General features: G+C 43.2%; 1 pseudogene; it reads left to right on the forward strand.

The window, feature by feature from the left end:
- The first annotated feature begins 30,725 nt into the window (after positions 1-30,725).
- Positions 30,726-32,904, forward strand: LOC115462077 (annotated as a pseudogene).
- The last annotated feature ends 39,185 nt before the right edge of the window (positions 32,905-72,089 follow it).

The raw sequence follows: 72,089 nt of genomic DNA on the forward strand, positions 1-72,089 counted from the left end.
TATAGATTATCTTGAGAATAAAGATTTTGAAATCCACAAGTGCTTACCATTTCTTGGCAATAATTGCATTAGAATATATCGAGCGGGTTTTTTTTCTCAGCACACTTTTCATTCATTCTATTTCTGAGTCATGCATGTAATCACTACTGGATTGTAATCAGCTTCCTTCCTTCCCACCTTCCTGTTAACAAAAATATAAACCAAGATATACGGTTTCCTCTTCCTTTCACTCCTCATGTCTCAAGCTGATTTATTTGTGGAGTATTTATAAACCAGCTGCCTGCCTGTCAGCTTTTCCTGTGGATATGCCAAATGACAGCTTCAGAAACAAACGTGGTTATATTATGCTTCACTGATAAAAGAACATGACAAGTCATCCAATTTAATAAAGGAAATAGGAAGGACTATATTCAAAATTATTTCAACAGGCAAATAGCAATTTAGAGGGTAAATTAGCCTGTCTGAAAATAGTCTTCCTCTACCTGACTAAAAATATATGCAAGCTTCCAAAGCACATGTAGATTTAACCCGGGAGGGCAACACAGCACAGTGAGCCGGCAGGACCCAGCTTCAGTAGGGCAGCAAACAGGATGAAAATGGCAATGAAAAAGGAATAAATAAGCGATGGAGTGCTTTGGAGCCTCCATGCACACTGCATCTCTGCCCTCTCCAAAGCAACTCCCTGTTACTGCCTATACTGCTTTTTTCAAGTTGATGATGGTGGCAAAGAAGTAGAAAGAAAGTAGAAGGGGAGATGTTGGACCATGCAAAGGGTGAACAGGAAGTTGCTAGACTATGAGGGAAAGAGAGGGGGAGAAGATGCTAGACTGCAGGGGTGGAAAAAACAGAGAGGGGGACATACTGGACATCCAGAGGGAGTACAGGAAGGAATGGAGCAGGACGTTGCTGTCTATAGAGTAGCTTCTGCCAAAGGCAATGTTATTTCCTGTCTAAACTATGTATACGTTTCCTGCAATTAATAAATTCTAAAATATATACATATATATTAACCGCTGCCACAGGTACTCTTTCATATGCAAGCTACCTCTCCTACCTAATCACTTCTAATATATTGTAAATCTTCTTAAATGCTGGAAATATCATTCTTTTGTACTAGCGAATAATATATATTGTATATCAGCCGCTCCTACAGTCAATCAAATGCTGTAAATGTCACTTTCTTGTGCTAGCAAATAACATAAAGTATATCAGTCACTGCTGCAGGTATCTCTCAAGTGTAAGCTAGATCTCATCTAATGCAGATATTTCCCTCATGTGTATCAGCCACCATATAGTAACATAGTAGATGGCGGCAGAAAAAGACCTGTACGGTCCATCCAGTCTGCCCAACAAGATAAACTCATATGTGCTACTCTTTGCGTATACCCTACTTTGATTTGTACCTGTCCTCTTCAGAACACAATGGCGAAACATGATCCAAAAATACAAATCTGAAATTTAAAAAAAAACAACAAAATTAAATACTATGAAGACAAAATAGGGGGTAACCAACTAAATTTCAAAAACCTCTTTGGACTAGTAAGCGGTCTGCTAAATGCACAAGATTTGACAGCGGACAACAGACAACATCCCTCGGCCCAAGAACTGGCCAACTACTTCGAACAGAAAATCTCCAACATAAAAAAACAAATCTCCCCTCTCCCATGAACAACATAGAAGAATACCTGGACACCACATGCAAAACAGATGAACCCACACCAGCAGACAGAATATGGACAACCTTCACACCTCCCTTCACTGCCTTGGTCAAAAATCTTGTAAATAAATATGCCAAATCACAATGCCACTTGACACCTGTCCAAATTTCCTGCTAAGGGACGCTCCCGATTCATTCATTCACAGCCTAACAAAACACATCACCTTTATGTTCAAAAAGGGCCAGTTCCCAAAGAAATAGTGCTTATGGCACTCACATGCATAAGTTGCTTTTTTTCCTGCAGTTATGCATGCATGGGGTACATAACTGCAGACGTACAGTTATAGAATTGTCCTTTTAGCCAGTTCAAGGATCCCATAGTACAAGTATGCAACCACATATACATACTTCAGCTGCTAGGTATCTGGCTGGGTTTCCTGCCTGCAGATGGAGAGAGGACAAGGCAGATGCAGTGAGACAGGCAAAGAGAGAATGGGCAGGTAGATGAAGAGACAGAAAAAACATATGGCCACAGAAACAAAAAGAAGAAAAAGGGAGGGGAGAGGAGGCAAGTTCTACATTAGGAATCACCGCCCAGGAAAGGGATCTAGGTGTTATTGTTGATGATACATTGAAACCCTCTGCTCAATATGCAGCGGCAGCTAATAAAGCAAATTGAATGTTAGAATTATTAGGAAAGGAATGGAAAACAAAACTGAGAATGATATAATGACTTTGTATTGCTCCATGGTGTAAACACACCTCGAATACTGTGTGCAATTCTGGTCACCGTATCTCAAAAAAAGATATAGTGGAATTAGAAGAGGTACAAAGAAGGACGACGGAAATGATAAAGGGGATGGGACAACTTTACTATGAGGAAAGGCTGAAATGGCTTGGGCTCTTCAGCTTGGAGAAAAGACGGCTGAGGGGAGATATGATATAGGTATATAAAATACTGAGTGGAGTGGAACAGGTAGATGTGAATCGCTTGTTTATTCGTTCCAAAAATACTAGGACTAGGGGAAATACAAAGAAGCTACAAAGTAGTAAATTTAAAATGAATCAGAGAAAATATTTCTTCACTCAACGAGTAAACTCTGGAATTCATTGCCAGAGAATGTGGTAAGAGTAGTTCGTTTAGCATGGTTTAAAAAAGGTTTGGATAATTTCCTAAAAGAAATGTCCATAAGCCATTATTAAGATGGACTTGGGAAAATACACTCCATATTCTAGGATAAGCAGCATAAAATGTGTTTTACTGTTCTGGGATCTTGCCAGGTACTTGTGACCTGGATTGGTCATTGTTGGAAACACAATACTGGGCTTGATGGACCTTTGGTCTGTACCAGTATGGCAATGCTTATGTTCTTAAGGAACAGACAAATGGATAAGAAAGATTAGTAGAGAGAAAAGGAGAGTGGCAGGTGTCAGAAGACAAAGAAATAAAGAGGAATATTGATTGGCCACTATCTCGAAGGCTAATGTTCAGCACCAACTAGTAATCCATGTTCCAAGTTCCAAAGACATGTTTGCCTGGCTGTCATTAATAGCAGGTACAAATATATGTGCTCAATTTCTATGTCACTGACATGTACCTACATTATAAAATGTATAGTGTGCATCTACTTACGCGTGACAACCAGCACACACTCATTCTCCACCCAGAACATCCATTTTATACAGACTTACTTGTCCATGTGCTGGCTTATATACACATATATTACTCCCTTTTACATAATAGCACTGAAGGCATTAACCTCAATATATGTGTGTATATGCCGTTCCTAAATTCATAAATGATATAATAGACTTTATAAAATTACCCCCATGTAGGCAGTGGCGTAGCTAGGGTAGTTGACACCCGGGGTCGGTCATTTTTTAATACCCCCCCCCAAATCCAGTACTAGGCATACTGAGAATACAAAACACTCAGGACCTATAGTGTAATTCTACCATACCATAAGCAGTCATTTCTACAAGTCACACAAGCATCTTAAACGCTACAGTGAGCACTAGAACATCAATTCACCTATTGTAAAATGAAAACAGACAGATTAGTACAGATCGTAGATCCTGCACAGTCAATGCCAACCGAAAGCCATGTCTTTTTCACAAACACAGATACACCCTAATCCACTATAGAATAAGTAATCATAAACTTTCTATTTAGACAAAAATTAAACTGAACCCCCGATGCCAGACTCTGCATACAATGCAACACCACAGAAACAGAAATGTCCCCTAGTACTGTGCAAAATATAAAGACAGCGGATGTAAATTTGAAAAAACTAACAAATCCAATCACCACTTTACAAATTAACAAATAGAAATAAAACAAATATAGAAAGTAAAATAATACCATTTTATTGGACTAATACATTTAGCTTTCAGAGGCCAAAACCTCCTTCCTCAGGTCAATACAGTATAGTGCTGTTATAGTATCCTATCCTGACCTGAGGAAGGGGGTTTTGTTCTCTGAAAGTTAAGTCAAAATGTATTAAAAATTAGTCCAATAAAATGATTACCTTATTTATATGTTCTATTTATAAACATTTATTAACACATAAACACAGATACAATAAACCCTAAAGCAAAAAAATAAAAAATATATATTTTATTTACAGTTTGTTGTCTCTGGTTTCTGCTTTACTCATCTTCTTTTCACTGTCTTCCTTCCATCCAGCATCTGTCTTCGCTCTTTCTCTGATATCCAGTGTCTGCCCTCTCTAATGTCCCTTCCATCCAGTGTCTGCCCTAGAGAGTTGCACGGGGACAGAAATCTTACCCATCCCCGCCCGTCCCTACTGGAATCTTACCCGTCCCCACCCATCCCCACTGGAATCTTACCCATCCCCACCCATCCCCGCTAAAATTTAAACCATCCCAACCCGTCCCCACCCATCCCCGTAAGAATTTAACCCATCCCCACCCATCCCCGTAAGAATTTAATAGTACATAAAAGAAAGTTCCAGTCAGCTCCCTCAGTCTCTTTCTGGATTTGAGCCACAGCACTGTAGGCAAGGAAGGAACGGAACTTGGAACTCTGGTGCGCACATGTAAGATTTGTCTCTGATTCACTGGCAGTGTGTGCTGAGAGGCCGTCACATGCACGCGCCAGTAGGTCAGTTGACATCTGATTCTCGTGCCTGTGTCAGAGCTGAGGTCTGTGCACCAGCCTGGGAGCAAAGAGGATTAATAGTAACATAGTAAGTGACAGCAAATAGACCTGAACGGTCCATCCATTCTGACCAATAGTCACACTCATGATCAATTCATCATTAAATCAACGAGTGTGATATTATATACTTGATTATGGTTTTTCTTTCGTGTTTCTGGAACAAAGACCACAGAAGTCTATCTGGCCCCATCCTTATGTTCCAACTGCTGGAGTTGCCATCGAAGCCCACTCCAGCCTATTCATGTTCTCATTTATGGGACACAGACCATAAAAGTCTGTCCAGCACTGTCCTCATGTTCCAGCCACTGAAGTTTCTGTCTAAGCCCTTTCCAGCCCATCCTACACCAGATTGCCATGTATGAGCCACAGACCATACAAGTCTGCCAGGTATCAGCTCTAGTCCATCACAGCCAGAGTCACCATCTAAGTGTCACTTGACATATCCACACACATGCAGCCATTTAAGGTTAGCTTTTATATAACTTCCATTTTCTAATTAGAGATCCTCTGTGTTCATCCCAAGCCTTTTTGAATTCCATCATCATTTGTGACTCTACCACCTCCTTAATGGAAGACTTTCCACATTTATGCTGTTAAAGCAAGGAAGAGGAGGAGGAGGAGGAGGAGACAGCACTCAAATAAATTGGTATTTGGTAGATGAGAGGTTGGTGCAGGTGCAGCTTACACTTGCACGGGAAGCCCACAGAACTGGTTCCATCCCCGCGGGAACCCCGCAGGAACTGCCTCCATCCCCGCGGGAACCCCGCAGAACTGGTTCCATCCCCGCGGGAACCCCGCAGGAACTGCCTCCGTCCCCGCGGGAATCCCACGGGTTCCGCGGGATTCCCGCGGGGACGGAAACCGTGCAGCTCTCTAGTCTGCCCTCTCTCTCTGCCCCTTCCATCCACCATCTGCCCTCTTTCTCTCTCCCCCTTCCACCCACCATCTGCCCTTTCTCTCTGCCCCTTCGATCCGTCTGCCCTCCCTCTCCCATCCATCCAGGGTCTGCCCTCCCTCACGCTCCCCTCTTCCATCCAAGGTCTGTCCCCTCTCTCTGCCCCCTCTTTTCAGCCCCCAGTTCCAGCCCCCTTATTCCACCTGAACCTAGTTCCAGTCCCAGCCCACATCTCCCACCTGCCACCCTTTTCAGCCCCACTATCCCACCAGTCCCCAGCCCTTTTCTCCCATCAGTCCTGGGCTTCAGCCCCCAGCCACTTTTCCCTGTCCCCTTTTCAGCCCCTAGTTTCAACCCCAGCCCTTTTCTCTCACCAGTCCCGAGCTTCAGCCCCAGCCAGTTCTCCCTGTCCCCTTTAAAGCCCCCAGTCCCAACAGTTTCAGCCCCTGCCCCTTTTCAGCCTCCAGTTCCAGTTTCAGACCCCTTCTCCCATGAGCACTTCCCTTCCCAGTCCCCTTATTCCCTCTGAGCACCCCCACCCCTCCCCAATCCCCTTCTCACCTCTGAGCACCCCTCCTCTGAACTCCCCCACCCCTCCCCAATCCCCTTCTCCCCTCTGAGCACCCCGCCTCTGAGCTCCCCACCCCTCCCCAATTCCCTCCTCCCCTCTGAGTACCCTTCTGAGCTCCCCCACCCTCCCCAATCCCCTCTGAGCACCCCCACCCCTCCCCAATCTCCCCTCTGAGCACCCCTCCTCTGAACTCCCCCACCCCTCTCCAATCCCCTTCTCCCCTCTGAGCACCCCCACCCTCTCCAATCCCCTTCTCCCCTCTGAGCACCCCTCCTCTGAACTCCCCCATCCCTCCCCAATCCCCATTCTCCCCTCTGAGCACCCCCACCCTCTCCAATCCCCTTCTCCCCTCTGAGCACCCCCCCGACCCAGTCCCGTCCCCCTCCATTGAGAGCCACAGAGCCCTCTTCTCCTGCCACCGCCTGCCTTTTTCTTTTTTTTAAATCCGTGCAGCCACGCAGGCAGCGCTTCGCGTCTGCCCTGCGTGTGCTGTGAAAGAAGTAAATCGCCAGCGCTGGCCTTCCCTCATGTCCCACCCTCGAGGAAATAGGAAGTTACCTCACAAGAGGGCGGGACATCGAGGGAAGGCCCGACACCAGCGCTGGCGATTTACTTCTTTCACAGCACACGCAGGGCAGATGCGAAGCGCTGCCTGCGTGGCTGCACGGATTAAAAAAAAAAAGAAAAAGGCAGGCGGTGGCAGGAGAAGAGATGCGACGGAGCACCCCCCACCCGCGGACACCCGGGGCGGACCGCCCCCACCGCCCCGCCCTTGCTACGCCACTGCATGTAGGACATCCACATATTTATGGGGGGAAGTTGTAAATTTGTGCAACAGCATTTCTGCACTACTGTAGTTACTTGTGGGAGCCTATTTTATATAAATACATAGGTACGCATGTCATCATTATAAAAGAGTCATATTTTTGTACATTTTTACAGGCGCCCTGTCACTGAATCACCACAAGTAGACCAGACCCTATGTGAAGTCAACAACAAGGTCAAACAGAGTAGGGATCAACCACAATTTTCCAACAAAGGAAGGAAGAGGCACTTTAAGATACGGGCTGTAGGGGACCACTCATTTTTTGCATGTTTACTATCTCCATATGTCCTAGCTCAATCTCTCCTCTCCTCCACCCAGCATCGCCTGCTTGTTCCTACTTTTCGTGATATTGCACACGCTAGAATCAGGAATGCCGTTTTCTCCGTACAAGGCCCAGAGATCTGGAACCAGCTTCCATAACATCTTAGGTCTCAATCCTCCCTACAGCGGTTTAAGACTGATCTGAAGACTCACTTCTTCTTAGAGGCCTTCTACTGTCCATTATTATCCCAGGCCTAAGTCTCTGCACCACTGATCTCTGAGAGTACTCCCTTTCCATGGTTGTGATTTCCTTCCCCCACTTTTCTATCATGGTTATTGAAGTTCTCTCCCCTTTCCCTCTATTTGCTATGTTGTCTTTCCTCTTTTATTTCTCTTTTCTCTTTTTTAGTCTGTAAGCTTCTTAGTTGGTATTGCTGATAGGCGGGATAACAATGACCTAATAATCTTGAAACTTGAGGTAAAATGTCAAAAAAATATTTTAATCAAAGCCAGTATATAGCAAAGTCTGTTAATAAACATGCAGCAAGTCAAACCCGTGTTTTTTCAACTGCTGTGGAAAGTCAGTCAGAATATAGTGCAATCAAGCAGGAAGACCCGACATGGATCTTTGCATGTTTACTGGTGGACTTTGCTATACATATTGTTTTTGATTAAAATATGTTTTATTTGACATTTTACCTTTAATGCCTCGTTTCTCCTTTGTATGAAAATTACAATAGCCTTTGCCTAAATTCCTATCAGGCAAAAGTTCAGAGTTGCTTCAATCATAATCTTATTAGAATGTTTGCTGATGTCATGTTTTTGAGCCATGCTACATGAATGTGGGTGTTGAGAGTTGGTGCCTTCAAACTAAATTACATTAAATATGGGCTGTTATGCCACATGCTCTGCTTCCACAGAACCATATTTTGAAAATACATAATGGCCTGCTTTACCCCTCGATTGCAATGGACTTACAGCAAGGAGGGCACAAAGCTCTAGCAGAGATATAAGTCTGAGAATGGTCAACCGTGGAAGGCAAGGCATAAAGCAGAAGGAAAAGTTAAATATCTGTCTCGGGACTGATGTGGCGCACACACCCAGTCATCAAACTAAGAGATCAATATACTAAAGTGCATTAATATCAGCCATTAACACTCATTAATTAATTTATGTTAATGATGCATGTTAATGACTTCTAAATGAGTTCTGTGTTAATTTACAGGTGTTACATTTAGCACCTTAATGCAGACATTATTGCAAGAACCTTTGAGGTGTAATTTTTTTTCCTTACATTAATGGGTCTGATTGAGTGGAGTTTGAAGGCATGAGGCAACCCCTCCCCCCCCCCCAATAGGAGGAAGCATTACTTAGGCCCCGATGCTCAGAAGCAAATGTGGGTGCTGGAGGCCATTAGTGCTGGACTAGCACCCGCACCTGCTAACACAGCAAGCGTGCCAAAGGATAGCACCCACAGATTAAAATTAGGTCATTTTCTATTCACTGCGATGCTCAAAGAACAGTGCCCTTACCGCAGAAAACCTAATGCCAGCTTGGAGCTGGTTGTTAGGTTTTTCGAAGAGAGGATTTGTGCTTGCAGGGGAAAAGAGAGCAGGTAGGGGTGGGGATTGTCCCGTACGGTTCTTGGTCATGTTCAAAAGCAAAACAAATATATTTTTAAATTCAATATCAAGGAGCCCCTGGTCTCCTGCAGCTGTTAGCCTGAACTGATCTGGTTCCAACTGCAATCTACTGGGATGTATCCTAGGGGAAGGGGGATACGGGGTGCAGAGGGGGCTCTGCCCTTGCAGACACAGCTCTCCTCCCTTCCCTGCCCTACAAACTTCTCCCTCATATCCAATCGGAGCCAGAACCTCCAGTCCTTGACCAGATCCCTGCCTGCCCCCACTGCGTCTCCTTTTATGTCCCAGTTGCATCTCTTCAATGAATGGCTTTTGGCAAAAAGATACCTTGTCAGTGGTTAAGAGATTAAAATAAGATCTGCCTGAATGTGACTGCTCTCTAAAGTGCAACTCTTTTCCTGAGAATCTGCGGGCTGATGTTACTGTTATAAATTCAGTGGACTATTAAAATCGAGCCTGTTGTAGTAACATAGTAACGTGGAGGGGCATAATCGAATGTCGCCGGTCAAATAGATCGCCGGCAATCTATGTTGGCAGCGGCGCTACAACTGGCCAGAACCGTATTATCGGAAAAAATGGCCGGCCATCTTTTTGTTCGATAATACGGTTTAGCCCGGCTAAATGCCTTGGATGTCGCCGGGTTGGAGATGGCCGGTTTTGTTTTTCAGCGATAATGGAAAAAAATGCTGGCCATCTCCAGCCCGGCGACATCCAAGGCATTTGGTCGTGGGAGGAGCCAGCATTTGTTGTGCACTGGTCTCCCTCACATGCCAGGACACCAACTGGGCACCCTAGGGGTCAGTGTTGTGGACTTCAGAAACAGCTCCCACATGCATAGCTCCCTTACTTTGGGTGCTGAGCCCCCCAGCCCCCCCAAAACCCACTACCCACAAATGTACAACACTACCGTAGCTCTTAGGGGTGAAGAGGGCAACTACATGTGGGTACAGTGGGTTTTGGAGGGCTCCCATTACCAGCACAAGTGTTACAGGTAGGGGGGGATGGGCTTGGGTCCGCCTGCCTTAAGTGCACTGCGGTACCCACTAAAAGTGCTCCAGGGACCTGCATACACGCAGGCCTCTAGAACCTGTTGCTGCTGTATAACCTTGGCACACCAGTTGACACCTGTAGACTAATCTCTTTGAAAAAGTCCTTTATTTGAATAAGCACGTTTACTCACAGTTAACTGCAGATCAGAGGTTGTGCCCCACTGGCAAAGAGTCTCCCTGGTACTGAGGTTAGCAGTAGGTCAGAGCTGGTAGAATGCTGTACAATGCCCTCTTTCAGCCACATTCAAGGTAAGAACTAAGTTCTCTAACGTGGGTAACACATGAAAGGGATCTAAAACTGCCTTACAAAAAATGGCCACTACCTCATGGACTACTGGAAACACAACAGGGCACACTCTGACCCAGTAATCAGAGGGAAAAGCACCATGGGAGTAGAGCCTACCAACTACCAACATCGTGAGCATTTAACACAAGCTAGTGGAATCACGGAGCCCAATACCCTACACCCACCACAATGCGTTGCTGATGTGACTCTGCAGTTCACCTAACAGAAAAGGTATCACACTCACCCGAGAGCCAAATCATAACCAGGGAAATTCTGTCAGAGGATAGAACACATTCTGCTGTCATGGAGGTGGGTACGGCATTTGAGGCTGGCAAAAAAGGTTTTTATTTTTATTTTTTTAGTATGGGAGGGAGTTGGTTACCACTGGGGGAGTATGGGGAGGTCATCCCCTATTCCCTCCAGTGGTCATCTGGTGAGTTGGGGCAACTTTTTGAGGCTTGGTTGTGAAAATAAAAGGACCAAGTAAACCCGCCAAAATACTGCTTAACGCCGTTTTTTTTTCCATTATCGGCGAAAGCCGGCTATCTGGTAGCCACGCCCATACCCGCCCATGTCCCGCTTTCGCTTCGCCATCAACACGCCCCTTTGAACTTTCACCGGCAAGGCGACAGGAAAGCGGCGATGCTGTAAAAAAGCAGCTTTCGATTATACCGATTTCACCGCTTTTCCGAGATCGCCGGCCATCTCCCGATTTGTGTCGGGAAATGGCCGGCGATCACTTTCGATTATGAGCTGGATAGTAACATAGTAGTTGACGGCAGAAAAAGACCTGCACGGTCCATCTAGTCTGCCCAACAAGATAAACTCATATGTGCTACTTTTTGTGTATACCCTCCCTTGATTTGTACCTGTCCTCTTCAGGGCACAGACCGTATAAATCTGCCCAGCACTATCCCCGCCTCCCAACCACCAGCCCTGCCTCCCACCACCGGCTCTGGCACAGACCGTATAAGTCTGCCCAGCACTATCCCCGCCTCCCAACCACCAACCCCGCCTCCTACCACCGGCTCTGGCACAGACCATAACTCCTCTCTGAGCTCCCTGCCTCCCTAGTTTGAATGTGCATGCGCATATTTTCCCTTCCTTACTTCCCAATGCTCAGCACGAACAAAGCGCATAGTGTTAAGCATCGGGGAATTCCGTTCTGGTGCTGTTTTGGCAGTAATTTCTGGCGCTATATTGTAGAGCGCTGGAGTTTTGAGCATTGAGGCCTTAGATCCTTGTACTCTCCATCACCAAAGTTACAGGCAGCAACAACAGAACAAGGTGATGCTTGTGAGATATAAGTTCAACTAAAGGCATATTTTTTTACCCTTGCCTTTGGGAGCTTCGGGAGTCATGAATCATGATGACTGGGGGGGCACATTGGACAGTATTGTAGCCGTCTGTTATTTTGAATGTTTCTCTGGCTGAATGATTTCTGTCTTATGCTTTTTTTGGAGTTCTTTTCTGTTTTAATTTTTTTTATTGTGAATCGCCTTGATTTGCTTTGTGACTAAAGGCGATCTTATCAAATATGGAAGTAAATAGAGCAGATCAGTAGTAGGTACAAATAAATCTTTATTGTAGAGTTTCAACCATGTAATTGGCTAGACCCATATCAATATGGCTTCAGACCTGGGTACGGAACAGAGACAGTTCTTGTGTCCCTTCTTGATGTTCTGCATAGAAATTGTGACGGGAATCCGCCTCGATACCAGTGTTGCTGGATTTCTCAGCTGCCTTCAACACTGTGGATCATAAAATCATGCTTACAAGACTGGCAGAAACAGGTATCAGTGGCACAGTATTTACATGGTTCAAATCCTGTTTGTCAGACAGACAACAATCAGTTCTGTTCAGCAACAGCACATCATTACCTTGGGCACTAAACTGTGGGGTGCCATAGAGATTTATACTGTCTCCCATTTTATTTAATATCTACCTCAGGCCTCTGGATGAGCTGCTTTAGTCGATAAACACAAAATTCTACATCTATGCTGATGATGTGCAGCTACTCATTGAACCAGATCTAACCACAGCTCTGAGTAAACTGTCTGCCTGCCTAACCACAACTCAGGAAAGCGGAAACAACAACAAACTCTACCTGAACCCAAACAAAATAGAGATTCTTTGGGTATCTAACACAAGTGGACAAATACCTGACTTCAAAATTCCTTTTGGGAAGTATGAACTCCCCTAAAATCACAGGTCAGGAATCTTCAGATACCGCTAGACTTATCACTCACTCTGATCCTGCAAATTCAAACAACCTTTAAAAATTGTCTCTATCACCTATGGCATCTATGAAGTCTCTCTCCATATATTGAAAAGACGAGTCTGACCACATTGGTCCATGCCATAATAACATCATGACTGCTATAATGCCCTATACAATGGCCAAACCAAAAAGAGTTTGTACCAGCTCCAGCTAATTCAGAATGCTGCAATCCGACTGATAGAAGGATGCAAGTGGTGTGACCACATCACACCCTTCCTGTGAAAGCTACACTGGCTACCAATACCTTACATGGCTAAATTTAAAACTATGTTTGATTTTCAAGGCCCTCAGACAAAATGGGCCAGAGTACGTAAAGAATAAGTTAGCCCTTTACACACCTTAGAGACCTCTAAGATTCTCTCAAGGATCATCACTATCTGTTCCCTCGTCAAAAGAAATTATACGATGATACCCACCATCGAACCTTCTCAGGAGTAGCTCCCAGGCTCTGGAATTTACTCCCAGAGGGGCAACATATAACTTGAGGCTACCTCTACTTCAGAAAGCAGGTGAAAGCCTGGCTCTTTTCCCCATCTATATATCTAGATTTGGTCCCTCAGCTACATGGTAAGCTGTTAGCAATGATATTTGAATGTTCGAATTGTGTGGTTATTAGATATTCCATAACTATTATGCTTACATCATTCTTATATCTCTGTTATTTGAATTTCAGTGCTGTTACAAGTGTATATTTCTGATCCTGTTTCAGGGTAGTCCTATTATTAGGTTTCAATTTCCTGTTTTCAAGTTTTCCTCTTTCATTATATTTATCTTTATACTTCTTCATTTTACTATTGTTATACTGTTAACAAAGTTGTAAGCTTGATGTTAAACTGTACCTACTGTACAACACCTTGAATGAATTTCTTCATAAAGGTGGTTAATAAATCCCAAAAAATAAAAATAAAGTACCTGTAAAGTGCACTGGAAATGTACAATCTATACATTAAGAGATGCGTGTATTCTGGCTTGCTAAACCACGTAAGAAATGCTGCATATTCTGACTGCAGGAGAACCGGCAGCGTCTCGCATGCAAATTGAGAGACTCCATTACTGAAATTTAAACTCAAACAAAAAACATTAGCAACATCTAGAATCTATCTGTAGGCTAATCATTTTTTTTTTAAATTTAATAATTCAACAGGACTCACAATTTTGTTCATTTTCCTGGAAATGAGTGAAATTGTGTCACCTGTTTTGTTTACATTAAGGGGCTGATTTGTTAAAGCCAGACACGTCAATCTCGGCTGGAGACTTTCACAAATATAAACCAAATTTTACACTGGATTCAGTAAAAGTATGCACCCCTTAAACAAATATGGACAAAAATCTTTAAACAAGGATTTAAATGCTCACAGAACATTGTCCACTCAACATTATTGTCTGTGCATACAGTTGCATGCATATACATGCAACATGTCCTATTTCCCGGCTCCCACCCATGGCAGAAACCTATTATTATTATTATTATTAAAGTTGAGGTCAATATTCAGTGGAGTTAACTGGGCAGGAATAGCTCCTGTTTGGTTAAATAACTCTGACCAGCTTCACATATGACATTCAGTGGCAGTTACCAAATAGTGCCATGATAGTTCATGTGTGACCACTATGGAACGATCCAGTTAGTCCTGGGGCAGTCCAGGGGTGGAACAGAGAAAGAGCTGGTAGTTATCCAGCCACCACCGATATTCAGTTCCAGTGCCTGGAAGTATGGCAACACAGCTTTTGTCAAACCTAATTTACATGCCCACTTCCAGTTGCATCAGCCAATCAGCATTGAGGATCCACACCCGCCCACGCCCCACCCAAGTTTTAGAATACTGTTAGTTACATGTGTAACTTAATTGCTTAATTAGCTAGACATTGGCATTAATAATTGGCTATAATTGGTGTCAACAAGCAGGAACAAAATTAGGAAAAATGTAACGTAACCTTTGACCCCATTGTCTTTCATATTAGCAGCCACAGATAGATAAGGTAATGCGGCTAGACATGAAATCAGGCATAAAGGAGGAAATGCATTTGTAGTCTAGCTAGGAAATGTGTGTGTAGTTTAGTCAAAGATGATAAGGTGTGCTATAAATGCTACAAACAATGTGTAAGAAAGAGAGAAGTATATTGTTTATCAAATTTCTAATCATGTGTGGAATGTGCAGTCATGATTATTGCTAATAAATAGTCAGAATTTAGAAGGGAAGTTAGAAGTCAGTCAAGCAAGGCTGTTAGTCTTTGCCACTGTGACAATGATCTCCCTAACACTTTAGCTCAGTAGTTCCCAAACATTCTCTGTTCAAGGCACCCTGCGTGTGTCAGTAACTTTTTCACGGCACCCTTAAATCAAAAGAATTATTGAACAGTTCTGTTTATTAAGTAGTTCGTTCCAAAAAAAACAACTTAATTGAAAGAAAAATATTTTATTTTTAAATAACCAAATCCAGCCTCTCCCCTTCTCCATATTGCCCAATCAGCATGTCCAGCCTGAGGTGTGGAAAGTGCCTCCAGCCATCTTTCTTCCCTGGTCCCAATTACACTGCCCTAATGGTACACTTAAATTATTTTAAACTGTCCACATACTGCCTCTGCTGTGCTCCCTTGGTCTGTCTCCTGCTCCTGTGTGCCGGGACCCGGGATAAAGTGTAACCGCATTAACTCTGCTCTGCTACTGGCCACAGGTACCTACCAAATCCCCTCCCGCAGCCCATGGAAGCCAACTTTTCAAAATTATTGGGGGTGCTAAGCCCAGTGGAAATAACCCCTCCCTGGACATATACAAGGAATTTTCTAAATATTGGGGGTGCTCAAGCACACACAGCACCCACAGAACCGGCTCCTAGTCCCGCCTATGTGGAACAGGAAGTATTTCACACAGGAGGCAGAATGGAAGAAAGACTCGACCTGTGGCCAGCAGCAGAGCAGAGTTAATGCGTTAACACGCAATAACCCTGGTCCCAGCAGGAAACCAATCAGTCTTCTGTCTGTGTGCCTGCCTGGAGCCATACAAGTGCACATGCTTGTGCACTTATTCTGTATCTCCATCTGCGACACCCCTGTGAGTTTGCTGCAGTGCAGCAGGGCGCCGTAGCACGCAGTTTGGAAAACATGGCTTTAGCTAATTTGCAAGTACATTTGGTGTTGTTTTGTCTTATTCCCTCATACAGACCTTGAGCTCTGAAACACAAAAGCTGAGGATACACATATTAGGTACACAGACCAGAACTAGATCACAAATGTAATGATGAATCAAAAGATAGTGAAGGCTCCTAGGGTAGGGATTTGGCATGGGATTAACAAGGTCTTGAAAGAGAAGGCAAACTGGAATTTGGACGTGTTGAAGTTGTTGGACTTTTTTCTACAGTTTGTCAGGGCTTCTAGTTTCTGTGAACACTCTAATGCTTCCATATTGGCTAATAAAGAGGTATAAAAGTAAAAAATTACAGCCATTCATTTGGTGTCATTAATACTATCAGCTAGCAGCACTGATGCTTAACAGCAGCGTTGATGTGACTCATGCCTGCTATAAGTACTTAAGGATGTAACTAAGCTTAGTTGATAAAAATTGAATTCCCTAATGATTTAACTTTCATGTAGCTTATTAGATTCTTTTTATAAGTCGCACACAGGAAACTTTTTATGGTTTACTGCTAATGGGCAGGTTTGAAGATTATAGCTTGCAAAATCAATAGCACTAGAACTGCTTAATGGAGGAGAATGGCTTTCTCTAAAACACAGCACTGTTAATCCATGGCTTTCCAACCATGGATGCAACCCCATGGATGGGGTAAGTGGCTTTGATGAGAAGTCACAAGAGAAGACCCATGGATGGGTTCAATTTTTAAATGCAATTAGATTATTTATATCTGTATATATATAAGTTTTCTTGCCCATGCCAATTTACAATTCAGAGCAGGCTACAAATCACATGCATAGTAAAATCAATCTGAGTAAGAATGTCTTTTTTTTTTTCGCTGTCTGTGTATTCTTGACAAGCTATTAATTGACTCATGTATTCTGCCTTTACACTGCTTGTTTGCAACTTTCACCAATGTCTTTCAGATTGTCACATCTGTTTTTTTTTTTCATCGTCCCAGTGGGATAAGAACTAGGGAATATGATTACCACTCTTGATAGTAATTTCATCTAATGCTCTTTCAAGTGTGTCCAGCCGTTGCTTTGCTGTATCTTCAGTGTTCTCACATGATAGATCCATTTTAGAGAACTAGTTATGGTGGTGCTGGGGATTCCTCCTTTCTTTTTGTGTGGTTTTTTTTCAGTTTGATACATGGGTCCATCAAGGACATATCACCAACATGCAAACAGTGACAAGAAGACATTTTTCACTAATTAGCCCATTAAAACAGCATGTGCTGAATGCTAAGCAGCCCAGAGGTACGGAATGGACTTCTTAGCAATTACCCCCAGATTCTATGTAGTGTGACGGCGCGTGTGCATTTAAGGTCGTATTCTGTATTGCGCACACAAGTTAATTATCTTAACAAGCCAATCAGCACTGATAATTGCCAATTAGCAATTGTGCACATAAAATTCTCCTTAAAACCAATTAATACCAATAATTGCTTGTTAAGCATCTATATATATAAAACTCACCCTCAACGTTCTGAAGACAGTAACGTCAGTGAAGCCAAGCCCTGACTTCCCTCAAAAAGGTTCGAAGGTTCGTGGTGGTGAAGCCACCAAAATCGCTCCGAACCCCGCCCTCGAGAGCGGAGCAATGGCAGAACAACGAAGGGGTTGGCAGGGAGGGAGGGAGGCGGGGGGTGGGAAATCGCTAGGGGCCCTGCCCTCGCGTCAAACGTCATGACGTTGAGGGCGGAGCAATGCCACAACAACAAAAGCGTGCAAGCTCGGCGCTTCAGGAGCCTTCCTTTCTCTCTCTCAGCTCTGGTTCTGACTCCCGCCCTCATTTCCTGTTTCTGCAAGGGCGGAAGGGTGGGACCAGAGCTGAGAGAGGGAAGGGAAGGCTCCTGAAGCACCGAGCAGCTCGCATGCTTTTCACTGCTGCTGCCTGCTGCCGTAACCCTGACGAGGTAACTTAGATGACTTTTAAAATTCAGAGGGAGGGGGACTGGAACACGGGCGGTTGGATGGAATTCAGGTGCCTCCTTGAGCCCGAGGCCCTATGCGGTTGTCTCGGTCACCTCGCCCTAAGACCGGCCCTGCTCATGGGCGTTTCAATAAATTATGTGCAGTCTTATAGAATCCACCTACTCTGCGTCTGAGTCGCTGGCATTTACACCAAGTTTTACTTGGCGTAAATTGCCTTGGCTAGTTTTAGTTGTGTGGAAGGGCCTAGGCATATTCTAGAAACCGAGCCTAACTTTAGGTTTAGTCTATAGAATATGCTTAGGTGTATCTTTTTTGGTGCCAGTGTTTAAGGCACCATATATAGAATCTAGCCCTTATGTGCTAATTTTGTTAGCATGCACTAAGCTTTAGTAAAAGGGCCCCTAAAAGAATTTGCACTGCCAGTAGTCAACCTAGAACATTGTTTGCAGTGAGTGAAGTAATAACAGAGTTCGACAATAGTTTGAGTAAGCATACTTCTCTACAGTGTGACACATTCACTAATGCTTTTCAAAAGAAAATTGATACTATACTTTATCTATTCCGGGTTCTCATTTGATTGTAATAACCCTATGCTAAGCTAGTGACATGATCATATACACTAAGAGAATTTTATTGTAAGAAATAGATTGAGAGAGCCTTAGTGAAGATGAACAACTCTTCCTGCCCTGTAAACCCTTGACCTACCTCAGCTGCTGCATAAAGGTTAACTAAAAGCCTATTATTATGATGGTTAATACATCATTAGCAGAAGGATGTTGTGCAGTACTAATTTTCTGCAGTTTCGGAAAGTCCTTAAAGCTCTGGCTTTTTGTATGCTATTATAGTAAATTCTTTGGACTATTGATTGCTGATGGCTACAAAATATATGTATATGGGAACAAGAGCAGGAAACTGCTCATTGATCAGATTAAAGCACAAGAAGAAAGTAAGTTCATTAACACAGGGATGAGACCAGGAACAGACTGGGCTCCCTTCCCAGCCACTGATCACAGACACAGAATCAAAGATTATCAACCCAATCCGTACCAATCCGAAATCCCCTGCTGAGATGAAGTCATTTATCTGATGTGGAAAACTGTCTAAGGAGAGTAAGGAGCTACTTCTGCAACTACTGTTGATGGAAGAAATGCAGAAAATGATTTACTCATTAAAAAAAAAAATTCCCCTATATTAGATAGCATCCCCTCAGAGATTCACAAGATCAGAAGAAAGTGCAAGCTGACAAACTGCTAGAGGTCTTCAATGCTATGACTATGAAATATGCATTTTTATAGTATTTTTGAAGAATGATTAAAGATTAGACTGCAAATCATATTGCTTGATGCTGCTCTTCAATGTACTTGGAAATGAGCTATGAGAAATGTGATCTACTTTCTAGGATCCACCTGCAGTGGCATAACTGGGACTGAATGAGCCCCAGGTGGAAAAATTAAGATGACCCCCCCCCCCCCCCCCCCCCCTATAACACCACCCAAGGTAGTGGAGACTGGGGGGGAGAGGGGAGAGGAGAAGAAACCCCTTCAGAGCTCCAGTAAACAAACCCTGCAAAAAGCAAACACATTCTAGAGCTATATAGAAAACCTGTCATAGTAATAGAAATAGAAGCTGAAATGCAAAATATCAGAGAGGCATTTCCCAAAGCTGACAAATTACAATTAATAAATTCAGAAAAAATACTTTCTACCTTTAATGTTCTGAACATTGCTTTGGTCCCAGAGTCTCTTTTCTGCTTGTCTCAGTTTTTTTCCTTAATTCTCTTTCCAGGTTCTTCTCTCCTTTTGACATTTCTTCTCTTGACATGTCCACCATCCTCTTCCCTCTGTGTCTCTATCCATCTTGTCAAGCATCTTGCCTCTATGTACCTGTCCCTATCCTTCCCCCATTTTCAGCATCCCCTCTGTGTCCCTATCCCTCCTCTTGTATCCAGCTTGCCCATCTATATCCCTGTTTCTATGCTCCCTCCATAATCCACATCTCTTCTCTGTGTACCTGTCCCTCTTCTTCTTCCTTCTTCTCTTCCCTTCCTCTGTGTACCTGTCCCTCCCCATGTCCATCTTCTTCCCCTTCTCCTGCACCCCTCTGCCTCCCCTGCCCACCATGGCATTTCTGTCTCTCTCCCTCTATTGGTCCAGTATCTTTTCTCCTTGGCCTAGTCTCTCTCTCTCTGCTTCCCCACCAAAGTTAAGTATTCTTTTTTTTCTAGCCCCTGGTCTTTGGAACTCCATACCTCATTCAGTGCATATTTTGCTTACTTTTAAATCCTTTAAGAAAGCTTTAAAAGCTTTCTATTTTAAACAGGTTTTCCTCCCCACCTAATACTGATGCCCTTAGGGTTAATAACCTGTGGTAGAATAGCAGCTTATCCCCCTCCCGCCTCTCATCCCCTCCTCCCTAGGTTTGTTAGGTGCAAATGGCTCTCTTGTCCATGTCTTCTTTCCTATCACTCAATGGCATTCCTTTCTACTATATTTTTTAGCCCGTACAGCACCTTGACCTCATTGGAAAGGTGATATAGTTTTTAATAAACTAAGCTCTCTCTCCTCCCTCTCTTCCCCTTCCTTTTGCTCCAGGTCTCACTATTTCTTCCCTCTGCTCCCCCTCCAGGTCAAGGATCCTTGGTTCCAAGATAGGCCATTTACCCTTCGGCGTCAACTTTGGTGGACAGAACAAATTTGGCAGAAAACCCATTCTCCGGACTCTCAACAATTTTCAAACTCTCTCTAGATTCTACAAGAAAGAACTTAGGATCACTTCAGAAAAAAAAAAAAAAGCAAGCTACTACTCTAAACTCATACACAATTCCACCAATCCCGCTAGACTATTCCAAACGGTTTCACATCTTATCACTTGTAACCCCATATCCAATGCACAACTCACTCCCTTGGCAGATTTATTAGCTTCATACCTTCAAAGCAAAAACAACAACCTTCGCTCGTTGCCTTCTCTGAAGACAGCTTTCCCTTTATCTTGTACTGTTCCTGAGCCATTGCACACTCCTAGTTTTAGTAACTGTACCTCGATTTGGAGTTCTTTCACTATCCCTTCTCTAATTTATTTATTTATTGTATTTGTATCCCACATTTTCCCACCTATTTGCAGGCTCAATGTGGCTTACAGAGTCCTGTTATGACATTATCATTCCAGGATAGCAGATACAATTAGTGAAGTACAGAGATTAAGTCAGAGAAAAAAGAAGGGAGTTAGGTGGGTAAGTATAGAGGTAGACTTTCTTAACTGGTTGGGTTGGCGAACTAATTTAGTAAGGCTATGGGTTTTATTTGTAGGCCTTGTTGAAGAGATATGTCTTCAGATATTTACGAAAGTTGGTTATTTCGTCAATAGTTTTCAAGTCAGTAGGTAATGCATTCCACAGCTGCGTGCTCATGTAGGAGAAGGTGGTGGCATGTAACAGTTTGTATTTTAGTCCTTTACAGCTGGGGAAGTGCAGATTGAGAAATTTGCGGGATGATCTTTTGGCATTTCTAGGAGGCGGGTCCACGAGGTTTAGCATGTAGGTTGGGGCGTCTGTGTAGATGATTTTGTGTACAATCATGCATATTTTGAATGCGATATGTTCCTTAAGTGGGAGCCAGTGAAGTTTCTCTCTTAGTGGTTTTGCACTTTCATATTTAGTTTTGCCAAATATGAGTCTGGCAACGGTATTCTGGGCAGGAAGCCACTATCATTACATATGTGTTTAACTACATGTCTTCTTGACCCCTTGCCTTCCAGTTGGCTAAAGTTGGCACATCACAGACTCACTCAGCTCCTTTTGCACCTGTTTCCTCTAAGTCTAGCATCAGGTTTAGTTCATTCCGCTTGGAAAAAAGCTATTCTCAAGCCAATATTTAAAAATCCTACCCTTGATCCTTCAAGCCCATCCCACTACAAACTGATTTCAAATCTTGGCATCATCTCTAAAATTGCTGGAAAAAAATAGGTCTTCGATCAACTAGCACTCAGAGTTGAGCAATTACCATTACTTCATAATCAAATGGGCTTCAGGACTAATCACAGCACTGAAACTGCTGAGCTCCACTCTATTCTTAGTATCATTAGTCCTATTGCAGCTTTCGATCTTGTAGATCACTCAGTTCTCATTAAGCGCCTACAGGATGTGGGATTAGCAAGTACCATGCTTGAATGATTCACATCATTTCTCACTATTGTTACAGTATTCACACATCTACCTCTATCATCTGCAATTGTTCAATATGGAGTCCCTCAAGGCTCAATCTTATCACCTCTCTTATTTAATATCTTTATTAGCCCAATGGCAATTCATTGCAAGACCTCAATATTAGATTTTTTATGTGCCCAACATTCTTAAAATCTTTCCCAAGTCTTATTCATCTCCAGATTTAACCCCCCCCCCCTTCAGAATGCTCTTCTCAGTCTCTGCATGGTTATTGTCCCACAAATTAATTCTCAATCCTTCACAAACCACTACTTACTGGATTACAGGAGTACACACAAAGCCACTGTTAATACCTTTTTTTGTTTGGACTCTATTCCATCAGTTGACTCCTTTTTCTATTTAGGTGTCATCATTGACAGCAGTCTCTCTTTTGACAAGCAAATTTCTCCAACAATTAAAACATGACTATTCGTTATGTTGTCTTCATTCTGTCACTACTTAGACTTCTCGTCTCTTTACACGTTGATCCATGCTTTTATTTTATCTCATTTGGACTACTGTAACCTGATTTATAATGGGCTACCCCATTCTATTGCATTGCCTCCAGACCTTACACAACAAAAAACTTTACTTATGCAACTACACTAACTGCCTGTAAAATTTTGTATGCAGTTCAAAATCTTCTTCTTATGCACAGTACATTACATACAGGTAAACCCCTCTTCTATTCGGCATCAAGTATACCGCTTTTAACAATATTTCAAAATGGTTTATAACAAGAATAATCTCATATAGATATAATTTACCAGGCTAGTGAAAGTTCCAATCTAATATTAGGAGGAAAGTTAGTCTAGAGGTGTGGCACCAGGAAGCAGAAGGCTGCTTTCCTAGTAGTTTAGTACTGAGTGAACTTGGGAGAGGGTAGAGCTAAACAGAGTCAAGAGAACAAAAGGAAGAAGGGATAGAAGGAATAACCAGTGAAGACCGATGGCGTTTGATGCTGTCAATCATCATGCTTCCTGGTGCCACACCTCTAGACTAACTTTCCTCCTAATATTAGATTGGAACTTTCACTAGCCTGGTTTAAAACCCTTGTAAAAACAAACATACTTTTCAATTAACTTAACATTCCTTCTTTACATTACATTGGACTTATATCCTGCTAACACCATAAATAGTTCCAAGTATGTTCAAATGATACATATCAATTGATGAATACAATAAAATGGGAAAACATCAACTAGAAACCAAATCCTATACTTCTGAAATTAAAAAAAAAATCTTAAGTGGCTTCCTAAAATGTAAATAATTTCTTATCAAATGAAATTCTAATGGTAAGGAGTTCCAAAACAATACTGCTTTATAAGAGAACAAGGTGGACAATAATCTGTTAAATCTAACATTATGTACTGACGGGAAGTGCAAACATTGTCCCCTTAACCCAGTGGTTCCCAAACCTGGTCCTGGAGCCACCCCAGCCAGTCAGGTTTTCAGGATACCCACAATGAATATTCATGAGAGATTTGCAGGCACTACCTCCACTTCATGAAAATTTTGCGTACCGGCACAAAAAAAGCACTGGTTAAGTCTGGACCTTACCGAAATTCTTGTTTCAGTGTGATGGTTCCTGCACTTTGGAACAAACTGTTCCCCTGCCCATTAGACTGAAATGATCTCTTAAAGATTTTAAAATTGCTCTAAAAAAAAAATCACTTTTTAAACCAGGCATTTAAAACACATTTTAACATCCTGATGACACAATCATCAGTGCTGTCATACCTTGTATAGTCTTGTCCTTTGTTCTTTTACTCTTCTCTCCTTTTGTGTCTTAGCTTAGGGTCTCTTATCAAGCTGTGCTAGCGGTTTCAGGTGTGGGAATGCCGACAAAGCCCATTCACTTTGAATAGGCTCCACTGGCATTGCCACGCGGCTTGATAAAAGAGGCCCTTAATTATTAATATCTGTTGCTAACTTTGCCTTTTTACTTGCTGAGGATCCTCATTCTCCTCTCGCTATACTCTTGAAATTAGATGCATTCACACATTGAGTTCTGCCTCAAACATGCTTTTTCCTTTTATACCCTTGATTCTATTTCATTTGTTTTATTCCTCTATTATTTATTAGTTTTATTTAGTTTTATTATTGCCCCCCATTTTTTTTTTAAAGACGCCCTCTTTTTAAAAAATTAAGTTACTTTCACATTTTTAAAGCATTTTTATTGATTTTTAAGACTTTGACCCCACAGGAAGTCATGCTGCAGGTTTTGGTGGAAATGTAAGCCTTTTTATACAGATAAGCTTTGCCAGTCAAGCTTTTATCAAAACAAGTATTTTTAAATGGTTTTCTGAAGGTAAGAAGTTATTTTTTTAGACATTTTACTGTCATTTTAATTAGTGACAGCTGTCCCCTGCATCTTTTTGCCTGGTGAGTATGCTCTGCAAGATCTGCCCTATTGATTCTATAAATGGATTTCTTGCATACTCCCAGTGCAATTTACTGGCATGGACTTGGTTTGTTTTTAGTGAGACCTGTACTATTAGGTCCTGACAATTGTTTATATGTGCTCCCATGCTTATCACAATTTTTTTTGATTTGGTGAGATCAGCACCATATGACCCTGGTAAACTAGCTTATTGGTAAGTATCCCTTTTATAACTGAGGTCTGTACTATGTGACCCCGATAGTCGTCTTTAGATATCATGGAAACATTGCTGCTATCTATGAGCCTCTTTTACTAAACTGCTCTAGTGATTTCCCCCACAGCAGTTCCAACAAGGCTCATTCACTTTGAATGGATTTTGTTGACACTGTTGCATGGTAATCACTAGTGCAGTTTGGTAAAAAAAAAAAAAAAAGAGGCTTTATATTAGTTGTTGAAGAAAGAGGCAACTTGTCGTTCCACTAGTTTTGAGCTTCACGATTTTTAAGGGTTTTTTTTAGACCAAAAAACATTGGATATTCCTGTGTTAGACTTCTCTGTGTATTACGCAAGACGGACAACCTTTCAAACAGCAATTTTTACTTAAGACTCCTGAGGCAGGCCTGTGGCCGAAACACAGTACTGTGTTGAGTCTACAATAAAGTTTACTCCATGAATATCATTTCAGTCTCTACGTCCTGAAGTCATTGGTCCACTTCCCACTTTGTTTTTCTGTATCCTCACCTCGTGGGATTTGACGTTCATCCACTCTGTGGAGACCCTACGCAATTTGTGTTTTTTCATTCTAAATGACTAGTGGTTAGAGCATTGGTCTTGCAATCCAGAGGTGGCCGGTTCAAATCCCACTGCTGCTCCTTGTGATCTTGGGCAAGTCACTTAACCCTCCATTGCCTCAGGTACAAACTTAGATTATGAGCCCTCCTGGGACAGAGAAATATCCAGAATGTAACTCACCTAGAGCTACTACTGAAAAAGGTGTGAGCAAAATCTAAAATAATAATAAATAATAAGATATGTGGTTCTTTTTAAGCCACTCACACTGGACTCTGAGGAGTCCAGTGTAAGCAACCTTTATGCTCTGTAAACCCTGCTTTTAAAGGTGAATTCCCCCTTGTTTATTTTTACTTATTTATTTTGCATGTTTTCAACATATTGAGGGGTCCTTTTACTAAGCAGTGGGAAAAAGGGCCCTGTGGTAGTAATGGGGGTAATTTTTCCCATACACCAGGTCCCTTTTCACCGCAGCGGGTAAAATGACCCCCCTCCCCCAAAATGGCCATGCTGTAAGATAGCTCTTATCACGTGGCCATTTAGTGGGGAGCACGTACCGCCACCTATTGATGTGGCAGTAAGGGCGCCCCCAGTAACCCAGTGGTAACCAGGCAGCACGCAGTGATGCCTGACTACCACCGTGTTTGTGTCGCGCTATAAAAAAAATTTTCCGGCACGCTGGAGCTGGGACTACCGCCAGCGGCTACATTGGGCCAGAGGTAGTTCCGGAATAGCATGCGGTAAGCCCACATTGAGCTTACTGCCGCTTTGTAAAAGGGCCCCTTAGTTACTTTCAATGTGCATGTGTCCATTCCTATTGTGCATTTTAGTAATTATTTATATATTTTTTAAATTATTGATTACTATATCATTATAGTACATGTTTTGATTTGTTTTACTACTTTTAGTTGTGTTATATGTCCCTGTAATAAGGTACAAATGTGCCCCTGATGCAAGCAGTCTGCTGCCAAATTATTTTGGGCTTTTACTAGCATGTCTATATATTGTAGAACGATATAAGCACACATTACCAAAGGTTGCTCTTTTAATAAATTATTTGTCAGTCACTGGTTGGTTCTTTTAGCTTCTTTTTTTCTGACTTTTGTATTGAGTTTCAAAATATGTTGACATGTCCAGTTTGTAGGAATATGTGAAAGACAAGTGCTGCATGCATTAGCTGTCAACAATTCTATGAGCTATGATGTCATTGGATATAGTGTAATGTCTTGTGGGTGTGTCTGAGTCACTCTAGTTGCTCTGAGAGTGAGTCAGTCTGTGTCAGCATAAGATGGTGTTAGCAATCTCTCTTCAAGCTGTATGATAACCAACTGACAGAATTTTTGTATTCAGTAGTTTTACCATGTCTACTGCAAGTATGATGTAAATAGTTATCTGAAGAAACTGTGAGTAAACATCATTTTTGTTTGGAAGTTAAAGAAGAGGGAGTAATTGAATCTTTTATTCAAGAGTCTGTGTGAAAGAGAGAGAGAGAGAAAAAAAAATGGGAGTTAACACTTCTAAAGCTCTATACAATTTATAACAGCAGTCAAGAGATTGTGAAAAATCCTGGAGAACAGAAATTAGTAGAAAAATACAGCTGAAGAAAAGCCATGAAACCCAAGATAAACATATAAACATTAAATAGAAGTGGGGAGTCCTAACTAATAGAAGAGGATCCCCATTTTTATATACAATAAAAAACTTATTTTTGTAAAGAAACCCTCAAACCAACTCAGAACTGAACCTGAAAAGTATGCATCTATTTCCTATTTTGTAATGGCAATAGATATATACTGTAAAAGGTTTTCCCACAAGAATTTAAACCTGATATGAGTCATCAACTACCTGCTCATTTGCACTAGGAGTGTGGAAGAGCGATTGAGGGGGGAATTCTGTATTGTTGTTTGTTACATTTGTACCCTGCGCTTTCCCACTCATGGCAGGCTCAATGTGCCTTACATGGGGCAATGGAGGGTTAAGTGACTTGCCCAGAGTCACAAGGAGCTGCCTGTACCTGAAGTGGGAATCAAACTCAATTCCTCAGGACCAAAATCCACTACCCTAACCACTAGGCCACTCCTCCACTGTATAAATTTTGGGGGATCAAAACCACTAGAAAAAGCAAAAGACATGAATACTAGGACTGATGTATCACCGACAATTGTAGCTTGGTTTGTAATAGGCTCCTCTTGCATGTCAAATTTTTTAACATTTAGCACCTTCACAAATCTGGCACTTGTGCATGTAATTTGAAAAATCCAACATTTTCTGTATCTCTACTTACATGCTCCAAGTGAACCACTCATTTTTTAACCTGTATTTTTACAAAATGGTTGTTCTTGCTGTACATGCTGCCAAACATGTGTGTTTTTCCCATGGTCTTGTATGTATTTACAAAAGGTTCTGTGTTCAGTTGGCCTTTTGTAAAACACTCTTCAATTTGTCCTGACCCGGGGGGGGGGGGGGGGGGAGAGATTTATCAAGATGCCTTAGGGCAATAACCTGCATTATTTGCCCCTTACCACAAGTTAAAATGCACTAACACACGTTGTCTCTCCTTACTGCTAGAGGTCACTAGTACTATTTTGGGTGAAGGTGCCAGCAGGGCTGGAACAACTGGGGATCACTCCTGCCCGGACCACAAGATCCCAGGGATTTCAACTAAGGTAGGCTCAAGAGAGGGGTGCCTTCAGGAGAGTAGGGAGCAGAGGCGTACCAAGGGCGGGGCGGTAGGGGCAGACCACCCCGGGTGCAGCCAGTAGGGGGGGTGTCGCAGTGTCCTAACTTCTGCTCCGTCATCCGTCAGTTCTTGTTTGGAGCAGCCTGCCTCCCCCAAGTTGAGTTCCCTTCCCCTCACTTGTTCCGTGGTGCCGGCGCGCACCTTCCACTTCCGCCACGTGCTGCTGTTCGCTGCCTCGCTCACTGCGTCATCTCCTCCCACCATATGACTCCTCTCTCCCGCACAAGGTAGTTTGCTCCGCCTCCAGCCCATCTGGACTAAACGTCACGGCGTCTTCCTCCCACCGTACGGTTCCTCTCTTCTGCCCAAAGAAGTTTGCTCCACCTCCAGCCCAGCTGGACTAAACGTCACAGCGTCCTCCTCCCCTTGCAGCACCCTGTGCGCCAGTCACGCCAGTGTGCCCTTCCTGCAGCTGTGACATCTCTTCCAGGTGGCTTCCTGGTTCTTCTCTCCATCCCAGCTCGTGGCCCACCCACCATCTTCAGTGCAGCCGCGAGCCTTCTGCTTCCAGCTGCAGTGCTACACTACTAGTGCACTCCACCCCCGCCGAGCCACCGGTATCATCGGCAGAAGAATCTTGCAGTTGAAGGAGCAGAGCCCAGGTAATTAGGCCCCGCGGCATGATGTCATATTTATTTAAATTATGCTGCCATGATTTTTTTAAAACATTTTATTTCATTTTTTTGCTGCTGCTACTGCTGCTGCTAATTAAGTTTGACAAGAACAGCAAGCTGCAGCGGGGGTGTCACAAAATGTGAAAAGGAAGCACTGGGGGGTGGCAAGAACAGTAGTCTGGGTGGGAGAATAAGAGGGCACCCTGCCTGGATGGATGGATGGAGGGGAGTGGGGACAGACAGAGGGGCGGATGGCGCTGGAAATGAGAGAAGAAAGGGCAGACCAGATGCTAGGTGGAAAGCCTGGTGCAGAGAGAGGAGGCAGATGCTGGATGGAAGGCAGGGAAAGAAAGGCAGCAGATGCACAAGTGGCTGGATGGAAAGGGACAGAGAGAGAAAGGACAGACTCGAGATGGAAAGGGGCAGTTGCTGGATGAAAAGGGACAGGGGCAGACACTGGATGGGAAGGGGCGGAGAGAGGGGCATACACTGGATGGAAGGGAGAGAAAGGGCAGGCACACACGTACAGCTGGATGGAAAGGGGTAGAGAGAGGGGGTAGACGCTGGATGAAAAGAGAGAGGGACAGACACTGGATGGAAAGGGACAAAGGCAGAGAGGGGGCAAACACTGGATGGAACGGGGCAGAGAGAGGGTGCAGACGCTGGATGGAAAGGGGTAGAGAGAGGGGTTATACACTGGATGAAAGGGAGAGAAAGGGCAGACAAACATGCGCAGCTGGATGGAAAGGCGCAGAAAGAGGGGACAGAGCAGATATGGAAAGTAGAAACCTGAGACAACAAAGGAAGATAAAAATTTATTTTTCTTTTTTTACTTTATGATAAAGTAGTATTATACAGTGGCGTAGCCACAGGTGGGCCTGGGTGGGCTAGGGCCCACCCACTTAGGGCTCAGGCCCACCCAACAGTAGCACACATTTAGCGGTAGCTGGTGGGGATCCCAAGCTCTGCCAGCTGAAGACTTCCCCCTGATGGTAACAAAAACGCTACTCTCCATGATACCGGCACCTACACACGCTAAGTTTTTAGCACATGCCTGCTGCAGACTGCCAAGGTGGAAAGAAGCGTTTTCCCACCAGCTGAGATATTTTTTGGTGGTGGTGGTGGGGGGGAGAACACTTGGTGCCCACCCATTTCTTGCCTATGCTCACCCAAAATCTATTTTCTGGCTACGCCTCTGGTATTATAGTTGTGTTAATAAACGTTTATAAACAGAAAATGGAAATAAGGTAATCTTTTTATTGGACTAATTTTTTAATACATTATGACTGAGTTTTGGAGACCAAACCCCCTTCCTCATGTTAGGACAGGATTATGTACTGGCCTGATGAAAAAGGTTTTAGTCTCTTAAAGCTATAATTTATTAGTCCAATAAAATTGTTTTATTTTATTTTACATATTTGTTTTATTTCTATTTTATTTCTATATTCTATTATTAATTTGTAAAGTGGTGATTGTTGGTATTTATTAGTTTTTTCAAATTTACATCTGCTGTCTTTATATTTTGCACAGTACTAGGGGACATGCATACATCATCACTATCACTGTTTCTGCTTCCGTGGTGTTGCATTGTATGCAGAGTCTGGTTTCTAGGGACTTCAGTTTAAATTTTCTCTACATATTTCTGGTTTTAGTTTGTGCTTATTCTATACTAAGTTAGAGTGTGTCTATGAAAAAGAAATGGTTTTCTGTTGGCATTGACTATGCAGGATCAACGATCTGTACTATCCTAGCTGATTTAGCTTTACGTTGCTCACTGCAGTGTTTTAAGATGCTGCCTTTTCCTAGGTACACCCTTGTGTGAGTCATAGAAGTTACTAGTGTTTATGCTATGGTAGAATTGCTCTGTAGGTCATGAGTGACATTTGTTGTGTTTTGTATTAATTGACAGTAGGCCTAATACTGGATTTTACATTTTGGATTTTGCTACAGTATATATTTTCCTGTCTCCTGGAGCGCTTATAATTTAACATAACACACATAACAGCTACTCTTATATACCACTGCCACCTCACAGTTCTAAGCAGTTAATAATTAAAAGAAGCTAGAATATATATCTAGGAATTCCATAAAATACAGATTAAATTAAAAAGGGGACATGTAGAATTCAATTCACTAACACATAGCTTCGAAAAAGTAAAGTTTTTATAAAGAATTTCTAAAATCTTTGTAATGATAAGAAAACAATAGATGGTTAGAAATCTCCATTCCACCAATTGGTTCATATTTATTCTGAATTTCTTAAAGACATTTGAGGTGGGATACCAACATGAAACGACATCAACTCAGTGGAGCACAACAAAGAAAAATTAAAAAAGCAAAAGAGGAGGCGATTGAAGCAATGTCTGGATCTATGTTGAAATATGTAATGCCTTCAACATCGCATATAGGTAATGAAAATTTGGAAGAAGGTGGCGCATCCAAAGCACCTATACTAGAAACAACACAAGATGATTCAGATGACACAGGGCTGAAAGATGACAATGAATCATCATCATCTATAAGCACTGATAATGAGGAAGAGAAAGGAATTGATAGCAATGGAGAAGAAAGAGACACTAGTAGTAGAGACCAACAAGAGTTTGAAGAAATGGCAACAAATTATATTTTACTTTATTGTGATATTGCTTCTTGGCCAATACCGGTCCCAGATAACTTGAGAGTTAATCTGGTTAAAAGGGGAAGTGAACCTCTTCAGAATAAAGTTGGACCTTTCTCTGTAGTTCAACGAGAAGGAAAAAAGAGCAAAGGAGGCAGTCGACACTTAACAACTTCATGGTTTTATAAATCTTTACCAAAGGGTGAAAAAGTATTGAGAACTTGGATGATTTATTCAAAATAAAAAAAAAATTGGTTGTTTTGTTTTTGCTGCAGACTGCAGATAATGAGACAAAAACTGGAACATCCGTTTTTATAACTGGCTTTAAAAACTGGTGGAAGTTAAATCCTAAAGTTCCTGAACATGAGCTATCTGAACAACATCTCTCCTGCTTAGAAAAATGGAAGACCTTGGCAATGGGACTGAACCTCCAAAAAACTATTGATAAAATCCATCAAGTGGAAATGGATAAAGAGAGAAAACACTGGAGAGACATTTTATATCGTCTTTTGGATGTAATCATGTTTTTGGCGAAACAAAACCTTCCTTTCCGAGGACACAGAGAGGATATGTCATCAGCAAGCAAAGGAAATTTTTTGGAGTTGATAGAATTACTCTCAAATTATGACCCAATTTTGAAGGAGCATTTTGTAAAAATCAATCATACTGTTTCTTCTGAAAGGAGAGTGACTTCATACTTATCGCCCAAAATTCAAAATGAATTCATTCATCTTCTGGGAAATCATGTCAAAGAAAAAATAGTGGCAGATATTAAAAAAGCAAAATACTTTGGAATTCTTTTTGATAGCACTCCTGATGTTTCACATACTGATCAAATGTGTGAAGTGATCAGATATGTCCATATTGAAGATGGTAAAGTTGAAATAAAGGAATCATTCTTGGGCTTCTTTCCTATTTCTGGGAAGACTGCTGCTGAACTCACAGAACAGATCTTGAAACAACTGGATAGTGATGGACTGGGCATAAACCTCTGTCGTGGACAAGGATATGACAACGCTGCAACTATGGCTGGTATTCATGGTGGTGTTCAGGCAAGAATCAAAGAAATTAATCCCAAGTCTTTATTTGTGCCTTGTGCAAATCATTCTCTGAGCCTTTGCGGAGTTCACTCTTTTGGAAGTGTTTCTTCATGTGTGACATTTTTTGGAACTTCGGAAAAAATTTACTCATTCTTTTCAGTCTCAACTCATCGATGGGAAGTGCTGCAGAATGTAGGTGTAACAGTAAAAAGACTTTCCCAGACAAGATGGAGTGCTCATTATGAAGCTGTGCATGCAGTAAAGACACATTTTGAAAAGTTAATCTCTACCTTTGAAGTACTGTGTGATCCAAAAATGTGGATACAAAAGGATCAACTCAGATTTTGCTCTCTGCTGTGTGCGATTTTTCTTTTCTGAGTTATCTTTTTCTCTGGTGTGAGGTTTTAGGTGAGGTTAATCAGACACAAAAATATTTGCAAACAGCCGGAATCAGCCTTGAGCAATGTACAGTGAAAATGCAAGCTTTAAAATTGTTCCTTGAAGATCAGCGCACAGAAATTATGAAGAAGGCCATTAACTATGCAACAACAAAATGTAAGGAAATGGACATTGCCATGGAAAAAAGAATTATATTTCGAAGAAGAATGCCTGGAGAAACAACAAAAGATGCTGCTCTTACATTGCCAGAAGAAACCAAAAGGGCTATGTTTGAATGCCTTGATCGTTTTCACCAAGAATTGGAGACTCGTTCTAAAGCAATGGATCAAATAATGCCAGTGTTTGCTATCATTCAGCCATTCTCTCTGATTTTTGCAGAAGAAGAAAAACTTTTTACCAAATATAGTTGAAATTTATGATGATTTTTTTGGTGAAGAAATTTTAGTGGAAATTTTTCAACTGCAGAGACATTTAAAAGCTGCTGGAATCAATCTTGAAGAAACAAAGACATGGACGGTATTGCAATTTCTAGAATTTATTGTGAAATGGGATTTTTATGAATCTGTGCCAAACTTATCCTTATGTTTAAGACTTTTCCTAACTATATGTATATCTGTTGCTTCATGTGTAAGAAACTTTTCAAAATTAAAATTAATAAAAAGTGTTCTTCGATCAACTATGAATGAAGATAGTTTGACAAATCTGGCTATACTGTCTATTGAACATGAATATGCAAAGGAGATCAATTTTGATGAAGTCATTGACAAATTTGCACAAGTTAAGGCTTGAAAACAGATACTATAATGTTGTTCTTCGTTACTGCAACAGACCAATATGTAGGTTTTTCACATCTTTTTTTCAAAAAATACATTAATGTAATTAAAAAGTATTAATCCTTTACTGTTTCCCTTTTTTGTATTGTAATATTTATTTTGTTTGTTTTTACTGGTCTGGCATGATGATTACATATGCAAGTTTCAATAAAAGAAAATGTTTACTATTTCTTTTCTGACCATTTATCTCATTTCATGATTATTGCTAAAAATAATTTTTTCATGGGGGGCGGGTGTTAAAAAAAGGTCAGCCCCGGGTGTCAAGTATGCTAGGTACACCACTGGTAGGGAGACCTGAAGGGGGTCCTGCCTTAAGGGAGGGGAAGTTCTGGATGTAGGAGGCATGATGGGGCTTTGGGAGTATGGTTGGGCTGGCACTAAGAAAAGGAGGCTTAACAAGGGGACCCCAAGGAGGGGCTTTTATTTTGGCTGCCCATTATTGTGATTAAAGCATACTGACTGACCCCTTTAAAATGTGGCCCGGGAGCATTAGTCTGTGGCTTGGCAGTCTGATGCTTCCAGGCCCATGGAATAACACTGCTTGCAAGGCAGCTCACAAATTATTATTAATTAGCTTCAGAAGTCAGCAACCTCTGGTACTGAGATACTGAAGATTGGTGACTCATAGTAAATCAAGGTGCAGTAAAAGCCCACCTTTTACCACACCATGATAATCGCCCACCCCCTATGAAAATGACCTTACAAATACCAAGTCAAGCCAGAAATCCATCAGTCTCAGTATCCTGTCTCTGAGAGTGACCAGTCCAGGTCAAAAGTACCCAGTGCTTTTTTTGAGAGGGTACTTGAGGGGTACTGAGTACCGGCACCTTTTCCATTGTCTGCTAAAATTGACCCAGGGACCCCAAATATTATTAAAAGAGCTCAGGCTCTACACACCAATTCTGCCTTGTCATAGATTCATGACTGGTTGCAGGGGGCCTGGCTATTGTGGGGTGGGTCCCACATTGATCACCCCACCACTGAAGGGTGACCTAGCATTTGAGTACCGGCACCTTTTTTGCTAGAAAAATGCACTAAAAGTGCCTGACAGGATCCAAAGGAATACATCCGTTTCTTATTGCCCACAATACAGGTACAGAAGTATACAGATACTTTATATCACCATTTCATACATCAGCCAAATTTTCAAAAGGAAAATCTATGAGGAATACCAATAAGATCATAACCTCCGTGGAGGATTTGATTGTCAGCCTCTCAATCAATGAGAAAGAAAAATTAGTTTTGTGCCTTATGCTTTAATGCCAGGATTTTCCCTGCAGTATCTGTCAAACACACGTGATGCTCCTCTTACACAAGCACAGCTCATCTGTGTGGGTGGACAAAGACCTCTGTCTTCTCTGAGTAATACCAAATGCTGTCTTATGATTTGAGTTGAGATATAATTCTTTTAATTTGCTCTGGAATTGGAAACCTAATGTACAGTAGTCTAAATTAATCTGAAGTGTTATATTAGTAAGTCATCTTCTTTGGAAACGCAAAAATTGGAAAAAAATGAGGAGCGAAACGGGAAAGAGGAGAACAGATTGTGTTTGGATTAAGAACAAATGATCAGCTTGTTACTTAGCTTGTGTATCTGTCAGGTCTCACAAGAAAACATTCAATATTTCTTTTTAAATCTTGACCCAGTTTAATTCATTATAAATACAGGATGTATCAATAACTTTAGACCTGGGGGCATTCTACAGCATGCACTGAATTCCGCACCTGTATAGAATTAATCTCTTGTCATGCAGGATTCTGCAGAGGGAGCAGGAGACAGAAATGTCAGCTCATATGGCACTTCTCCATGCTTCAGGAAACTGAACTGATCATAAGGCAAGTAAAGCAGTGAAGCTATGACCTCCTTTTCTTCTGGCACCGTAGCCATACAGGACATCATACTGGTGTCAATCTGATGCAGGAAGCCTATGTGGCAGGAGCAACTAGAGATTGTTTCTGTCTCCTGACACTAGACACCAGGAATAGGCCTAGTAGTTCAGGGAAGGAGAGGGTAGGGCAGTAGAGGTTATCTTGGGGTGGGGAGCCAGCATTTACACAACAATGAGGTGTTTGCATGTATTTGCATACATCTTCTCATTATTTAGCTTACGTTGCAAAGCCATAATGTGCAATAAGGGCAAATAATTCACGATTTGGCTGTATGGAAGTAGAGAGGTGTGATAGCCGTGTTAGTCCACTCTTAAAGGACTTAATAAGGATCTGGGTTTTCTAACCCATTATAAACCATAAAGTTGTATTTCTCTGTTTATTTCTCTGTTTATTACCCTCCTCTCACCTACCAGCACCCATTCTGTTAGAATATCAATGAAATACTTTGATGTCCCCTTGCATACCCCCACCCTCCCACTCTGTCAGACTGTCAAAGTAATGCTTTGATGTTTCTCTTATATATACTATCTGCTAACACATTTGCTTATTTCCGATCTGGCGAAGAAGGGCAACCTTTGAAAGCTAATCAAGAAATGTATTAAGTTATGTCTAATAAAAAAGGTATCATCTTATTTTCTTTTCCATGTTTTATTTTGTTTGATTTCAACTGATAAGCTGTATGGAAGGTAATTTAATAACAGAGCACCTGGTTTGGGAGAGTAATAGCCCACTACTTCGATAATATTTTATGAAGACAAAGATGCTTCTTCCCTGGTTCACAGCTGCTACGGCTGCCTTGGAGGAGAGCGGTTATGGATTGGGGAGCGGGATGGTGGGAGGCAGGTGGACGCAGGGTTCTCTGGGATGGCAGCAGAGGTGGGTGTAGGGGGAATTACATTGCTTTTTTTGGAAGAGGTTATCTGGGAGATGATGTGAGCAGGGGGTAGAGGAGGACCAAGAGGAAGAGTTCTGGTGTTGGAGGAAGAGTAGAAGATGGGATGCGTGTGCTGAGCACCGTTATCCCTCCCTCTCTCTCTCCCTCCCTCTCATCCATTTCCCCCTTTATGAGCCCAGCGTCTCTTTCTTCCTTACTTACTGCCTGCCCACCACCTGTGAAAATCAAACTGGCTTTGCTTCCATCTGCTGTGGGGAGACAGGAAGGCAGAGGGAGAGATGCAGGACCTGCATAGCGAAACCGCATTTTAACTTTGTGATATTTGCGCATGGCATCATAGGATATTTGGCTGCAACCTGATTGTTCTAGGAATACATTCTATTTTACGAATTCCTAGACCCCTGACGCAGGCCGATAGGGCCGAAACACGACTCGTGTCGGGTCATTTTTTTTACTGATTTGAATAAAGAATTTACTGCGGACACCATCTGAGAGAGTTTTTTTTTTTTTGCTCCATCTTCTTTGCTTGGCGTTTTGTAAAAGCCCCTGGCCTTGCGGGGTCCTTTCCTCCTGGGTTCAACTCACAATCTGAAGGACCTCTGCTAACACACAATACCTCCACACTCGGTCAAACCAAAAAGATCCTCTTTATTGTAGTTCACACGTTAACTGGGGTCACCCAAAATTCCCAAAAAAATGCACGTAACACAGTTCTCCTGTGCCCCTAAAAAGATGTAATCCAGAGCAAGAGGAAACAAGAAGGAGTTTAGGGCTGAAACTTGGCTCCCTCAGCCAGCCAGCCAGTCAGTCAGTCAGTTAATCCCCCAGAGAAACTATACCCTCCTCAAACAGAAAAAATGCTCTGGGAGAGTTCTCTTTTCCCTTTCTTTATAGTTCAGTCACCTTTTGATTTACAGATCAAGGTTACATTTTCCTTCCAGTGCAGTTCACCTTTTACCCCCAGCCAAGAACCTTAGCACTTTGGTTCCCTGCTGTAGCAATGCTTCCCCCCCCCCCCCCCCCCCCCCCCCGCACAATAACAGTCTGTGGCCACCCACACACTTCTCTCTCCAAATACATTTCCAGACGCTTATCTTTACTAATTCCGTGTCCATTTGTTCCTCAGAACGCAGTGCTACCGCTTGGGAAGGCTGTAGGCTCTCCTCCCATTCCATCTCACCTCTCCCTTCACCACAGATCTCCTTCAAACCTCTGTTCCTCAAAGTCTTGAAGAATGCAGCCTTCCCCTCCTCACAGGTGACAGGGATTTTATATTGATTCTTTATCCAAGGGAACTGGTCCTCCTGGCTCACGCTCCCCCTGCTGGCCAATGGCGAGATTGACTTTCCCTCTGTGCACCTGATGAGGCCTGCTCCCGGATAAAGAGTCCCTGGCTGGTTCTGACTCCCTCTCTCCTCCCTGATGGATTCTGGGTATGGTAGTTCTGGATCCTGAAGCTTCTCAGGAGGCAAAAGGGACCTGGTCTTATTACAGTTTGAACTGCAGGGGAGTGTTCAACTTCTGTTGGTGTTGTCATTCCCCATATTCAAGTATCACCCCCTCTCTCCCCTGTCCCCCAACTTCTGGTCCAGCAACAGAAGCAGAGTTATGTTATACAGCTTTTATATTCCGCTGTATTTCAAATAGATTCTGTGCAGATCACAACAATGTTTAATCTACCCTCTAGGAGAAATATAACACCCCTTCATACTGTTCACAGATACTGAACGATAGGGGTGGAAGGTAGACGGGGGAGAGACTGGACCCACAGAGGGAAGCAAGCTTGTAGTATTAATTATCTATGTAGGATTATCATGATGTGAAATAACTGCTGTAAAATTCCTTGATGTTTTTGCCAAAGTAATATGTGAAAGAAGTCCTGTTTTGTGGAAGTGAAAGACGGATTTATGGAAATGATAATATTGTATGCTTTAAGTAGGAAAGAAATTGTGTTTACAAAAATAACCTTGAGACAAACTGTAGGAGCCAAGTTGCTTGTAGATAAGCAAACCCTGTACCAAGGACAGAAGAATAGAATGTTCTCCAAGAAATAACTGAAGAATTCTGACCTGTTGTGATAACTTGATACAAGGATATCTGCAGCCTGAAACTGTGCTGAAACTTGTATTTTGGTGCCTTGTAATGCTGCTTACATATCCTTGAATTTTGTAACAGTTCCCCATTTTAGGATACATGAGGAAGCTCTCAGTCCTTGTTCGAGGCTGTGTTGTTGACTCATACAGGAACAGACAGACTTTGGCTAAATAAATGTTTAAAATGCTTACGCTTTTGTATGGTCTCTGAATTTTGCCACAGTTGTGAAATCCTCTGATTTGGTCATTCTTTCCTTTTTCAAGTGTTCTCAGTTACTTTCTAAGTTTTTGACATTTGAACATTTCTCTTTCCTATGTGAGAGATCGCTTTTTCAGTAATTGTCCCAGGCAGAATCGGTGAGCCTGTAAGTGAACATGCACCACAGAGAGAGAAGCTTGCACTAAAACAGTGTGACATCAGCACCTTGTGTTAATGCAAGCATCAGAGCAGGTGCAGAGCAGGGGCGTAGCCAGCCCTTCAATTTGGAGGGGGGGCAGTGCATTCCTCCCCCCTCCCCGCACATGCTAAACATACCTGTGCTGGCGCAGATGCCGAGGCCCTGCCAGCCAAATAAATACAGTGCCTAGCTTCTCCCTTCCTTCATCGCGCTGCTTCCTTCCTTTTAAAACTGGCTGAAGGCATGATGCCAACATCTACAAGAAGGAAGTAGCGTGAGAATGAAGGTAGAGCGATACTGTATTTTTGACTGGCATGGCTCCAACATGCAAAGGTAAAGGGGTGCTGTAGTTCTGGAATGAGTCTGAACCCAAATTTGAGGGGGGGGGGGACAAGGCCCCACCCATGGCTATGCTACTGATGCAAAGAGCCACACATTTAAGCTGCATCCTGGAGGATCAGCACCATTGAAAGGAGGACCCCAAGGTACTAGCAATGGAGAATCCAAGCAGTGAACATAGACCCTGATTTAACCTGAGGCCTCCTACGCGAGACAGAATTTATCAATTCAGAATACCGCAATGGCTCACAGTCTGAAGCCTAACATCCTGTAAGTGAAAGAGTGTTGTACTGTTGATGCAGGCATGGCCAGATCCCATGCCAATAGAATTGTGTTGCCACTAGTGCCAAGTGAAGCTCTTTGAGCCAGAGGATTTCTCTGACTCTACAGGACCAGAATGATCCCTTGACTCAATGAGGAGGGGTGTGGAGTCAACCAAGAGGTATGGGGGAAGTTCCAGATAGCCATCCAGGAGTGGCTTCAAGCTAGGAGACACCTTGATGGGGGGGGGGGGGGGAAGGAGGGAGAGGAAGAGACACCTGGATGGAGATGGAGGGAGGGAGATAGGAAGAGAGATGCCTGAATGGGGATGGGGGGGCAGGAGAGAGGGAAAGAGGAAGAGAGATGCCTGGATGGGGACACAGAGGGAGGAGATGCTCAACATGGCGGCAAGAACTTAGTACAAGAACAGTACTGGGCAGACTTCTACGGTCTGTGCCCTGAGAAAGGCAAGGACAAATCAAACTCAGGTATACATATAAAGTATCACATACCATGTAAAATGAGTTTATCTTGTTGGTCAGACTGGATGGACCATACAGGTCTTTATCTGCCATCATTTACTATGTTACTAAGATAGGAGCAAGGGCACAGGGGATGCTAGCTAGCAGGGCTGGTCTTAGCAATTGCTGAGCCCTGTTCAAATTAAAGAAAAACCCCATACCAGACCTATTCCCCCCCCCCCCCCCCCACCTCCCCTGTACACCAACACTAATAGGACCCAAAGCAACTACTAATCTCATCAACCCAAATGAAAAAAAAATACATAAAACATACAAAACCAGGACACCAGACTCCATCACAAAGTCCTAACAAACACCCTATAAAACACGGCCCACTAGCAGCCCAGTGAAGTGACACCATAATGAATACTGTCAATCTACTCCTAGCAGTCTACTCCTTATCGCTGATCCACTCAACAATTACCACCCCACTTGCAGAAAGTAACATCATACCCATACTACACAATCATCAAAGACTGTTTAGACACACTGGACCTCATCAAACAGACAATAACCAAAACTAAGGCAGAACACCAACATGCGGACAACCTCAACAGAAAGGCAAGAAAATCCACAATAAACTAATAAAAAACCGACAACTGACAAAAATCCACACAACACCAACACAGAACACCCATACCAAAAAATTCAAGTGGGTTACATCAACGCCAGATCCGTAGTAAACAAAACAATAATAATAACAGACTGGATCAGCTCAGAAAACCTTGACCTACTTTTCATTAGCGAAACCTGGATCCATGATCAAGAGGACCCAATAATCCTAAACCTGTGCCCTCCAGGATACAAAATCACTCACTGGACCAGAAAGGAAAAGAGAGGTGGAGGCATAGCACTAATCTACCAATCCCAGTTCACCATCGAAACCACTGCCGAGTCCATAACAACCCAACTCGAAATTGCCACAATCAGGATCCACCACAAAACCCTGCATGATCACCTAAACTGAGTCCTGTTTTAAAGACCACCAGGTAACTGGAACATAAGCCAATCAAACTTCATGGACTTCATCTCAAACACTTGTATAACCAACTCCAATATACTAGTACTAGGAGACATTAACCTCCACCTAGAAGACCCAAACTCTACCAACGCACAAGAATGCATGGAATTCCTCCACTTATGGGATCTTAACCAACCACAAATGCAAGCAACCCATATCAAAGGGCACACACTCGACCTCATCTCATACAAACTGTCCACAGACCAGAACCTACTAATAACAGAAATCAACTGGACAGAAATACCATGGACTGACCACTACAAGCTCAACCTATCCCTTAAATGGCGGGAAAAAGGATCACATCATATACAAGAACACACAACCTACAGCACAAGAGGCCAAATAAACTCGAAAACATTTTGGCAACAGACATATAATAACGAGTGGACAGCACAAACGGACTCCATATACTACCTTTCAGAATGGGATAACAGATGCAGAAGCACACTAGATGAAATAGCACCCCTTCGAACAAGAACCTCAAGTAGGCACAACTCAATACCTTGGTTCAACAAAGAACTGAAAAAACTAAAAACACAATCCAGAAAACTCGAACAAGCTTGGAAAAAAATAAAAGACGAACAGAGAAGGCCTCCAGTATTCAATGTACAGAATTAATTTTTCATTTTTAGACAGGGAGAGATGGAGATCTCTCCCCTTCTGATCATGAGGACAGTTATTGCTGGAAGCAATTCACTCTACCCCCCCCCCCCCTCTTGACCAGCCAGGTAATTGTAAACCTGTCTGCCCTCGACCCTCCCATAAGTGTGGACAGGCCTCAGGGAATTTGGGCGACAGAGTTCTTTTCCATGTCTTTTGTAGGGGGCCACTTCAAGGCAAGAGAGAATGACTTTTCTGTAACCGTGAGAGGAAATAACACCTGCAGAGACTTCTTTTTCTGTCTAGAACAATAGATCAAATATTGTATCTCACAAAAGGGGAGGCAACAGACCCCCCTTTGAGAAACAGACCTCTGGAGCCAGGTAGCAATAGCTTTTATTATGTATTTGTTTGAACACAAGAGAATCTATGATCTAACATGTCTCCAAACACAGGGTCCGGGCTGTCAGGAGAGAAATGTAACACCTCTAAAGGGAGCAGTTAAACTCTTGCCTCCTCTCTTTAGAATAAGAATAAGGATAAGGAAAATACTGAGACAAAAGACCAAAAGTTCTGACAAATATATTCTTTTGTGGGAAAACTGTAAATGTGATCAAAAGAGAGATAATGATCCAAAACATTTTGTCACTTTTTGACAACAACAAATGCATCTTCTAAGGAAATGCAAACATATGCTATGTATTTCTTTGTTGATACTATAAACAAAGAAATCCTGACTGTACCTGCAAGATGCTAACTAGGGGGGGGGGGGGGGGGGGAACCTCCCCTCCCTCTTACTCCTTTGTAATGTAAGGAAAAAAACCCTATATAAATGTTTCTGTAAGACAGGAAAGAGGCCAGCGTACATCTCTTTTGGCCCCACGCCAGTGAGACTGAAAGAATGTCCTGACCTTTTCCACTGAATTTCCATTTCTGTACATGTTCTTCTTTCTGTCCTGTTCTGTATACTGTATCTATACTATTTCTTATTTTTTCTAATTTTGGATAAAGAATAAACCTGCATTAACTCCAAGAAGCTTCTTTTGGTTCTTTTTTTCTTCTTTTGTTTCTAGTTGTTATTGTTTTAGTAGACTTTACCAGCTGTCCAGGGTTCTAAGATACCAGTTGGAGAATTTGTCTGTGTAAGTAGTGCTGGTTCTGTTGGGCCCTGGGATGCAACACGAAAAGGCACAAACAAATACACACGCAACGCATGGAAACAAACACAAAGAAAATACAAATACGCAATAAGACAATCCAAAAGATCATACTACAAAACTGAAATTGGACCAGATTACAAAGACACAAAGAAATTATACCAACTCGTGAGCAAACTACTAGACACTACCTTGGTCACCACAACAAAAACAGACATCCCATCTGCAGACAACCTCGCTAAATACTTCAACAAAAAAATTGCAAACCTACATAACACATTACCTCAGAACAACACCAATATTAAAAGCTTCATTACTGGCTTGGACCCAACTCCTGGTGAATACCCAGTGGACCGAATCTGGTCAAAATTCACTCTCCTTACCGCAAAAACAGTCACCCAGGCGATTAAGAAGTTCTCCAACTCTCACTGCAAATTGGACACCTGCCCTTAGCTACCTACTAAAATCTACCCCTCACTGCTTCATAATAGACCTTACATCCCACATAAACTACAGGCTTCAACAAGGTCTCTTCCCCAAGGAAAATGGCAACATCCTACTCACCCCAATACTGAAAGATCCCAAGAAAAAAACAAGCGAAATCACTAACTACCTCCCAGTAGCATCAATCCCACTGGTGGTTAAACTAATGGAAAGCATGGTAACCAAACAGCTTACTGACTATATAAACAAATTCACAATACTACATGAATCGCAATCAGGATTCCATCCCCTCCATAGCACCGAAACAGTACTAGTCACCCTCCTAGCCAAATTCAAGCAGGAAATAGCATCAGGAAAAAGCATACTTCTCCTCCAATTCGATATGTCCAACACGTTCGACATGGTAAACCATAAAATACTAATAAAACTCCTAGACTACTTCGGAATTGGCGGACACGTAATCAACTGGATTAAGGGTTTCCTAACTACTAGAACATATCAAGTGAAATCAAGCTCGAACATATCATCACCGTGGAAAGCAGAATGCGGAGTACCTCAAGGATCACCACTATCCCCGATCCTTTTCAACCTAATGATGACCCCCCACTAGCCAAGTCCTTATCCAACCAAGGCCTCAACCCTTTCACTTCATTTCATGGAGTGGAGGAGTGGCCTAGTGGTTAGGGTGGTGGACTTTGGTCCTGAGGAACTGAGTTTAATTCCCACTTCAGGCACAAGCAGCTCCTTGTGACTCTGGGCAAGTCACTTAACCCTCCATTGCCCCATGTAAGCTGCATTGAGCCTGCCATGAGTGGGAAAGCGCAGGGTACAAATGTAACAAAAATAAATAAATAAATTTATGCAGATGATGTTACAATATACATTCCATACAAACATGATCTGACTGAAATCAACAATGAATTCAAGCGCAGCCTGAACATTATGAACTCATGGGCAAATGCATTTCAGCTAAAACTTAACTCAGAAAAAATACAGTCTCATCCTCTCATCCCAATACAATACATACAAACCAACAAAAATAAACACCCCAGACCATACTCTCCCTATCTCAAAACACAGCGGCCAGGCTTATATTTGGAAAAACGCGATTCGAAAGCGCCAAACCCCTCCATGAAAAACTGCACTGGCTTCCAATCAAAGAACGACGTATTGCTTTCAAAATCTGCACCCTGGTGCATAAAATCATCTACGGTGAAGCCCCAAGATACATGACAGCATCATAGACCTACCAACAAGAAACACAACAGGATCAACACGGACATACCTAAATCTCCACTACCCAAGCTGCAAAGGACTGAAATACAAATCAACTTACGCATCCAGCTTCTCCTACATAAGCACACAACTATGGAACGTACTACCTAAAGCCGTGAAAACAACATATGATCACCTAAACTTCTGGAAATCATTAAAAACCCACCTATTCAAAAAGGCATACCACACCGACACAACTTAAATGCCGGTTACCTGCAACACAACAAAACCAAAGGTAGTAATGGATATATAAGAACTCTTCCTTTCTACGATTCTCTTCCTCTATAAAATTCCCTAAAGTGTCTGACACACTTGAACCTTGTTCTACCAAAACATAACTGTATTTGTTCATACCGGAATTGACGAACGCCTTTACGGTACTATGTAAGCCACATTGAGCCTGCGAATAGGTGGGAAAATGTGGGATACAAATGTAACAAATAAATAAAAATAAAACTTGTACAGAAAAACGAATTCAAATATGTAAAATGCTATCATAGGAAACCTTTGGGTTTAAAAAGCAAAACCATGTGCATGTAAGGACTGGATAAATGAATTAAATCAAATCCCCTTAATATGTAATACTTGGTAGCAACAATGAAACAGTGATTGAATATTCAAATAGCAAGCAGCCTCAGCCAACAGATTTATTTTCAACTGAACATAATTAACTTTGTATGAACTTGGCTGCTAATAGTGTGCTGAACTGGACAGTGTTGGCACATTTAGTCACACCCCTTTTTCCAGCCATGGCACATATAAACAGTAATCATTGAAAATATTACACCAGTACAGGAGAAGAAAAATAACTTGTTTTTTTTTCATTATAAGTAATTTCTGTAAGCTGGAATAGCTCCAGTGTACCCAAAATGACACAAACCAAATTAGCATACAAACTCTGCATGCAGCACAATACCAGAAAAACAGAAACACATGGTTATACATTGCAAAATAAGACAGCAGATGTAAATTCTCAAACTGGACATATTCCAAACAGTAAAATGAAAATAAAATAATTTTTTGTACCTTTGTGGTCTGGTGATTTTGTTTTCCTGATCATGTTGGTCCCCTCCCAGTCTCTGATTCTGCTATCTGTTCCTTTAACTCTGTTTCCAGGGCTTCCTTTCCATTTATTTCTTTATTTTCCTCCTTTCTTCTTCATTTCTTCCACTACATACATAGGTAAAAGCTGGGTCCTCCGCAAACTTGACTGGAGGAAGTATAGAGTGGATCCAGCTTTTGCCTATTTTCTCCATCCATGTGCAGTTTTTCTTCTTTTTTCCCTTTCCCTAATCTCCATCAGTATGCATCTCCTTCCTCTTTCTTCCCTCCCCTCCATCCATATGCATCTCCTTCCTCTCTCTTCCCTCTCATCGATCCATGTACAGCTTTTTTCCTCTCCCCCTCCCCTCCCCTCCCTCCATGTCCAGAATTTATCCTCGCTCCCCTAAATCCATGTTCATCTTCTCCTGTCTTCGATCCCCTCCATCCATGTCCAGCATTTCTCCTCTCCTCTCCTCTCCCCCTCTCCTCCATCCATTTTCATCTCACTTCCTCTCTCTTCCCTCCCCTCCATCCATGTCCAGCATTTCAGCTCTCTCCCCTCCATCCATGTGCATCTCCTTCCACTGTCTTCCCTCCCCTCCATCCGTGTCCAGAATTTTTCCTCTCTCCCCTCCCCTCCATCCGTGTGCATCTCCTTCCTGTCCATGCCCAACAACTCTCCTCTCTCCCCTGTCCTCCCCTCCCATCCATGTCCAGTGATTCTCCTTTGCACCTATCCTCTCCTCCTATCCATGTCCAGTGATTCTCCTTTGCCCCTATCCTCCCCTTCTATCCATGTCCAGTGATTCTTCTCTGCCCTCCCCTAACCATCCATGTCCAGCGATTCTCCTGTGCCCTCCTTTTCATGTCCAGCGATTCTCCTTTGCCCCCTATTCTCCCCTCCCATCCGTGTCCAGTGACTCATCCCAGCCTCCACCTGCCCCCCTTTTCAGCTCCGAGTTCTAGTTCCAACCCCAGCCCCATCTGCCCACCCTCAGTTCCCGGATAGCCCTTCTTTCTGTTCCTGCTGCCACCCTGCGTTTAAATCTTTTATTTTACCTTAAGTCACAGCGGTGGGGGCAGTGAAGGCAGCAGGCTTGCTTCCAGCCTTTCCTTCCCTCTCAGTGTCCTGCCCTCGTGGAAACAGGAAATACATCAGAAGAAGGTGGGACATCGAGAGGGAAGAGAAGGGTGGAAGCGAGCCTGCTGCCTTCACTGCCGCCGCTGCGACTTGAGGTAAAATAATTTAAACACAGAGCGGCGGCAAGAACGGAAAGGAGGGCTATCGGGAAGCTGAGGGAGGGCAGGTGAACCGGCCCTGGGAAAAAAGGTGCCGGTATGCCATACCAGCGCAAAAAAGCACTGGATATATAACATCAATTGCCTTACACTCTTAATAGCCTTACACTCACACACAATAATTTATATTAGTTTTCACCCGGTGACATCTTTTATGGGTGGAGTAATTTTTTTTGTTATACCTCCCCCCTGAGACTTGAGCACAGTCTGAGGTAATTCGGCTATTCCATGACTACACAAATAGGTAAAAAGTAGGACTGCGAGCATCTCCCAGTGGGTGGTTACATTAGTCTGCACACTGCTTTGCTCTGCCATGGCAGCTTGAGTGGTCTAGCAAGGTTGAATAAACCATAACCATAACCAAACCATAATCACCCATTCCCAGGGTTGAGAGGGGACCATTTTATATATTGATTGTCATTGCCTAAAAAGTGGACTCACTTCCACAATCCTCTGAATTCCAGCATCTTTTAAACTTATCCCTGCCCTGCCCCTTATGTTCAGTAGGCCCAGAGGTGAGTCCACTCACCCTTTACAGGGCCATCTGCATATTCCATGGGGGGGGGGGGGGGGGGGGCTCCTCTAGTAACAGTTCCTGCTCTTCATCTATCCCCTGCAGGCAGTCCTGCCTGGTGCCTACATTATTCCTCTGCCCACTGGCCTGCTGAACACAGATTAAAGTCTAGTCTCTCCTATGGGCGAGCTCACCTACTGGTTACTACCTGACTGGTTGCTATCATGATAAAACAGATATATGTATAACAATTCATTTCCCTCCTTATGTATATATAGTTGATTTCCCTTTCCTCTCCTCCAATGTCCACTGTTGCTGTAAATATGTAAATGTGTATATAGGAAGCAGCTGTTTGTTCATCTTCCCAAGCCCTCAGCCATGTTGGTTGTTGGTAGGGAAGCATGCAGATCAGAGAGTAAAGTAGAGTCTAGGCACTGTCTATGCACACTTGCTGGTTGGTACCAGACAGGTTGCTAGTGCAAGACAGCATACCTTTACTTTGAGCAGCTCTATGCAGTGTGTCAAAAGGGTGTGGGGTTGGAGGTTGAAGGGGGGTTATGGGGCTGCAAGCTGTCAGCAACAGACAGGGTAATGTTTACAGTAGGCAAATTATGGCTCACATCAGTATATGTGACCCCCTACCTTGGGCCAACAGTGCAACTATATACCTTTGATCTTTGGCAAGGGACACCTGTGATGGGGCCCAGGCTTCAGCCTCCAGCATGAAGCTAGACAGGGAGACCAGCATGTCAGGTGTCCACCAATGTTTACATCACAGACCATGCAGCCCCATCAACCCCAACTTTCCCTCAGATCAGATATTTGGTGGCGGCATTGGTCTAGGAGAATGGCCAGATATTTCACCCCCAGGGGACAGATGGCTACAGAGTTCAATGGTGACGTAGGTGAGCAGTCTGCCCCGTACTGTGACCCAGATTGATGTTTCTGACCTGCTTTGTATTCTTATGTCCAGGTAACTGTAACTACATTAGGGGATACTCTCCTTTACTCCTCGTACCTTCAAAAGTCCCCCTAATCCCCAGAGGGACACTGGCTGAGCTCATGGCTGTAGAGTATTTGGAAGTAGAGCCTTTCCTGAGCAGAGCTGGCCTGCCAGTTATTGGGAGCCATCTGGCCCTCCAGGTGGTGAGAATCTGGCCTAGGAATCTGTCTTGAGACACCAGCAAGATTCCCTGCACATGTCTCTTATACAGTTGTCTTGCCCTCTCCTTGCCAGCTGAGGAGCTGGCCTGCCCCCAGGACCTGGCAGAACAATATTTGGCTTCTTGACTCCGCACAGGAAAGGTCCCATTTCCAGATGCTCTACAGCCATGAGCTGGAAGAAGGGAGTGTAAGCGAGACTGCAGGCCTGCCGTTTTCCCCCCTCCCCATGGGGAACTAGGTAGCATCTTCCACTAGGTAGTTGTGGATCAGACTGGCACCCCTGATTTGTTCAGTCTTTCATGGGTACAGGCCTCTCTCCTTCCAATAAGCACCAAGGGATTGCTGTGGACCAGGGTGGCAACCCCTTTGCAGGTTTTTCCTTCTACTGAGTCCCTAGAGGAAGGAGTCAAGGTTCCTGTGGGGCCCAGGTTGGGGTATTCTTTCAGTGGGAGAAAAGACAAGGCTACTCCCTGAACTCAGGCCTCGATGATCAATTCCCCCTGCTGTTCCAAAAAAGCACCCTAAAAATAGCGGCGGAACAGCACAGGGAATTAAATCCCCAATGATCAATGCTAATAACATGCAAATTTAGGCGTGTTATTACTGTTGATCATCAGGAAACGTGCGGGAGGATTGTGCCTGGGCATGCACTCAGGCACAATCCTCTCGCACTTGTTTGACAGGTCCATGCTGTCAAAAGCCCAGACCTGTCAAACACAGGAGCTGGAAATCTGTGGGGACCCCCCCACCAAGGTAAGGCCCTGGTGGCCTAGAGGCATATTTTCAAAGCACTTTGGGAGGCTAAGTACCATAGGTTTCTATGGAACTTTGGGAGGCTAAGTGCTTTGAAAATGAGCCTCCTAGTGTCCCCCAAAGCTCCCTCTGTACAGCGACACAGGGGGCTGGAGGTCCAGTGGATCTCTACCTCCTGACCCTCCCATCCGACATGAGGGCACAGGTGTCACGACTGTGGTCATGACTCCACTTTCAGTCTCGTCTTTCGGTGGTCAGCTTCAGAGGTGGCTCCAGTCTGTTTTTTTCCTTTGCATTGTTGCCCCTGCTTCCACTTCCTCTGTGTTCCAAGTCTTATTCTGGTGTTCAGGGTGTTTCAAACCTCTTTCCTGTAGTGCTTCCACTTCCTGTATGTTCCAAACCTCACTCTGGTGTTCAGTGTGTTTCCTGCCTCTGTCCTGTAGTTGTGACATCATCAGTGAGAGCCTTTTTAAGGAAGTTGAGGACATTCATTCAGGGCCTTTGCAAAGCCAATGGTATCCAGGTTTGTCGGTGTGCTTGTTAGCACTTCTGCCCTGTTTCCCAGTTGGTGTGCTTATATAGCACTTTTGTCCTGTTTCCTAGGTAGTGTGCCTGTGTGGCACTTCAGCTTTAATTCTTCTGTTTGTCTCTGTGCTAGGGTTAGCCCTTCTGCTTAGTTCTTCTGTCTGTGTGTGTGCTAGGGTTAGCACTTCTGCTTTAGTTCTTCTGTTTGTCTGTGTGCAAGACTTAGCACTTCAACCTTAGTTCTTCAGCTTGTCTGTGTGCTGGTGTTAGCAGTTCTGTCTTGCTTTGCCTATTTGTTCTCTTGTGTGTTTGTGTGGCCATGTGGCCCAGCCTTGAGCTCTGCCAAGTCTGTCTCACCTTGAACTCTACCTAGTCTGTCCAGCCTTGAGCTCTGCCTAGTCTGCTTTGCCTAGAGCTCAGTCTAGTCTGCCTTGCCAAGAGCTTGTTCCAGTCCTGCCTGCCTACAGCTTCAGTTCCAGTCCTGTTGTCCCAGTCCTGCTTGTTCCAGTTCTGTTTGTTCCAGTCCTGCCTGCCTACAGTTTCAGCTCCAGTCCTCTTTGTTCCAGTCCTGCCGGTCTACAGCTTCAGCTCTAGTCCTGTTGTTCTGTTTGTTCCAGTCCAGCCTGCTTACAGCTTCAGCTCCAGTCCTGCTGTTCCAGTCTTGCTTGTTTAGTCCAGTCCTGGTTGGAGGGCTTTGCCTGCTGCTGCCGCTCATCGACAGCAGCCCAAGAACTCACATTGTTCTTCAGTTTGTGACAGTTTGCTTAGAGCCTGAGACCGTGACAACAGCATCTAGGCCCCCTTATCCACGACACAAAAAATAATTCCCTGGTGGCCCAGTGGGCAACATACCCCCACCTGCCCTGGTAGTCTAGCAGCCCCCTCATTTTATACCTTTCAAAGGGAGGAGGGAGTAGCACTACCTTCTTCTAGTGCCGCCTCCAAAATGGAGGTACCCTGCCCTGCCCAATACATCCTGGGATGCGCTGGGCAGGGCTTCCCTATCACATAAGGGATACATTGGGCAGGACAGGGTGCCGTCATTTTTGAGGTGGTGCTGGAAGGAAGAGGGAGTGCTACTCCCTCCTCCCTTCAAAAGGTACAGGGAGGAAGAGAGGGGGCTGCTAGACCACCAGGGTGGGTGGAGGGTGGGGTTATGTTGCCCACTGGGCCACCAGTGACTTAACTTTTGTGTTAGGGGTTATGGGGGGATGTCAGTGGGCACTAGGCCACCAGAGCCTCAGCCATTGAGTGGTCTGGGGGTCCACTGGACCTCCAGGACTGACAGTGAGAGCCTGGGCTGACACTGACAGCCTGGGCTGCCTGGCTTGAATGGGGTTGGGGGGGCACAGATCTTAACCCTAATGCCAGCTCTGAGCTGGTGTTAAGGGTAAGGTGCTGTTCTGCCCATACGATCAGAGAGCTGTTCTCTGATCATATGGGCGTAATACCGCAGTGCTCATTTAAATCTAATTTAAATGAGCTCTGTGGTATTCCCTGGCACAGGCGCTGTAGACCCCTCTGATCAGTTGTGAGATGGTAAATACGGATGCTAGTCTGGTGCTAGTGGAACCTAGTGCCTGTATTTACCTTTGATCATTGGGGCCTCAGAGTTCTATACTTCCATCCAAAAGCTTACGTTTCGGTGTTATTGGGCCATTATCTCAGAATGGACCACCCCCTATTCAGATTTGATTGGCACCTTTCTGAAGTAGTGGCCTAGAACTGTAAAAGAAAGCATTTTTTGACAGCCTCCTACATATGTATAATATTCCATTTATGTTCACCTAAAATGCCAAATATTAAGAGCCATCCTAAGGTAAAGGCAAAACAATGCTTATATTCTGGGGCCCTTTTAATAAGCCGCGGTAGGCTCTACGCGCATGCAGTGCACGCTCATAGTGCGTTAATGAATTACAGTGATACCTCGGTTTTCGTCGATAATCCTTCCGAAAACAATCGGCAAAATCCGAAATCGACGAAAACCGAGGCAATTATTTCCATATGGAATTGTTTGGCTAGATGTGCGGGGTGATGCTCACACAACGAGAAACAACACCACACTGAGGCAGAGAACGTGTGGGTCGCCCTTTGTTTTCACAAAATTAGCAGTGAGGTCACATGGGCACACCGACGAAATCCGAGACAAATTTTTCGCAGAAAAAATCTACGAAGCCTGAAAACGACGATAACCGAAGTCAACGAAAACCGAGGTACTACTGTATTTATTTATTTCCTCCTATGCACGCCAGTTCAGATGGTAATCAGCATTTGGCAAGTGCCGACTGGTCACTGCACATGTAGTACATAAGCTTTTACCGCTAGATCAATGAGTGGCGTTAAGATCTCAGGCCAGTTTTGGGTGCACGCTGGTTTCATTTTTACCGCAGGCCCTTTTCCTGTCCGATTAAAAAAAAGCCCTTTTTTGTAAATGTGGAAAAAGGTGGCCCAGCGCGCACCCAATACATGCACATACATTACCGCAGGCCACTTTTTACCGCTGCTTAGTAAAAGGGCCCCTCTATTTTTTTTACTGGGAAAGAAAACCGTTTTCTTAAACACATTAACCATGTGAATCTGTAACTGATCCACTTGATTTGCGTCCAGTCGCATATAGTATATACATGCTTATGCAAATGAAACACAAATGCATGCCAGGTGCGGGGGGGGGGGGGGGGGGGGGGGGGGGGGGGGAGGGGACAGGAAATTCCAAGTTGGCACAGAACCTTCATTAATTCATTGAATAATAGCCACTAGCAATAATTACTCAGAGCATGCTGTGGTTGATGTACTAGAGGCTTCAGGAGCTTGTTATGTATTCATTAATTTGCATTTTTATCTCCAGAGAACAATACTCACCATCAGGAAACTACAATTGGTGCTTACAAGAGAGTACTGAGGAGGGCCAGGTGTGACCTAATGAATGTACGAATGTATTGTTCTGTCATAGAGGAGAAAATCTCTTTTCTGTCAATAAAACATACTTCATAAATATTTTAAACTTGTGACCTAAAAATAAAGCAGGTGACGTGGAATTGTCTTTTGATACTCCTGTGAAATGATTGAGGTCAAGATGTAATAAAAAATTTTTGCACATTGGTTCATTCTAGTAAAATAATAATAATAATAATAAAGTAATTAGCAAAACCTGTCCGTGTAGTACTTGGCACCTTTGGAGCAATATAGAAAGACCTGGAATAACTGAACACAGCGTTTTAACTACAGAAGGCTGTGCTGCTTGGAATTACCCACGTCCTGTGCTGATACCTCTGAATATCCTAAGTTAAGGACTCAATATTTAGAGCACCAAACTGAGCCAAGAGCATCTAGGAGGCCGTGGAAAGCCACAACAACAACAACAACAATAATAATAATAATAATCATAGCATAAGTACATAAGTACATAAGTAATGCCATACTGGGAAAAGACCAAGGGTCCATCGAGCCCAGCATCTTGTCCACAACAGTGGCCAATCCAGGCCAAGGGCACCTGGCAAGCTTCCCAAACGTACAAACATTCTATACATGTTATTCCTGGAATTTTGGATTTTTCCAAGTCCGTTTAGTAGCGGTTTTTGGACTTGTCCTTTAGGAAACCGTCCAACCCCTTTTTAAACTCTGCTAAGCTAACCGCCTTCACCACATTTTCCGGCAATGAATTCCAGAGTTTAATTACACGTTGGGTGAAGAAAAATGTTCTCCGATTTGTTTTAAATTTACTACACTGTAGTTTAATCGCATGCCCCCTAGTCCTAGTATTTTTGGAAAGCGTGAACAGACGCTTCACATCCACCTGTTCCACTCCACTCATTATTTTATATACCTCTATCATGTCTCCCCTCAGCCGTCTCTTCTCCAAGCTGAATAGCCCTAGCCTCCTTAGTCTTTCTTCATAGGGAAGTCGTCCCATCCCCGCTATCATTTTAGTCGCCCTTCGCTGCACCTTTTCCAATTCTACTATATCTTTCTTGAGATGCGGCGACCAGAATTGAACACAATACTCAAGGTGCGGTCGCACCATGGAGCAATACAACGGCATTATAACATCCTCACACCTGTTTTCCATACCTTTCCTAATAATACCCAACATTCTATTCGCTTTCCTAGCCGCAGCAGCACATGATTTATAAACTGAAGTAGAAAGACTTTGGTGGAAAAAAATAAATAGGAATACCAATTTTTATGGAAACTCTATGAGTAAAACTGATTGGTAGCCCAAATTATTTGGAAACTTTAAAGGGGATAGTTATTAACATATGTTATGGCCCGTTTGCACTTTATTTGTGCTTTAATGTGCTAAAGAGCAATAACGTGTTATATTACTGTAATGCATGCTAAAATAAGTGACTTCAGGATATACAGTAATGAGATGCAAAGCATACAAATGTATGCAGAACACCTCATTACAATGCATACTGAATAATGCAGCTTGTCGTGAACATTGCAAGTTACATAAGAAGGCTGGTGAGCTGCCTGGCGAGCAGTCGCACATAACATGGTGTCTGCCACGAGGGAGCTTCCCAGCCCACGCTGTGCTCCTCTTCTGGCTTCCTTGCCAATGAGTGACATCACAGGAAACTCCAACGGGGATTGGAGGGGAGGCTGGGAGGGGGCAGGTACAGAGCTCAGCGGTGCAAAGAGAGGCAATAAAGAGCCACCGAGGAGGCGAACGGGCCTCTTCGGTGGCGAGCAGCAGATTGCTTCCCTGCCCTCCCTCTCTCGACACTCACCTGGGCAGCATGGGAACATTGTTTAGTCCTTTTTTTTTTAACTGTTTTTATTAGCAAGAGAAATGCATAACAAACAGAATTACTCACCACAGGATCACATCTCTCATTCAACCGTATATATACAGTAAGATATCAAGAACAATAAAATGAGTGCGATAATGTGAGATGATAAACTCCTAATACAAATGTTACCTTCAGAGCCAAAAAAAATATAACATAATCAACATGCACTCTCCTTTTTCATTTTTAAAGCACTTCCCCTAGCCCCACCCTACCACCTTCCCTCCCTCCCTCCCTCCTTCCCTCCCTCTCTATCCCCCCTCCCTTCCTTCTCTCTCCCCTCCCCTGAGGCTGATCATCCCTACGATCCTTGAGGCTACACCCTTGGTGTTGTTCGCTTCGTTAAGCAGGCCTGGCATCTCTGCCATATACTAATGTATGCTTGAACTCGTTTTCAGTTAGGGTTCAAAGACCCATCCATGACACTTTTCCATCTGTGTCATGGATACGTACCACTTAGCGATGGGAGGAGGGGCCTTGTCCACCCAGTGCTGCAGGATGACCTTTTTCACTAACACCAGAGCTAATAAGATAAATTGGCATTGTGTATGAGAAAAGTCCTGTGCCACAAGGTCTGACTCCGATCCCATGCACAGAGCCTAAAGAATTACCCAAGAACCATATGTAATCTTCCATTATAATGGAGATTACTAAAGATCATGAGAGAACTCTCCAGAGTTACTGAGGGGAGGGGTCTGAGGTTGTGGGTCCCTGGGTAAAACTGCAGGGATCGGTCCTTGGGCTGGCTCTTTTTAACTTCTTTGTGAGCGGTATTGTGGAAGGCCTGTCTGGTAAGGTTTGTCTCTTTGCAGATGATAACAAACTCTGCAACAGGGTGGACCCTGAAGGGTATGAATGACATGAGGAAGGACCTAGGGAAGCTGGATGACTGGACCATTATTTGGCAACTAAGATTTAATGCTAAAAAATGCAGAGTCATGCACTTGGGTCACAAGAATCCGAGGGAACGGTACAGTATAGGGGGTGAAGTGCTTCAGTGTATGAAGGAAGAGTGGAACTTGGGGGTGATTGTGTCTAATGACCGTAAAGCTTCCAAACAGGTAGGTCAAAGCCAGAAGGATGCTTGGGTGCATAAAAAGAGGGATGACCAGCAGGAAAAAGGAGGTGATGGTGCCATTGTATAAGTCTCTAGTGAGGCCCCATTTAGAGTACTGTGTGCAGTGCTGGAGACCGCATCTACGAAAAGATATAAACAGGATGGAGTCAGTCCAGAGGGCGGCTACAAAATTAGTAAGCAGTCTTGAACACAAAAATATAGGGCAGGCTTATGAACCTCAACATGTATACGCTAGAAGAGAGGAGGGAAAGAGGAGATATGATAGAGACGTTTAAATATCTCAAGGGCATTAATGTATAGAAAGTGAGCCTTTTTCAACTGAAGGAAAGCTCTGGAATGAGGGGGCATACAAGGAAGTTAAGAGGGAATAGGCTTAGGAGTAATCTAAGAAAGTATTATTTCACAGAAAGGGTGGTGGAATTGTGGAATGGCCTCCCGGTGGAGGTTGTGGAGTCGAGGACTGTGCCAGAATTTTAAAAGGCATGGGATAAGCCTGTGGGATTGCTTAGGAAAAGGAAGAGTTAGGGGTTACAGAGGATGGGCAGACTGGATGGGCCATTTGGCCTTTATCTGCCGTCATGTTTCTGTTTCTATGTTTCTAAATTGCAGAGGAAAATGTTTCTGGTTGTTGAATGTCAATAGGGGAGGAGTTAGGAGTTAATAAATGTTAATGTTGGGGTTTGCATGAAGTCTTTGGTTGCCTCTACCCTCACTGGAACCCTCGAGACGAGGGGGGGTGTCCTGGATGGGTTCAAGAAACTAAGGCTGACCAAAGAGGAAGGATTAACTGCGAAGTGGAGGAGTGCTCCAGGTGGGAATTAAGGGATCCCAGCCTGGGAACAGGAACAGGAAAGATCTGCTCGGAGTCAAAGGTGGTAGCCCAGAAAGGTACTCCTTTGAGGGAGAGGAGCATGGGCAGACAGGGATGTCTGATCCAAAGTATGATCTGCTTGCTGCATAAGTGCTGCAGGCACAGCCTGTCAAGTCTCTCGAGACTTGTATAGCTGTTTCTTAAGAGTTATTTAGCTATAAGTCTCAATATCTTGAAGTATAAACCCCTAGCACATCAACACACCTAAATCTCTTGTTCTTTTCTGAAGCTCCTTTATTAAATAACATAGATGATTACTCACAGTTAGATGTTCATAAACACAAAGGAATCCTGTGGTTTTGTGAGCTGTATCAGTGGAGAGAAGGTAGAAGTTTAACCAGTATCAGCTCGTTGCAGAGGTAAGAAAATAGTTCCATAGATAGAGGCAGCTCAGAGTTAGGTGTTTGGGAGTGTAGTACCCTCTTTTAGGAGGATATTTTCAGGGTGAAAAGACTAGTGCTTTTCCAGAGCTACAACAGGATCATTGCTTTGTCCTGGAGCAAGATGGAATACTGTCCTCCTCATGGGCAGAGGGGGCGGAGCCAGGAGCTCAGACAGATTTAGAAAGGAAAGAGTAGAAAGGCCAATAGGGACAAAGCCTGCCCTCGAGTGGCAAGGTTGGCTCTAGGAGGCAGCCCCTGATTGGAGGAAAAGGTCATACCTGGCTGACCTCTTAACACATTTTAGGATCACACTATAACTAGTGCCAGGCTGTCAGGGGACAGAACACAGCCTTAGGTTGTTACACACAGAAGGGATGGGTATGGACAGGAGGAGCTGTAAATATGTACATACTGTACAATTACAAATTGCATTTGAGAAGATACACTATATCTCAAAGTTTGCGCTGGATTTATAGTTTGCATCTGATATCAAGTTGGATTACAAATTGACTGTTGTTTCAAAGAGGATTTGCAGATCTTCAGTAAAGGTTTGGTTTGTCTGCATAAATAGACTGAAGTCTTGTCTTTGAGTGAGAGTGAAATTTATTTATTACCAGACTGGTAAAGGAAAGAAAACTGAGAGTAAAACCCTATTGCCTTCCAGATTTTTATCCGGCCCCGGTCTGCACCCAGCTCATTGTGTCTGATTAGAAAGACTGCAATATTTGGAGAAAAGGAAGAAAGGCTTGGTATATCTTTGTGGCCCTGGTCTTGGGTGCCCTTTGACTCGTGACGAGCTAGTTGGTGCCCGGATTGTGTGTGGGGAGATCAGGGTTACACACAGAAGGAACATTGGGTCTCAGGGAGAAGAGAATTCCAGGTATCACAGACACGTGCATTTAGACCTTAAGCTTTCCAAATATTGGATAGGGTGTGATTAACCTTAAATATTGATTACTCTGCACACTATTATTTTTATTTCACACCAGTAATTTATATCAGAACACTATCTCAGCCTCTTGCTATGATTTATTGTTTTACATTAAATCATTCTAATTAGACCTGGATTTAATCATTCCTAACTCCCCCCCCCCCCCCCAAGTTCTGAAGTCTTACAAAAAGGTGTTGAGTGTGTAGTCGAGAAGAAAAGGAGAAAGCCATCAGTAGAATTTGGTGGTACAATGCTACCCATAGGGCTTAGCTGGAAATAGAGAGTGCTATGCTTGTAAAATTGGATTAAATGTAATATTAAACAAAGGATCTATCCAACTGTCTAATTATCCAGTTCATTCTTTTCTTGTATATAAATACAACATTTAGAAATAATTCACTATGTTGAATATGTGTGTGTGTTTGTGTAAGGAGTAAAGTAATGTTTGTCAGAGGCATTATATTTTTTATTTCTTAATTTTTTACCCAGATAACTCTGCATCCAATTTAAGTCCAAAGAAGTACTCACATCGCTCAGCCAGATTAGCCCCCAGTTTCAAGGAGTAAGACATTTATTCCAGTTAACACATTTAACAGTTAGTTGATGGCTTCCAAGGAAAACTTCAGCCAAGTCACATGCTAAATTGAAACTTTTTTCAGGGGCTGCAGTCATGTTACTGAGGCTAAACTGTTCGCTGATTCAGAGTCATTTCAAAGTCACCTGAGTCAGTTCTGGCCATTTAATTTACATTTTGTAACTGAAATTTTTAACATAAATACAGTGTAAGCCATTTGCCTTGTTCTAATATAGCTTTACAACCGGAGGTTGGTTCTAATTACATTTCTGCCAACAGACCAGCCTCCTTCTGTCCTTGCAGTTGAATTCAGTAACCTAGAGTAAACTTTGTAACTGATCTAAAGCAGGTGTGTAAAATTTAGCTCACACCTTTTCAAGGATAGCTCAAGGTACATAAACCAAACTGTGAAAAAAGAGAAGGCCATTCACAAATAAGAAAGAAAAAAGGGATCCTAAGGTAAATACTAGTCAAGATTCATGTACTGCTCCCATGCAGTTACTCGTGCACTTATAAAATATCATGTACTGCACATATGTGTGTGTAAGTGCTGCTTTTTTATGCACCCCAGGTGTGTGAAACTGCACATGTGCAATTATAGAATTTCCTTTTACGCAACTTGCCCAAGGTCACAAGGAGTAGCAGCAGGATTTGAGCTGGACTTCCCTAATTGTTAGCGTACGTCTAGTAGCGCTATAGAAATGATAAGTAGTAGTAGTAGTAGTATTTATTTGTTACATTTGTACCCCACATTTTCCCACCTATTTGCAGGCTCAATGTGGCTTACATAGTACCGTAAGGCGTTCGCCAGTCGATTGATAACAAATATAAGGTTATATTGTGGTTGAGTGAGGTAGGTGTGTGTTAGGCTCTATGAGCATCGAAGGGAATGAAGATTGTATATTGTCCAGTACGATCATTGGTTATGTTGTGTTGCTGGGTGTGGGGATTTACGCTGGATTGGTGGGGTAAGCCTTTTTGAAGAGGGTGGTTTTTAGTGATTTCCTGAAGTTTAGATGGTCATGGAGTAACCATTAGACCACTCCTCCACGGTATAATGCCTATTCAACAACTTCTACATGATTATTCTGAAATGACTCATATAGTGGGCTGATTATCATGGTAAAGAAAAGATATGTCCCCCCTCCCACCACCCCAATACTTTTAACAATATTTCTGTGAAACAAAAAATCAGCAGGTAAGATTTCCCTTTTAGATGCCCCGATGCTGTACAGAATTGGCATTAGATGGCATTTTAGAATACTAGCATAATCCATTCTTAGGAGAGGGATGCAAAATAAGACCAAAAATATTATAATGCCTCTGTATTGCTCCATGGTGCGACTTCACCTTGAGTATTGTGTTCAATTCTGGTCGCCAAATCTCAAAAAAGATATAGCGGAATTAGAAAAGGTTCAAGGAAGAGCAACCAAAATGATAAAGTGGATGGAACTCCTCCCGTATGAGAAAAAGCGCTAAGGAGAGATATGATAGAGGTCTACAAAATTTTGAGTGTTGTGGAGTGGGCGGAGGTAAATTAATTTTTCTCTCACTCAAAAAGTACAAAGACCAGGGGACACTCAAAGAAATTGCATGGAAATAATTTTAGAACAAATAGGAGGAAATATTTTTTCACTCAAAAAATAGTTAAGCTGTGGAATAGGATATTATCCACCTTATTTTCGAAAGAGAAAGACGCCCATATTTTGACCCAAATCGGGATATGGGCGTCTTTCTCCCGTGGGCGCCCAAATCAGTATAATCAAACGCCCATTTTGGGCGTCTTCAACTGCACTCCATCACGGAAATGGCTAAAGTTGATGGGGGCATGTCGGAGGCGTGGTGAAGGCGGGACTGGGCCTGTTTATCGGCCGAGGAGAGATGAGCGTCCTCGGCCGATAATCGAAAAAAGAAAGGTATTTTTAGCACGAATTTGGGTCACTTTTTTTGGACCCTTTTTTTTCACGAACATGTCCTAAAAAAGTGCCCTAAATGACCAGATGACCACCGGAGGGAATCGGGGATGACCACCCCTGACTCCCCCAGTGGTCACTAACCCCCTCCCACCCAAAAAAAACAACTTTAAAAACTTTTTTTCCAGCCTATATGCCAGCCTCAAATGTCATACCCAGCTCCATCACAGCAGTATGCAGGTCCCTGGAGCAGTTGTTAGTGGGTGCAGTGGACTTCAGCCAGGTGGGCCCAGGCCCATCCCCCCCTACCTGTTACACTTGTGGTGGTAAATGGGAGCCCTCCAAACCGCCCCCAAAACCCACTGTACCCACATCTAGTTGCCCCCCTTCAGCCATAAGTGCTATGGTAATGGTGTAGAGTTGTGGGTAGTGGGTTTGGGGTGGGATTTGGGGGGCTCAGCACCCAAAGGAAGGGAGCTATGGACTTCAGAAGTAGTTAACTTTTTTTTAATTGTTACAAGTGCCCCCTAGGGTGCCCGGTTGGTGTCCTGGCATGTGAGGGGGACCAGTGCACTACGAATCCTGGCCCCTCCCACGACCCAATGCCTTGGATTTGTTCGTTTTTGAGTTGGATGCCTTCAGTTTCCATTATCGCTGAAAAACAAAACCGCCCAACTCAAATCCGCACAAATCCGATGCATTTGTCTGGCACAAACTGTATTATTGGAAAAAAGATTGACGCCCATTTTTTCCAAAAATACGGTTTGTCCCGCCCCTTCACGTACCCGTTCGCGGAGATAGACGCCCATGGAGTTGGGTGTTTGCATTCGATTATGCCCCTCTATGTTGCTAAATGTGATGTGTCACTGAAATATCTGTAACATATTTATTCATGTCATAGCTGAGTGAAAACATTTATGTTCCCAAAATGGGAACGTTGGCATGCTATTTGCTGAACTATTACATGACAGGTGTGGCAAAGTCTATGTCCAATTCTTCTATTCTAGGGTATTATAATCTATTGTTAAGTATTCTATGCTAGGCAGCTCAACTACTTCTGGCTGTCAGCCATATTTTTTTTTGTTACATTTGTACCCCATGCTTTCCCACTCATGGCAGGCTCAATGCGGCTTACATGGGGCAATGGAGGGTTAAGTGACTTGCCCAGAGTCACAAGGAGCTGCCTGTGCCTGAAGTGGGAATCGAACTCAGTTCCTCAGGACCAAAGTCTACCACCCTCACCACTAGGCCACTCCTCCAACATGTGATAGTTTTAGCACGTTTTAGTAAAAAAAATTTTATACGATGGATTCTCGGAAATTTTATGGGACAAGACGGCCACGTTGTGAGAAGATGTGGTAACAGCAGTTAGCATAGCTGGGTTTAAAAAAGGGTTGCACAAGTTCCTGGAGGAAAAGTCCATAGTCTGTGTTTGAGACAGACATGAGGAAGCCACTGCTTGCCCTGGGATTGGTAGCATGGAATGTTGCTACTATTTGGGTTTGTTCCAGGTACTTGTGACCTGGATTGGCCACTGTTGGAAGCATACTGGGCTAGATGGACCATTGGTCTGACCCAGTATGGATATTCTTATGTTCTTAAGTATCAGTGTGCCCAAATTCTAGACACCCACAGCTACACCAGCCATAGACCTGATATAACGGCAGATGCCTAAATGCAGCAAGGGTGTATGGGGCCCTTTTACTAAGCCGCATAGGTGCCTACAAGCGTCCAATGTGCATCAATTTGGAGTTATCGCTCGGCTACCGTGTGGCCTGGGTGGTAATTTTGGTTTTCATGTGCATCCGCTACATGCACCGGAAAATAATTTTTATTTTCCTGTGTGTGGCGGAAACTGGGCGGTAATTGTCATTCTGCATGCATAGACAATTACCGCACGGTTACCGCATGAGACCTTACCACTAAGTCAATGGGTGGCAGTAAGATCTCAGACCCAAAATGGACGCGCACCAATTTTTATTTTCCTGCACGTCCATTTTCAGCAAAAATTTTAAAAAGGCCTTTTTTACAGGCACACTGAAAAATGGATCTGCACGCGCCCAAAACTCACACCTACACTAGCGCGGCCCATTTTTCTGCGCACCTTAGTAAAAGGACCCCTGTGTAACTTACAGAATTCTGTGTCATATGGAAGTGGCCGTACCGCCCATGCTCCATCCTTATGTACAAACCCTTTGCATTTCACTATGAAACGTACATGCACCTTTACAGAATAGTTCTTAGTTGTTCTGATGCCACTTATGGGCATAAGGTTACACTTACCATGATGCTTAAATGTGGCACCCAGTTACAACTTACAAATTATCTCCTATATGTACAAGTTCTATGTAGAAGCACCAAATATCATAGTAACATAGTAAGTGACGGCAGATAAAGACCTAAATGGTTCATTCAGTCTGCCCATCTGTCATACTCATTATCAATTCATGATTAAATCAGCAATGAATTGATGTAAAATACTTGGTCATGGTCTTTCTTTGGCAATTTTTGGGACATAGACCATAGAAGTGCACCCAGCCCTGTCCTTATATTCCAACTACTGGAGTTGCTGTCGAAGCCCACTCTAGCCTCTCTGTCTTGTCATTTGCGGGACACAGACCGTAAAGGTCTGCCCAGCACTGTCCTCAGGTTTCAGCCACTGAAGTTGCTGTCGAAGCCCTTTCCAGCCCATCCTAAACCAGATTGCCATATATGGGACACAGACTGTACAAATGTGCCCGGCACCGGCCTTAGTTCTTCACAGCTGGAGTGGCCATCTAAGCGTCACTCGACACATCCACAGACATGCAGCCATTTAAGTTTAGTTTTTTTTATATCATCCATTTTCTAATTAGTGATCCTCTGTGTTTATCGCATGCCATTTTGAATTCTGTCACCATTTTTGTCTCTACCACCTCCCTTGAGAGGGCATTCCAGGCTTCAACCACTCTCTCTGGTCAAGATGCTCAAACGGTGCTATACTGAACAGCAATCGAGAAGTACTGCTGGATTTTCAGAGAACAACAACTCCCTAATGTGCAATGCTAATGAGATGCAAAAATAGGTATGCTCATAGCATTGAGCATTAGGGAGTCCTGCGGGAGAATAGTGTCTGACACTTGTTAAGCACAGCTCTTAAGAGCATGCCCAGAACATCAGAGGGGGAGGAAAGAAGGAGGAGGAAGAGCTGCCGGGAGTGCCATACTTCCCCCTGCACCTGAAATCACTGCCTCAGGGAAGGGTATCAACCCTCACCACAGCCACACTCAGGACAAGGCCATAGCGGAGAAACTGAATGAATTCTTTGCTTCTGTCTTTACGAAAGAAGATGTAAAAGATCTGCCTGTACCGGAAATAGTTTTCAAGGATGATGATGCGGAGGAACTGAAAGAAATCTTGGTGAACCTGGCAGATGTACTGAGCCAAATTGACAAATTAAAGAGTAGTAAATCACCTGGACTGGATGGCATACATCCAAGGGTACTCAAAGAACTCAAGCATGAAATTGCTGATCTGCTGTTAGTAATATGTAACCTGTTATACAAATCATCCATAGTACCTGAACATTAGAGGGTGACCAATGTGATACTGATTTTTATAAAGGGTTTTAGGGGTGATCCGGGAAATTATAGATCGATAAGCCTGACGCTGGTGCCAGGCAAAATAGTGGAAACAATTATAAAGAATAAAATTACAGAACACGTAGACAAACATGGTTTAATGGGACAGAGTCAGCATGAGTTCAGCAGAGGGAAGTCTTGCCTCACCAATTTGCTTCATTTCTTTGAAGGCGTGAATAAACATGTGGATAAAGGTGAGCCGGTTGATGTAGTGTATCTTGATTTTCAGAAAGCTTTTGATAAAGTTCCTCATGAGAGACTCCTGAGAAAATTAGAGTCATGGGATAGGAGGCAAGGTTCTGGTGTGGATTAAGAATTAGTTATTGGACAAAATACAGAGGGTAGGGTTAAATTGTAATTTCTCTCAATAGAGGAGGGTGAACAGTAGAGTGCCACAGGGGTCTGTACCGGGACCAGTACTATTTAACAAACTTATAAATGATATGGAAATTGGAATGCCGAGTGAGGTGATCAAATTTGCAGACGATACAAAATTATTCAAGGTTGTTAAACACGTTCGGACTGTGAAATATTGCAGGAAGACCTTAGGAAATTGGAAGAGTGGGCATCCAAATGGCAGTTGAAATTTAATGTGGACAAATGCAAGGTGATGCACTTTTAAAGAATAATCTGAATCATAGTTACCTGATGCTAGGGTCCACCTTTGGGGTCAGTGCTCAAGAAAACGATCTGGGTGTCATTGTAGATAATACACTGAAATCTTCTGCTTAGTGTGTGGTGGCAGCCAAAAATGCAAACAGGATACTAGGAATTATTAGGAAAGGGATGGTGAATAAGACCGAAAATACTGTAATGCCTTTGTATCGCTCCATGGTGCATCCGCACCTTGAGTATTGCGTTCAGTTCTGGTTGCCATATCTCAAAAAAGATAAAGCAGAATTAGAAAAGGTTCAAAGAAGAGCGACCAAAATGATAAAGGGGATGGAACTACTCTCGTATAAGGAAAGACTAAAGAGGTTAGGGCTATTCAGCTTGGAAAAGAGACGGATGAGGGGAGATATGATTGAGGTCTACAAAATCCTGAGTGGTGTAGAACGAGAAGTAAATCAAAATTTTTTTCTCATTCCAAAAGTACAAAGACTAGGGGACACTTGAAGAAGTTACATGGAAATACTTTTAAAACAAATAGGAGGAAATATTTTTTCACTCAGTGAATAGTTAAGCTCTGGAACTCTGTGGCGGAGGATGTGGTAACAGCGGTTAGCGTATCTGGGTTTAAAAAAGGTTTGGACAAATTCCTGGAGGAAAAGTCCATAGTCTGCTATTGAGACAGACATGGAAAGCAACTGCTTGCCCTGGGATTTTTAGTATGGAGTGTTGCCACGATTTGGGTTTCTGCCAGGTACTTGTGACTTGGCTTGGCCAGTGTTTGGAAAACAGGATACTGGGCTAAATGGACTATTGGTCTGACCCAGTATGGCTACTCTTATGTTCTTATGACCATCTTTGGACACATCGGAGCAAGACAGGGGCAGCTCAGGAGGTGATAATCCAGCAGGGACCAGTCACAAGGCAAGATACTCCAGCCCCCACTATCTACTGAAACAGGAAGAGGAGGAGGAGGAGGAGGAGGAGGAGGCTGATTGCCTCCTCTGGCAATCCCAGCTACCTGTCCCAGAGGGGGCAGGATGCTGGCTGACCTGCTGGACGGTTGTAACAGTCACTTACTTGGGAGGAGAGGGTGGCAGCTGATGAGCTTTGTTGTGTCCCAGTCAGGCTGCTAAGCAGGTATAACGTTTTTTCTTTTGAAGGGAGAGGATCCAGATCTCTCGATTTGCTTTATTCTTTTTGAACTGTGATTAGAGGTCAGTGCAGCAGTTGTAATAGAAGGAGTGGTGGCCGGGCTACTTCACAAACCCTAACGCCAGCTCCAAGCTGGCATAGGGTTTGCAGCGGGAGGAGCGCCCTTGTTTGGCGCGCTGCCTACTGAGCATTGAGGGGGAATACAGGGTGACCTCTTTAGCATGCATTTGCATGATCATTGTGCTCAGACCCAGTGAGCTCATTGTTTCACTCACTCATCGGCTCTAAGCATTTTCTTCTGAGCATCGGGGCCTCTATGAGGGGCAATACTTATAGGAATCGATATTCAAAGTGATTTAACCAGTTAGGAGAGAGAGGCTCCTGGCCAGATAAATAATTTGTGCAGGGCTACTATATCCAGTGGCACTTATCCAGTTACTGCCGCTAAATATCAGTGCTAATCGCTAAACTGAAAACTGGCTATTTTGTGGACTTAATCAATCACCTCAGTTAACGGGACAAAAACTCAATCCGACCTTCATCTGATTTCACCATAGCCTAGCCAAGATGAATACTGACTGAGCTGGGAGGCTGAAGAAATAGCAGGAAACTGCTGGGCAAGACAAAACAGGTTTCCTATTAGTATATTCTTCTAATTTTGACCCCATGCAGTTTGCCCATTCAGAATAGTGCGTCATCAATAAATGCAACCCTCAGTATGAGTTGTTCCCCGGTCTTCCTTGGCATCATTTGGCTTTGTTTGCTACCTTGTATTAAATAAGGAGAAAAAGTGTTTCAAATATTAAGCACAGTGATGGGGTCAGCATTGCAGGATTCACCATAAGATAGCATCAAAAAACTTAGAAACATGACGTGCAGCTTGTATTTCTTTTGGGCTTTCTTTTTTGTTTTTTTTTCTTTATATTATTTAAGTGTCATGTAGAATCACTCATAACAGACAAAATGATTTCCTGTCTCCCAGTGAGAGCAAAGAAACAAACAAGAATTCTCTTATTGTCATGTGTACATTTTATTGCTAAGTACAGTGTCCTGAGGGGAGGGGAGAATGAGACTGAAGTGTGGTAAAGTTTTGCCCTTAATTTACAGTAAGGGCCTAAATTACTGTGTGGTAAGTGCAAGGTCAATGCGGTCACTGGCGGGGGCATTTCTTGCAGCTTCCCCTTCAGTTACTGCACAGAAAAAAATCTTTCTGCATGGCAAATGTAGAGATAGGGTTACCATATGTCCTGTTTTACCTGGACATGTCTCTTTTTGAGGACAATGTGGGGCATCTGGGCGGGTTTTGCCAGCCTGCCTGCCTGTTTGTCTGTGTTTATGGATGAACAGGCAGGCTGGTGGGTGGATGGGCAGGCAGGCCTCAGTATGTCCTATCCTCCCCTCCCCTCCTTTACCTTATTATCATGCCCTGGTAGTCTAGTGGCCTTGCCGAGAGTTCAAGCGGCAGCCTCACGAGACTTCCGCTGAAGTCTTGCAAGGTCACTTCTTGAGCTCTTGGTAGCCATTTTGAAGCAGCACTGGGAGCTAAACAGGTCAGCAGTTGCACCGGGCAGGAAGGAGGGGGCCCTTTCCTGCCCCAAAGAGGCCACTAGACCACCAGGGCACGATAGTAAGGTACAGGAGGGGAGGGAAGGGGTAGCGAATGGAGTCATGTGGGTGGAGGGAGGCTGGAAAATTAGAGAGAGGATACCTGGCTTTCTTGGGGAGGTCAAAGTGACAGGGAGCGGGGTGGGGTGTGACAAGGTAGGGTGGGGTATGACAGGGCAGGGCTGGGGTGTGACAGGGCGGGGTAGGTGGTATTTTATGTCCTCTTTTTTTCTTAGGGCAAATATGGTATCCCTATGTAGGGATAGCTTCTATTTAGGAAAAGGGAGGTGAATCCATGTTGTCACACGATAGGTTATCATGCACTAAGGGGTAAATTCAAGAAAGGTCACCTAAAGTTAAGCGCCAAACATTTGGGTGCTAAGGATCAATATTGCTTGGAGTACTATGTTCAATTTTGGAGGCTGCATCTTCTTGCTAGCCTGAACTACAAGCCTCCAGGTTCAAGAAACTTGGTTATTTTACTTTTGTGCTGGACCAGACTAGGTGAAGTGTGCAGTTCACATCAGCTGGTTCATACTGCTCCTGACGCCGCCAGTATTTGTTGGCGAAACACGGCCATGTCGGACACAGATATGTATTGACCTGGGAGCATTTTCACTTCATTAAAAAACACCTTTTTATGTGATCTGCCTCCTGGTTTTATATCTTCCATGTTGGATTTGGCGGATTCCTTGCCTTGTTTTCTGATGTATCTTCGTACGGACGTAAAAAGACTTGAAGTGGTTCAGAGAAAAGTGACGAAAATGGTATGGGGTTTGCCTCACAAGATACATAAGGAGAGACTTAAGAACCCGAACATGTATACCCAGGATGAAAAGAAAGTCACAGGTGATATGATACAGACATTCAAATATTTGAAAGGTATTAATCTACAAACAAACCTTTGCCAGAGACGGGAAGATGGTAGAACTAGAGGCCATAAATTGAAGTTGCAGGGGGAATGACTCAGGAATAACACCAGGAAGTACTTTTTCACAGAGAGGGAGGTAGATACCCGGAATGCTCTCCTGCCGGAGATGGTGGAGATGAAAATGGTAATGTTGCAGGAATTACCACTATTGTTAGCAGAATCTGTGGTACTTCAGGAGTCAAACACCACACACCAGAATGAGAGAGAAATCTTCTTTATTTGCCAGCAAACAAAGTAGGACATCAGCACTAGGTCTCTTCTTCTCTTTCTCAGCTCTCTGTGTCTTGTGGCTTCTGTCTCAGCTCCTTCTCTTCTTCTGTTGTCTCTTCTAACGTAAGCTGCTTCTGCTCCCAGTTATATAGGGTCCTACACCTCTCTAGCCCCCCTTTCTCACCAGATGGCAAAGAATAGATTGATTACCCTGCCTTGAACTAATTATCTCTATACATTTACTCCAAAATATCAGTTACATAGGTTTGAGATATTTCCTAAACTGACCTATGACCTGGGGCCTCTCACACTAGACAATGGGGCACCTATCTCTTGCATTTTATTATTATTCACATAATCAGTTTCCCAATCAACTTCATACTAACTGGGTTCTGGCATTCATTAAGGGGTCAAGGGCCAATCTTGCTTAATAGCACACATACATTTATTATTACTTTCAGAAAACCAGTCCTTCATTTAGCTATAATTAATCAAGACTTTCCCTGACCTCTTTCACCTATTAGCTTCCTACACAGAACTCGCTAGGACTGTGGATAATTCAAACCAGATGATGACCTCTTAAAACTATAGACAAAGCTCCACTTGAAAAGTCAGTCAAAGATGTAACACTGAATTAAAATATATTCTACATAGAAATAGAACTTATTAATTACACAGAATAAAACATATTCTAAAATAAGCAAAAATCAGAATTCCTTATAAGACAAAATCTAAATCATCAAGAATATCTATATCTACTCTATCTCCTTCTAGACAGCATTAGCCTAATCCTTTAAACTGCCTGCAATATGCCTTGCTCATAATGGTCTCCAGATGTGGTAAATAATTACTTCTCTCAAAAAGGGACAAAGAGAGTTTCATTTCTCACTGACCTTTCTAACCTCTGGTCTAGCAAAAGCTAGACTTCTGAGCAAATTAAACCCAGATGGCATTCCTCCACTTTACAGGACTGAAAAGTTAAAATAGAATTAACAAATATGACTTCTTTGCCCAAGCTGCCTCAGTAATGGAATTCAAAAATACATGGGATAAATACAAAGGAATCCTATATAAAAGGTGTGGATCTAAACAAGCTTAGCAGTGATTAGATAGCAACAGCAGTAATTGGGAAGCAAAGCCGGTTCTGGGCGGACTTCTACAGTCTGTGTCCTGATCGTAGCTGGATAAATTCAGCTTCGTCCTAATTAGATTGTAAGCTCTTTCGAGCAGGGACTGTCTCTACATGTTCAAGTGTACAGCACTGCATACATCTAGTAACGCTATAGAAATGATAAGTAGTAGTAGTAGCTTCAGTAGCTGGAGAATAAGGCCAGTGCCGGGCAGACTTCTACAAACTGTGCCCTGAAAATGGCAAGTTTCAAGTGTATTAGTAGTCTGATATACTGCCCAATCAATGCAAGACCTTCAGGACAATTTACATAATTAATATATAGACTAGAGTGAGAAGAGTGAGACAGTAGGTAGAAAAGAGAAATGGGGTGGGGGGGAATTCAATAAATATATAGGAAAGAGGATTAATAGAGGAGAAAAAAAAGATCCTGTGCTATCCATACAGGAAAGCTGACCAATTACATCTGAAAAATTCTAGAGGGATAGCTAGGGTGTGCCAGGATGGTTAAAGGCGTCTTTAAAAAGGAAAGGGAAAGGGGATGAGACTTGATATACTTCCTTTCTGTGGTTGCAAGTCAAAGAAGTTTACATATTGTATAAAGGTACCTATTTTGTACCTGGGCAATGGAGGGTTAAGTGACTTGCACATGTAACTTTGTGAGTTAACCATAAAGTTAAGTGCCCAACTTTATAGAATTTGGGTGTAATTGCAGTGTGCAATCCATGCCCATTCAACTCTCCCATTTTTCTTCCCACTATAAGGAATGAAGTGAGTACATAAATTAGCATTTTCTAGCTATTATGCCACTGTGGTAACAATTACCATGGCCGTGCAGTAGCAGTTACTACATTCTAACTGCTTACTGTATGTTTGTAAAAAGGCCTATTAGTCTAAGGCTTCTTGGAAAGATGAACAATTTGAAATTATTTTCCCTTAATAATTGTAGAGACCCCAAGTTTTTGCTCTCTTAAAGAGTTGCAGAGACCTGTAATAGCTCTACCTGTATAACATAGTCTGACATTTTCTTAGCTTAACCCTCTAGCGTACCAAGGGCGGGGCAGTGGGGGTGGTCCGACTCGGGTACAGGCAGCAAGGGGGTGCATGGAGCAGTCACATCAGCTGTTGGCTGTCGGCTCCACTGGTTTCCTGCCCCATCTGACATTACTTCCTGCTCCGGGGCAGGGGACCAGTGGATTCGACAGCTACATGACTGCTCCGTACACCCCCAGGTGGTGAGGATGATACGCTTCAGGGGGAGGTGGGTGATACGCTTTAGGGGGGAAGCGAGGTGATGCGCCGGGGGAGGGGGCATAGCAGCAACCTGCCCCGGTTGGCAGACAACCTAGGTACACCACTGTCCTTCTGGAATAAGGGCTGGCCTTTCTGCCTTGATTGAAAGTGGTAGAAGGAGTGATCCCTTGGAGGAAAAATTAGGGTAATATAAATACCAAGTCCGAGGGGAGTTTCATTGTCTTTGGCTCCTGCTTCCCAGGTCACTACTGCATAATTAAGAGAAGATCTTTAGCTAACACAGCCACTGCACTTATGGAGAAGGCCTGAAGAGCAGTAACAGAGCCTATAAAGCTGCTGCACAAGTCACAGGTAAATGCTGGAACAGGGATCTCACTACAGCCTTCCAAAGCAAGAAGTAAAAAGTGTGTAACAATCAAGCCTGGATGAACAGGAGGGGACAGAAGAAAGTCCATGAAGACCTACAAGGATAAATAAACCCCAGTAGCTGAGCTCCCATTAGGGAAGGAACGAGACTTACAGAGCAGCTTCCCTCTGAAGGAGGGGCCTAGAAAGAGAGTATAGCTGTGAAGGGAGTCTAGAAGTGCAGCCAAATTTTGATGTCAGAGGGAGCAGACCTTTTGTAAAATAGGTGCTGTTTCATTCAAAATCCGTTTGGGAGAGCAGCTGCTCCCCTTGTGCTCCCTCCCCCCCCCCCCCCCCCCCCCAGCTATGCCTATGGAAAGGACTTCTGCCAAGGACCTTTGACCAAGAGAGAGAGATAATGTCCATAAAGATAACTGACAGACTGTAAGTGCTGGAAATTAAAGTTGGGTTTTCTTTTTTATCTTTTTTTTTTTTACTACTGCCTGTATATAGTTCATGCTAAGCATTGTCCCATGTTTTTGTCTGAAGAATCCAAATTTAAGTAAACCCTTTGGTTCAGAATTAAAATTCTGGCCTGGACTGCCTTATTGGATGAAAGGAAGACACTGAGTGAGTGGATTACTTTGCAAACTGGCCTACTAGTTCAAGCTGATCCTGGCCCTGACCTGCCTATAAATTATTAAAAATATACTAAAGTAGCCCACCTAATGCTCACTGGGAGAAACAATGGTTATATAATGAATAATCCTACAGCTCTGTTGGTTAATATTTTGAAGGTAGAATTGTCAACCAGGAGCTTTGCTGCAATGGGAAAAGACAAGTGAAGTCACTACAATCACACTTGGCTTTAAATTTCTGAAGAATCTTCTATATGTAAAATTTGCTTGCAGTACATGCACAGTCTATATCGGTCTGGCATCCTTCATTTCCTCTTACCTTTGAGTACAGGTGGCTGAGGTTACATCTTCAGGAAGACAACACTAGTTTTTCTCAGGTTCACCTCATTGGGGTTCTGGAACCTAGGATGGGAAGTACATAACTAGAAGGGCTTTGGCATCTGGGATCCACTCTTTCTTTACACTCACACCCACATCTATAAACCACCTCCTAGTCGAGCATTTGATCTGAACCAGGAATGTACTTAAAGGTT

The sequence above is a fragment of the Microcaecilia unicolor genome, chromosome 2 (genome assembly GCF_901765095.1).
Source record: "Microcaecilia unicolor chromosome 2, aMicUni1.1, whole genome shotgun sequence".
Taxonomy (NCBI): Eukaryota; Metazoa; Chordata; class Amphibia; order Gymnophiona; family Siphonopidae; genus Microcaecilia; species Microcaecilia unicolor.